The sequence below is a fragment of the Hordeum vulgare genome, chromosome 2H, assembly GCF_904849725.1.
Source record: "Hordeum vulgare subsp. vulgare chromosome 2H, MorexV3_pseudomolecules_assembly, whole genome shotgun sequence".
Classification (NCBI taxonomy): Eukaryota; Viridiplantae; Streptophyta; class Magnoliopsida; order Poales; family Poaceae; genus Hordeum; species Hordeum vulgare.
Window position 1 is genome coordinate 43,936,669 of NC_058519.1, and position 72,089 is coordinate 44,008,757.

Genomic DNA, 72,089 nt, shown 5'->3' on the forward strand with positions numbered 1-72,089 from the left:
CTCAGTTTGAGTCTTCAGATGTGCAAGTGTAGCCCAGGTGCGATCAAAAACCTCATGGAGATAGTGATGGTTGAGCTTCACAGAGTTCTATGTTTCAGTGAGGGTTTTCACAATGGCGCCAAACTGGCATTTGACCCACTTGTGATTGCGATCCACCTTCTGGTGAAGACTGAGGAGCAGCTCTCGTGTATTCATCACACGAGGCGGAACGGGGCTAGCCGGACGAGTCCCAGTATCATCCCATGAAGAATAAGCTTCTGGCTCTCTGAACTGACCATCAAGGGGCCTACTGCCTTCTTCAATTACTAATTTGCCTTTTCCTTCAATGGGCTCGAAAGTCTTCTTGTTGACCCGGATAGGAGGCATATAACCAACATGGTTTTGGTACTCAGCGAGAAAGTTGATGCCTGTCCTTGTCCTGATGAATCTCATGATCCATGGGGCATATATCTTGTGATCAAAAGGACATATAGCATTGTCAGCCAAAGTTCTCAAGAAGAAATCATGGATGTTGATAGGAATACCATGGATGATGTTGAAGAGGATATTCTTCATGAGGCCTACGACATCTTCTTCATTATCATGGCCTTTGGTCGGCGCGAGCACACTGCAGAGGATTCTGTAGACAGAACTGGGTGTATACTTGAGCTCGTGGACGAGGAACGTTTTTCTCGGTGATTTCCCTTCAGCCAAAGGCTTCATGAGGACTTCCATCATCCCATTGGGTAGCTCACGCTCACCATAAAGCTTCACAGCCTCATCTGAGGGAATTGGTATAGGCAATTCATGGAGGAGTTCAGTAGCAGGAGCCTTGTAGTGAGTGTGTTTGTGTCATCCAATCAAACACCCAAGTGTTAATGTCTTAAGGGTTGCCAGATATGTGAAGAGTGGCACAGAACTGAAGAATTAGCTCGCTGTTCCAGTCAGAGATGTCGGAGCACATTGGTAGTAAACCAGCATCATGGAGTACACTGAGGACTGGCTCTAGGCACGGATAGCTTCAAGTTCAACGTGAGGAATATGCCTGTGCTGGAATATCTTGTTTCGTCCACATAGCACAGAGGCATAGTAATTCATCTGTGTCCTAGTCCAAAGCTTCAGATGCCTCATTTGAGGCTTTTCTTAGGGGTTCTCTCCAATGAAGTACATGCGTTCTTCAAAGAAATTCTCGTTTTGAAACTTTGGACGCTTGGAGAATGGCTGACGCTAAGCTGGCTGAAGATTTTGCTGAGGAACAGGAGGGGAGACAACAAATGCAGTCTCGGGGTTGAGCATGACGAATGCATTGTCTTGGTCAGGTGCATTTTCTTCAGCATTTTCCTCAGGTTGAGGAATTTCAGCAGCTGGTACTTCAGGCTGAGGAGATGGTTCTGGCTGGGCGTCAGGCTTAGGGGCGTGCTCTGGCTGTGCATCAGGCTGAGAGATAGTTTCATCTTGCTGAGTTGGAGGAGTTGGGTCAACCTGTTCCTCATCGTGAAGATTTTGCTCAGAGCTTTGAATTTCATCAACTTGAGGATTTTCAGGTTGTTCTTCCTCAGCTGGCTTGGTGGTAGAGTTAGTTTCTTCAGTGGGTGCAGCTGATCCTTGAGCAGTGTCTTTCTGAGGAATGAAGGGTTGAGGACTGTCGTCAATACGAATTTCTTCGTCGGTGTGTTCCTTAGCGGCAGCATCTTCATTTCGTCATCTGCCCCTTTTGCTTGATCATCAAGGATGACCATTTCATAAGAAGGAGCGACATTTAGGGGCATAGGGTCCAGAGGAGCAGTTTCGTCAAGTGCTTTGAGGCGCTTGGCCTGTGTTTCTTCTTCTGCTAAGGAGGCCTTTCTCTTTTTGGCTTCCTTCTCAGCAGCCCTGGTTTTCTTCACATCTGATGCAGACGGAGTCATCTTCTTCACCTTTGAAGCTTTTGGTGAAGGGGTTCTCTCGACAAATTCTTCAGCTGGTATGGAGGAACCAGCTAGAACAGAGTCATCAGCTTGCTTTGATGAAGCAGCTGGGTCAGGGGCAGTCTCATTAGGTGCAACAGATTCATCAGTTGGAGCTTCCATGATGATTTCTTCAATAGCCGGTACATCTGCACGGCTTTCTTGGTGGACTTCCTAAGCTTGAGGAGTTTCCTCATCATGAGGAGATTCGTCTGCTGGCTCCTCAATCAAGGGCTGAGAAGTTGGTGCTGGGGTTGCAACCTTCTTGTTGTAGTCATCAACAACTTTAGTGGTCAGCTTGATGAAATTGCTCTTGAGGCTCTTATGATCTGACAGCTTGGAGTACTTGTCAGTCAAATTCTTCATCTCTGCCTGTGTTGATACCAGTGCATCAGGCGTCAAGCTGAGGAGATTCTGCTTGAGGAATTTCTCCTTTTTAAGCTTTGCAACCTTGGCCTGCTTGGCCTGCTGTTCTTTCCACTTGGTTTCATTTATGAAAGTGGCCACCATGTGGCTAATGCCAGGGGGAAGTTTCAAATCATCAAGCAGAGTGTTTGGGTCCTCATACCAGATGTTGATGTAGTCAAGGAGGACCTTGGGGTCCATGGCCAGAGGAATGGCACTGCCTGATGCTTGAGCTACTCTTTCCTGCTTGTTTCTGATGATGGCTTGCAGGGTTTGATCATCATATTCATCACTACCCTCTAATGCAGACGGGATGGTGATGATTTTGCTAGGGGTTGGCAGAGTTGCTCGTTCAGCAGACACCTGAGTCTTCACAGGAGGTGGTGAAGACTTTGTCTCCGAGCTGGTTACAGCTCGGAGTGAGGAGCTGGAGCTGGCGGTCATAGGCTTCATGACTTGCTTCTGTACTGGTTTCTCTTGAGGCTTTGGTGGTGGTGCTGAGGATTTTGGAGCTGAGGAGATTGGCACTGAGGGTTTTGGCGTTGATGGTTTTGGTGCTGAGGGTTTTGTAACTGATGCCTGAGCAGACTTCTCTTGAGGCTTTGGAGCCCTTGGCTTTGACGATACAGACTGCATTTGAGGAATTGCTGAACCAGAGGTCTCAGCGGCAGAGGAAGTAGCAGCAGCTGAGGCAGCAACTGAGGATTCATTGAATTTCCTCACTGCAGCTTCTCCCTGCTTCTTGAGCTTAGCCAGATGCTTTTCCTTCTCATCTGGATAGTCATCAATGGTCTTGAGGCTTGAGGGATGTGCTACTTGATGAGCCTCAAGTGGGGCCCGTTTGCCAGGGGGCTTCAGAACGAATTTCTTCGCATACTTGGCAGTCACAAACCTGTATTCTTTCCATTCCTTCGCCCATCGGCGTTCTATCTTCTGCAGCCGTATCTTTCTCTTGGCCATTGTCTCATTTTCATCAGGTGTGCAATAGTCCAAGTAAATATCCTCAGGGATATCCATAGCTATGTTTTGCTCAAGTTTCTTTCCTCCCTTATGTTTTCTGTCATCCTCCATTTTCTTCAGCTCAGGATTTTGCTGATGAGATTGAACTCTTGAGGATTCTAATGAGACTTGAAGATTTTCTTCTAGAAACACTTCAAATGAGTTAATGTGATGAGAACCGAGAGATTCATCAGCTGACATGTGTGTACCTATGAACAGAGTATAGTTGCGAGGAATTTGGAGAGGTCATATGTGTTCTCAGATTTTAAGAAAATTAAAAAGTTTGACAGTTGAGGAATATAACTAGTGGTTGAGGAATTTGACTAAGCATATTGTTCTTGGGTTCCAGAGTTGTACAGATCCGAAAATTCGCACAATTGAGGAATCTCATGGAAATCTTAGATGTGCTTAGTATAGTTCATCAATGATGTGGTGATAGGCAGTGTTTGAGGAATCAAGTGCTTATCGATTCTTGAGGAAAAACAGATTTCACATAGAAGATGTAAAATTGTAGATCTAACTTGCGGTAAAAATGGGATTTTATTTACCCTTGAAGGAGCACACGAAGAACACAAAGAAGTTGTGTAGAGAAGCTCTTCGGTCGCGTGTCCAATGCACCCTAACCCGGCGACACAGGACGTCTACGGCGGCGGCAGACGAAGATGGTCCGACTCCGGCGTGGTTCCGGTGACGGGGAAGTCGAGGCAGTGAAGCTCTTCCTCACCAGCGACGAGACTACCAGCGATGGCGCTAGGGTTCGATGGTGTTTGCTGTAGCAGGAGAGCGATGGAGCGAAGAAGAGTTTGCCGAGGGGGATAGGGACATATTTATAGCAAGACAGTTACTGTTGGCGCAAAGATTTCGGACCAAACAACCCCTGCCTCTACGTCTCCGCAGGACACGTGTAGTCCCCGAACGAGGCGGTGGAGATAGTGGAGATCGTGGTTATCCGATCGTGGGAAGTGGGGTTCAGTTACTGTGCATTGAAGAAACAATTTTTGAAGATTTGAGGATTTTCGTTACAAAATCATCAGCTGACAAGGACGCAGTGAGGATTTTGAACAAAGTTTCAAGTAGAACGCATATGAAGAATTGAACAGACTGGATGAGTATAGCATAGAGGGAAAGTAGGGTCCGATCACATTCACTTGGCAGAAATATCAACTTGAAGAAATAGCTATAAGTGAATGCTGTTGAGGACTTGAAATCACAGTCTATCTAGTCAAATGAAAGTCATCAGGTGTTTTTGAAGATTTTGTGATAAATCGTCACAATGAAGAACAGCTGTTTTGAAGAAAAACACATTTTGAGGAAATGGAACATTTGAACAAAATCAACTTGAGGAATTTCACATTGGCGGTGGCGTGACCCACCATATAAGAATGTTGATTACAGACGCCGCGTACAATTGTCGTAGGGCCCTGAGAATCAATTTCTTCGTTGATTTCTTCACATTGAGAGTGACTTCTTCATCAGTTGAAGAAAAACGATTCATCATGTGTTGCACATCTAAGTCATCAATTTTGCATAAGTGTTAGGATGTGTGCATGTTTTTACAAAACATTTGAAGTATCTAAGATATTTAGCTCACACCGCAACTTGCAAAACCTTTTCCCATCCAAGGGCTTAGTGAAGATATCTGCCAGTTGATCATTAGTCTTCACATGGTCGATGAGGATATTGCCCTTGAGGACATGGTCCCGAAGAAAATGATGACGAATCTGGATGTGCTTGGTCTTCGAGTGTTGTACTGGGTTGTATGCAATCTTGATAGCACTCTCATTGTCACAGTAGAGAGGCACATTCTTCATGTTGATGTCGTAGTCCTTAAGGGTTTGCTTCATCCATAGTAATTGAGCACAGCATGAACCAACAGCAATGTACTCAGCTTCGGCAGTGGAGAGTGATACGCAGTTCTGCTTCTTTGAGGACCAGCAAACTAGTGATCTTCCGAGGAAATGGCATGTGCCAGAAGTTGACTTGCGATCCACACGGTCACCAGCATGGTCAGAATGAGAATACCCCACCAGATGAAGATGTGAGCCCTTGGGATACCATAATCCTAGTGTTGGTGTGTGAGCTAAGTATCGAAGAATATGCTTCACAGCCTTATGGTGTGATTCCTTCGGTTTTGCTTGAAAACGTGCACACATGCAAACACTAAGCATTATATCTGGCCTAGATGCACATAGATACAATAAAGAACCAATCATAGAACGATATACCTGCTGATTGAAATCTTTACCATTTTCATCAGTGCCGAGGTGGCCGTTGGTAGGCATTGGAGTCTTGGCACCTTTGCATTCATGCATGTCGAATTTCCTTAGAACATCCTTGAGGTATTTCTCGTGTGATATGAAGATTCCATTGCTTTGTTGACGAATTTGAAGACCTAAGAAGAATTTCAGCTCCCCCATCATGGACATCTGTGTTGGGTAACGTAGCATAAATTCAAAATTTTCCTACGCATATTCAGATCTTCCTATGGAGAGACCAGCAACGAGAGAGGGGTAAGAGCATCTTCATACCTTTGAAGATCGCTAAGCGGAAGCGTTGCTAGAACGCGGTTGATGGAGTCGTACTCGCAGTGATTCCGATCTAGTGCCGAACTACGGCACCTTCGCGTTCAACACACGTGCAGCCCGGTGATGTCTCCCGCACCTTGATCCAGCAAGGAGGAGGGAGAGGTTGGGGAAGAACTCCAGCAGAACGACGGCGTGGTGTCGATGGAGAGACGAGGTCTCCCGGCAGGGCTTCGCCAAGCACCGGCAGAGAGGAGGAGAAAGAAGAGCAGGGCAGCGCCGAGGGAGAGGGAAAAGTCTGATCCCCAATGGCCAGAAGTGCCCACTATATATAGGGGGAGGGGAGAGGGGGTGCCACCCCTAGGGTTCCTACCCTAGGGGGTGCGGCAGCCCCCCCAGATAGGAGGTGCGACGCCCAGAAGGGGGAGGAGGGGTGGCGCACCACCTGGTGGGCCTTAGGCCCATCTGGCTTAGGGTTTGCCCCCCTTTTTTTCTCCCCTGCGCATTGGGCTGAGTGGGGAGGCGCACCAGCCCACCTAGGGGCTGGTTCCCACCCCCACTTGGCCCAACTTACCTCCCGGGGTCATTGTACCCCTTCGGTGGTCCCCCGGGGCCACCTCCGGTGGTCCCGGTGGTCCCGGTACGTTACCGGTGATGCCCGAAACACTTCCGGTATCCGAAACCATCCGTCCTATATATCAATCTTTACCTCCGGACCATTCCGGAGCTCCTCGTGACGTCCGGGATCTCATCCGGGACTCCGAACAACTTTCGGTAACCTCGTATAACAATTCCCTATAACCCTAGCGTCACCGAACCTTAAGTGTATAGACCCTACGGGTTCGGGAGACAGGCAGACATGACCGAGACACCTCTCTGGCCAATGACCATCAGCGGGGTATGGATACCCATGGTGGCTCCCACTTGCTCCACGATGATGTCATCGGATGAACCATGATGTCAAGGATTCAATCAATCCTGTATATGATTCCCTTTGTCTGTCGGTATAGAACTTGCCCGAGATTCGATCGTCGGTATACCTATACCTTGTTCAATCTCGTTATCGGTAATTCTCTTAACTCGTTCCGTAGCACGTCATCGTGTTACTAACTCCTTAGTCACATTGAGCTCATGATGATGTTCTACCGAGTGGGCCCAGAGATACCTCTCCATCACACGGAGTGACAAATCCCGATCTCGATTCGTACCAACCCAACAGACACTTTCGGAGGTACCCGTAGTGCACCTTTATAGTCACCCAGTTACGTTGTGACGTTTGATACACCCAAAGCACTCCTACGGTATCCGGGAGTTGCACAATCTCACGGTCGAAGGAAAAGATACTTGACATTAGAAAAGCTTTAGCATACGAACAATACGATCTAGTGCTATGCTTAGGATTGGGTCTTGTCCATCACATCATTCTCCCAATGATGTGATCCCGTTATCAATGACAACTAATGCCCATGATCAGGAAACCATGATCATCTATTGACTAACGAGCTAGCCAACTAGAGGATTGCTAGGGACACATTGTGATCTATTTATTCACACATGTATTACTGTTTCCTGTTAATACAATTATAGCATGAACAATAGACGATTATCATGAACATGGAAATATGATAATAACCATTTTATTATTGCCTCTAGGGCATATTTCCAACAGTCTCCCACTTACACTAGAGTCAATAATCTAGTTACATTGTGATGTATCGAACACCCATAGCATTATGGTGTTGATCATGTTTTGCTCGTGGAAGAGGTTTAGTCAACGGGTCTGCAATATTCAGATCCGTGTGTACTTTACAAATATCTATCACTCCACTCTGGACATGGTCCTGGATGGAGTTGTAGCGGCGTTTGATGTGCTTCGTCTTCCGTTGAAACCTGGGCTCCTTGGCTATGGCAATGGCTCCAGTGTTATCACAGAAGAGTGTCATTGGACCCGACGCGCTTGGAACCACTCCAAGGTCGGTGATGAGCTCCTTCATCCAAATTCCTTCATGAGCCACTTCTGAAGCAGCTATGTACTCTGCTTCACATGTAGATGCTGCCACGACTTCTTGCTTGCTGCTGCACCAGCTCACTGCCCCACCATTCAACACATATACGTATCTGGTCTGTGACTTAGAGTCATCCGGATCTGTGTCGAAGCTAGCGTCGACGTAACCCTTTACGACGAGCTCTTCGTCACCTCCATAAACGAGAAACATTTCCTTAGTCCTTTTCAGGTACTTAAGGATATTCTTGACCGCTGTCCAGTGTTCCATACCGGGATCACTTTGGTACCTCCCTACCAGACTTATGGCAAGGTTTATATCAGGTCTGGTACACAGCATGGCATACATTAGAGATCCCACGGCTGAAGCGTAGGGGACAGAACTCATCTTCTCTCTATCTGCTGCCGTGGTCGGTGACTGAGTCTTACTCAACCTCATACCTTGCAGAACTGGCAAGAACCATTTCTTTGAGTTTTCCATATTGAACTTCTTCAATATCTTGTCAAGGTATGTACTTTGCGAAAGACCTATGAGGCGTCTCGATCTATCTCTATAGATCTTGATGCCTAATATGTATGCAGCTTCTCCAAGGTCCTTCATTGAAAAACTCTTGTTCAAATAGGCCTTTATGCTCTCCAACATCTCTATATTATTTCCCATCAATAATATGTCATCCACATACAGTATGAGGAAAGCTACAGAGCTCCCACTCACTTTCTTGTACAGACAGGCTTCTCCGTAAACCTATATGAACCCAAACGCTTTAATCACCTCATTAAAGCGAATGTTCCAACTCCGAGATGCTTGCACCAGCCCATAGATGGAGCGCTGGAGCTTGCACACTTTGTTAGCACCCTTAGGGTCGACAAAACCTTCTGGTTGCATCATATACAACTCTTCCTTAAGGTTCCCGTTAAGGAACGCTGTTTTGACGTCCATTTTCCAAATTTCATAATCATAAAAGGCGGCAATTGCTAACATGATTCGGACTGATTTCAGCTTCACTACGGGAGAGAAAGTCTCTTCGTAGTCAACTCCTTGAATTTGTCGAAAACCCTTTGCGACAAGTCGAGCTTTGTAAACGGTTACATTACCGTTTGCATCCATCTTCTTCTTGAAGATCCATTTATTTTCTATGGCTCGCCAGTCATCGGGCAAGTCTACCAAAGTCCATACTTTGTTCTCATACATGGATCCTATCTCGGATTTCATAGCCTCAAGCCATTTGTTGGAATCCGGGCCCGCCATTGCTTCTTCATAGTTCGAAGGTTCACCGCTGTCTAACAACATGATTTCCATCACAGGGTTGCCGTACCACTCTGGTGCGGAGCGTGCCCTTGTGGACCTTCGCGGTTCAGTAGTAACTTGATCCGAAGCTTCATGATCATCATCATTAACTTCCTCTTCAGTCGGTGTAGGCGCCACAGGAACAACTTCCCACGCTGCGCTACTATCCTGTTCGAGAGGGGGTGTAATTACCTCATCAAGTTCTACCTTCCTCCCACTTACTTCTTTCGAGAGAAACTCTTTCTCTAGAAAGGATCCGTTCTTGGCAACAAAGGTTTTACCTTCGGATCTAAGATAGAAGGTATACCCAATAGTTTCCTTAGGGTATCCTATGAATACGCATTTCTCCGCTTCGGGTTCGAGCTTTTCTGGTTGAAGTTTCTTCACATAAGCATCGCAACCCCAAACTTTAAGAAACGACAACTTAGGTTTCTTGCCAAACCATAGTTCATACGATGTCATCTCAACGGATTTAGACGGTGCCCTATTTAAAGTGAATGCTGCAGTTTCTAATGCGTATCCCCAAAATGACAGCGGTAAGTCGGTAAGAGACATCATAGATCGTACCATATCTAATAAAGTGTGATTACGACGTTCAGACACTCCTTGCGTTGTGGTGTGCCAGGCGGCGTTAGTTGTGAAACGATTCCACACTTCCTTAGGCGTGTGCAAAACTCGTGACTCAAATATTCTCCTCCACGATCAGATCATAGACATTTAATTTTTCTGTCACGTTGATTCTCAACCTCACTCTAAAATTCCTTGAACTTTTAAAACGTCTCAGATTTGTGCTTCATCAAGTAGATATACCCATACCTACTCAAATCATCGGTGAGAGTGAGAACATAACGATAACCACCGCGAGCTTCAACGTTCATTGGACCACACAAATCATTATGTATTATTTCCAATAAGTCGGTTGCTCTCTCCATTATTCCTGAGAATGGAGTCTTAGTCATCTTGCCCATGAGGCACGGTTCGCATGTGTCAAATGATTCAAATTCAAGAGACTGTAATAGTCCATCAGTATGGAGCTTCTTCATGCGCTTAACGCCGATATGACCAAGGCGGCAGTGCCACAAGTATGTGGGACTATCATTATCAACTTTACATATTTTGGTACTCACACTATGAATATGTGTAACATCACGATCGAGATTCATCAAGAATAAACCATTCACCAGCGGAGCATGACCATGAAACATATCACTCATATAAATAGAACAACCATTATTCTCTGACTTAAATGAGTAGCCGTCTCGCATTAAGCAAGACCCTGATACAATGTTCATGCTTAAAGCTGGTACTAAATAACAATTATTAAGGTTTAAAACTAATCCCGATGGTAGATGTAGAGGTAGCGTGCCGACGGCGATCACATCGACCTTTGAACCATTCCTGACGCGCATCGTCACCTCGTCCTTGGCCAGTCTCCGCTTATTCCGCAGTTCCTGCTTTGAGTTGCAAATGTGAGCAACAACACCGGTATCAAATACCCAGGAGCTACTACGAGCGCTGGTAAGGTACACATCAATAACATGTATATCACATATACCTTTAACGTTGCCGGCCTTCTTGTCCGCTAAGTATTTGGGGCAGTTCCGCTTCCAGTGACCCTTTCCCTTGAAACAGAAGCACACAGTCTCAGGCTTGCGTCCGTTCTTTTTCTTCTTCCCGGCATCTGCTTACCGGGCGCGGCAACAACTTTGCCGTCTTTCTTGAAGTTCTTCTTACCCTTGCCTTTCTTGAAACTAGTGGTCTTGTTGACCATCAGCACTTGATGCTCTTTCTTGATTTCTACTTCTGCAGACTTGAGCATCGAGTACAACTCGGGAATGGTCTTCTCCATCCCTTGTATGTTGTAGTTAAGCACAAAGCCTTTGTATCTTGGTGGGAGAGACTCGAGGATTCTGTCAATTATAGCATCATCCGGAAGTTCGACTCCAAGTGAAGTCAGACGACAGTGTAACCCAGACATTTTGAGTATGTGCTCACTGACAGAACTGTTCTCCTCCATCTTGCAGCTAAAGAACTTGTCAGAGACTTCATATCTCTCGACACGGGCATGAGCTTGAAAAACTAGCTTCAGCTCCTGGAACATCTCATATGCTCCGTGTTGCTCAAAACGCCTTTGGAGCCCCGTTTCTAAACTGTATAACATGCCACACCTAACCAGAGAGTAGTCATCACTCCGCGTTTGCCAGACGGTCAGAATGTCCTGGGCTGCTGCGGGAGCGGGAGGGTCACCTAGCGGTGCATCAAGGACATAAGCCTTTTAAGATGCTTCAAGGATGAGCTTCAAGTTGTGAACCCAGTCCGCATAGTTGCTACCATCATCTTTCAGCTTATTTTTCTCTAGGAATGCGTTGAAATTGAGGCTGACGTTGGCCATCTACAGTATTTATAAAGACAAAACCTTTTAGACTAAGTTCATGACAATTAAGTTCATTTAATCAAATTAAGTATGAACTCCCACTTAAATCGACATCCCTCTAGTCATCTAAGTGATACATGATCCATGTTGACTAACCCGTGTCCGATCATCACGTGAGACGGACTAGTCACCATGGTGAGCAACTTCATGCTGATCGTATTCAACCATACGACTCATGTTCGACCTTTCGGTCTCTTGTATTCCAGGTAATGTCTGTACATGCTAAGCTCGTCGAGTCAACCTAGGTGTTTCGCGTGTGTAAATCTGGCTTACACCCGTTGTATGTGAACGTTAGAATCTATCACACCCGATCATCACGTGGTGCTTCGAGACAACGAACCTTCGCAACGGTGCACACTTAGGGGAATACGTTCTCGAAATTTTGAGAGGGATCATCTTATTATGCTACCGTCGTTCTAAGCAATAAGATGAAAAACATGATAAACATCACAATGCAATCATATAGTGACATGATATGGCCATTATCATCTTTGCTCTTTCGATCTCCATCTTCAGGCATCGCATGATCATCATCATCACCGGCGTGACACCATGATCTCCATCATCATGATCTCCATCATCGTGTCTCCGTGAAGTCGTCACGCCAACTACTACTATAGCTAACCGTTAGCAATGAAGTAAAAGTAGTAAGCACATGGCGTTGCATCTCATACAATAAATTAAGACAACTCCTATGGCTCCTGCCGGTTGTCATACTCATCGACATGCAAGTCGTGAAACCTATTAAAATAACATGATCATCTCATACATCATAGATGCAACATCACAACTTGGGCCATATCACATCACATGTCAAACCCTGCAAAAACAAGTTAGACGTCCTCTAATTGTTGTTGCAAGTTTTACGTGGCTGATTTGGGTTTCTAGCAAGAACGCCTTCTTACCTACGTGACAGCCACAACGATGATATGGCAAAGCTATTTACCCTTCATAAGGACCCTTTTCATCAAATCCAATCCGACTAGAGTAGGAGAGACAGACACCCGCTAGCCACCTTTATGCACGGTGTGCATGTATGTCGGTGGAACCAGTCTCACGTAAGCGTACGTGTAAAGTCGGTCCGGGTCGCTTCATCCCACAATACCGCCAGAAAATAATAAGACTAGTAGCGGCAAGAAAATTGACAAATCATCGCCCACAACTTTTGTGTTCTACTCGTGCAGAGAATCTACGCATAGAAAACCTGGCTCGGATGCCACTGTTGGGTAACGTAGCATAAATTCAAAATTTTCCTACGCATATTCAGATCTTCCTATGGACAGACCAGCAATGAGAGAGGGGTAAGAGCATCTTCATACCTTTGAAGATCGCTAAGCGGAAGCGTTGCTAGAACTCGGTTGATGGAGTCGTACTCGCAGCGATTCCGATCTAGTGCCGAACTACGGCACCTCCGCGTTCAACACACGTGCAGCCCGGTGATGTCTCCCGTACCTTGATCCAGCAAGGAGGAGGGAGAGGTTGGGGAAGAACTCCAGAAGCACGACGGCATGGTGTCAATGGAGAGACGAGGTCTCCCGCAGGGCTTCGCCAAGCACCGGCAGAGAGGAGGAGAAAGAAGAGCAGGGCTGCGCCGAGGGAGAGGGAAAAGTCTGATCCCCAATGGCTAGAAGTGCCACTATATATAGGGGGAGGGGAGAGGGGGTGCCACCCCTAGGGTTCCCACCCTAGGGGGTGCGGCAGTGCCCCCCAGATGGGAGGTGCGGCGACCAAAGGGGGGAGGAGGGGTGGCGCACCACCTGGTGGGCCTTAGGCCTATCTGGCTTAGGGTTTGGCCCCCTTTTTTTCTCCCCTGCGCATTGGGCTGAGTGGGGAGGCGCACCAGCCCACCTAGGGGCTGGTTCGCACCCCCACTTGGCCCACCTTACCTCCCGGGTCGTTGCCCCCCTTCGGTGGTCCCCCCGGGCCACCTCCGGTGGTCCCGGTGGTCCCGGTACGTTACCGGTGATGCCCGAAACACTTCCGGTATCCGAAACCATCCGTCCTATATATCAATCTTTACCTCCGGACCATTACGGAGCTCCTCGTGACGTCCTGGATCTCATCCAGGACTCCAAACAACTTTCAGTAACCTCGTATAACAATTCCCTATAACACTAGCGTCACCAAACCTTAAGTGTGTAGACCCTACGGGTTCGGGAGACAGGCAGACATGACCGAGACACCTCTCTGGCCAATAACCATCAGCGGGGTCTGGATACCCATGGTGGCTCCCACTTGCTCCACGATGATGTCATCGGATGAACCACGATGTCAAGGATTCAATCAATCCTGTATACGATTCCCTTTGTCTGTCGGTATAGAACTTGCCCGAGATTCGATCGTCGGTATACCTATTCCTTGTTCAATCTCGTTATCGGTAAGTCTCTTTACTCGTTCCGTAGCACGTCATCGTGTGACTAACTCCTTAGTCACATTGAGCTCATGATGCTGTTCTACCGAGTGGGCCCAGAGATACCTCTCCGTCACACGGAGTGACAAATCCCGATCTCGATTCGTACCAACCCAACAGACACTTTCGGAGGTACCCGTAGTGCACCTTTATAGTCACCCCGTTATGTTGTGACGTTTGATACACCCAAAGCACTCCTACGGTATCCGGGAGTTGCACAATCTCACAGTCGAAGGAAAAGATACTTGACATTAGAAAAGCTTTAGCATACGAACAATACGATCTAGTGCTATGCTTAGGATTGGGTCTTGTCCATCACATCATTCTCCCAATGATGTGATCCCGTTATCAATGACAACTAATGCCCATGATCAGGAAACCATGATCATCTATTGACTAACGAGCTAGCCAACTAGAGGCTTGCTAGGGACACATTGTGATCTATTTATTCACACATGTATTACTGTTTCCTGTTAATACAGTTATAGCATGAACAATAGACGATTATCATGAACAAGGAAATATGATAATAACCATTTTATTATTGCCTCTAGGGCATATTTCCAACAATCTGATATTCCTCACTCATCATGTAAGCAAATTCATCACTGTATCGTTTGTCAGTACAGCCAAATATGATATCATCGAGATATATTTGACACACAAATAGCTCATTATCATAGGATTATTTGAAAAGAGTTTGATCGAGTGAACCAGGTTTGAAGCCTTTCTTCATGAGGAATTCCTTCAATGTATCATGCCATTCCCGAGGGGCTTGCTTGAGACCATAAAGAGCCTTTTTGAGTCTGAAGACTTTGTCTGGATTCTTTGGATCCTCAAAACCTGGGGGCTGAGCAACATATACTTCTTCCTCAAGCTTACCATTGAGGAATGCACTTTTCACATCCATTTGATATAAGATGATGTTATGATGATTAGCATAAGCAAGTAGTATTCTAATGGCTTCAAGTCTAGCAACAGGTGCAAAAGTTTCATCGAAATCTATTCCTTCAACCTGGGTGTAGCCTTGGGCTACAACTCGTGCCTTGTTCCTCACCACTTGACCGTCCTCATCTTGCTTGTTTCGGAAAATCCACTTGGTGTCGATGCTGTTGTGCTTGCGAGGATCTGGTCGTTTGACGAGCTCCCATACGTCATTCAGCTTGAATTGAAGAAGTTCGTCTTGCATAGCTTGGATCCACTCCGGTTCCAGAAAAGCCTCAACAACTTTTGAGGGTTCTCTGATGGATAGAAAGGAAAAATGCCCATAAAAGTTAACTAAGTGTGAAGCTTTTGAGCGAGTGAGAGGACCTGGCGCGTTGATGTCGTTGAGGATTTTGTCAAGTTCTACGTCATTTGCAATCCTCGGATGAGCTGGTTGAGGATTTCGTCTAGGCTGAGGAAGTGGTTCAGGTGCAATTTCCTCAGGAGCATCTTCTTGATTTTCATCAGTGACGGGGATCATTTCTTCACCAATTTCCTCAGTGGGGACAATGTCTTCAGTAGGTTTGAGCTTTATTGCTTCCTCAGGAGACAGTTTATCTGGATCAGAAGGCAATTGCTCTCTTTGCGAGCCATTAGTTTCATCGAACCGCACATCTACAGTCTCAAAAACTTTGTTGTGATAGTTGTTGAAGACTCTATAAGTGTGCGAGTCCTTTCCATAACCGAGCATAAAACCTTCATGTGCCCTAGGTGCAAATTTTGAGCTATGGTGAGGATCTCTAATCCAGCATTTTGCACCGAAGACTTTGAAATAACTTACATTGGGTTTCTTGTCAGTGAGGAGTTCATATGAGGTTTTCTTGAGGAATTTGTGAAGATATACCCTGTTGATGATGTGGCATGCAGTGTTGATTGCTTCAGGCCAAAAGCGACGAGGAGTCTGATATTCTTCAAGCATAGTTCTTGCCATTTCAACCAGAGTCCTGTTCTTCCTTTCGACGACACCATTCTGCTGAGGAGTATAAGGAGCAGATAATTCGTGAGTAATACCAAGTTCATCAAGATAATCATCAAGACCAGTGTTTTTGAACTCGGTTCCATTATCACTCCTGATATGTTTGATCTTGATGCCAAAGTTCGTCGAGGCCCTTGAAGAAAATCGTTTGAAGATTTCCTGCACTTCAGTTTTATACACTATGATATGCACCCAAGTATATCTGGAATAATCATCAACTATGACGAAGCCATATAAAGATGCTGCATTGGTTAGTGTGGCATAGTGAGTAGTTCCAAATAGATCCATTTGAAGCAATTCTAATGGACGAGTAGTGGTCATGATAGTCTTCGAGGGATGCTTGGATCTGGTCATTTTCCCAGATTCACAAGCACCGCAGAGATGATCCTTGAGGAATTTGACTAATTCGATGCCGATGACATGCTTCTTCTTCGCGAGCGTGTGCAAATTCCTCATGCCTGCATGACCTAGTCTTCGGTGCCATAACCATCCTTCTGAGGTTTTTGCTAGTAAGCAAGTGGCTAGTTGAGGACATGTAGAGAAATCAACAATGTACAAATCCCCTCTGCTTACACCTTCGAAGACTTTGGATCTGTCAGATTCCATGATGACTACACATCTATATCTACCAAAGATAACAATCATATCCAGATCACAAAGCATCGAGACTGATATGAGGTTAAAACCAAGGGATTCAACAAGCATCACTTTATCCATATGCCTATCCTTGGAAATAGCCACTTTGCCAAGTCCCAATACCTTGCTTTTACCTTTGTCAGCATATGTGATTTGCTTCAGAGGTGATGGAGTTAGTGGCATATTTATCAGTAAGCTTTTATCACCAGTCATGTGATGTGTGCAGCCACTATCAAGAACCCACTCAGTATTCTTGGGTTTGTCATCCTGCAGATGAATTAGTACAGCTTACTGATGGGGTCATAGTCCCAGGATAGGGTCATAGGCCTGCCCTATAGGTCCTACCCAAGGACTACCCTTCTTAAGGGACAAGGCCCTTAGTCAGTTCCAACTGAATTAAGGGCTTCCCATCATCCAATCGGTAATGATTCCCCCCATCATCCAGTCGGAGATGAGCATTCGGAGCGTATTAAACTGCCGACTGGATTCCACTCTGTATATCGTAACCTCCCTGGAGGGCAACGGTCGTATGTTTTCATACACCATTATTAGCATTTAAGGCATACGTTACCTGTAACGTAGGCATTTATACGCCACTACTCCACCCCTGCGCACCGGACCGTTGTGAAGGGCAGCGTACTCTATATAAGCCGCCCCTCCCCACTGGTGCGGGGGTTAGCATTTTCACTGTAATCCATATTTCACTCGACATTAAGCTCCCAAGAGCACTGAGACGTAGGGCTTTTACCTCCACCGTAGAGGGGCCTGAACTCATACAACCTCGCCGTAGCTAAGGCTCTGCCCATCCTTTCGTACCCTACACATCTATTGTTAGACTTATACCCACGACAGTTGGCGCCCACCGTGGGGCAGGCGTCTAAGCGACTTCCGGCGAGTTTGCGACTACATCTTTTCATCATGTCATCCGGTGGAGATTGGTGCATGAGTCATGAGATCCTCTTCGGTGCACTCTCCTTCATCGTCGATGATTCGGCATGGCTTCGGGATGCGCCTCTCGACGTCGAGGCGCTCCCCAGTCACGGGGCTACGCACTTCCGTGCTGGCGCCCGCGGCGTCCTTCTTCTCCAGCAGTTGGCTCCGGTGTCGATGTTCGCCCCCGTCACGTGCCGCAATAAGCGGTCTCGCTATCCGCGACTCCAGCGTTGGGTGCGACACGCCCAGGCGCGCCAGAACGCATCCTCTCAAGTGGCGGTCCTCGAGTCGGTTGTGGTTGCGCCGCCGTCCCAGCGCTCGGACTCAGAGTACTTGGGTCACGGGCCTGCAGCCAAAGTTTACATGGCCAATTCCCATGAAAGTCCCCGCCAAACTGGTCGGGACGAGCACGAGGTCGGCGAGTCATCCGGCGCTCGCCGTCAGCCCTGCCGTTCTGCCAGTCGACGCACTCGTCAGAGCAACGTGGAGGTGTTCCGCACACCCGTCCTCAACCTCGCTGCCGCCGCCAAGATAGGTGATTCCCTCCAGCCGAGTGATTCAGAGGCTGGCAGAGGGATTGAGCAGATCCGTGCCCTGTTGCACACGGCGCAGCAACAGAATTCAGCGGTCTCCCAGTCGCACAACATGATCCACAATAGTTCTGTTCACGCGAACACGCATCGGTCAGTTTTCAGCCCCGATTCTCATCAGCGACACAGAGGAGGCAGCCGTTCCATGAACCCCGAAGATCGTCGCCATTCACGCACCCCTCCATGGGGTGGGCCCTACGGGCCCCGACATCATGATGGTCGGCGTTCGGTCGGTGACACTTATGATCCAAGGCCCGACGCAAGAGGGTTCATCGCCCAGAGGAAGGTCGACAGGAGTCGAGCCCACCGCGATGGTCACAATAGAGACCGTCCGAGTGGAAGCAAGACTATCGTCTCTGGCCCCGAATATTTCAGTCGGGCCATCCGTTCGGCTGACATCCCTCCCAACTTCCGATTGGCGACGGGTATCAGCAAGTTTACAGGAGAATCCAAGCCAGAAACGTGGCTGGACGACTACCGGGTGGCGATCCAGATCGGTGGTGGTGATGACCAGGTCGCCATGAAACATCTACCCCTAATGCTCGACGGCTCGGCACGAGCGTGGCTGAACCAGTTAGCTCCTTCAAGCATCTACAGCTGGGCAGATCTGGCCCGAGTCTTCATCAGGATGTTCGAGGGGACGTGCAAACGCCCTGCTAGTCTCGTGGAGCTCCAGAACTGTGTCCAGAAGCAGAATGAGCCCCTGCGCGATTTCATCCAGCGTTGGACAATCCTCTACCACACGGTGGAGAATGTCACAGAGCACCAAGCAGTCTGCGCCTTCAAGGCAGGCGTGCGGTACAGAGATCTGTACCTGAAGTTCGGTCGGACAGGCGACATCTCCATGAGCAAGATGATGGAGATAGCGGCACGCTATGCAAATGGCGAAGAAGAGGACCGCATTTGTAGCGGCAAGGATAAAGCAGTCGCCGATGGAGATGGGAACAACACTCGGAAGCAGAAGCAGAAAGCTCCGTCCACTCCGCAGGCAGAGGCCGCAGCCGTTACCAATGCCAAGTTCAAGGGCAAGGGGAAGGCTCAGTTCACCCCCAAGAAGAAGCAGTTCGGAAACCACATCCTGGATCCGCCATGTCCAATCCACACGAAGATGGACGAAGAAGGCAACGCCATATTCCCGAAGCATACCACTCGGCAATGTCGCCTCCTGATCCAAGGGTTCGACGAAGGGCAGCCGAGTGAAAAGGACAACGAACAGGATGATGAGGACAAGGAGGATCCGTTCCCCCAAGTCCATGCAACACTGATGATTTTTGCTGACGTGGAAAGCAAGAGTCGTCTGAAGCTGGTGAACAGGGAGGTGAACATGGCCACCCCAACGAACCCCATGTTCCTCAAATGGTCTCAGACTGCGATCACCTTTGACCAGTCGGATCATCCAGCACACGTGCCCACCCCAGGGAGGTAGGCTCTGGTCGTCGACCCGGTGGTGGAAGGAGTTCGATTGCGCAAAGTCCTCATGGACGGCGGCAGTGGCTTGAACATCATGTACGCCGACACTCTCAAGGGGATGGGCATTCCGATGTCCAAACTTAGCGAGAGCAGCATGTAGTTCCATGGAGTCGTCCCTAGACGAAAGGCCAAGTCACTCGGCCAGATCTCGTTTGACGTCGTTTTCGGCTCCGACAAGAACTTCCGCAAGGAAAAGCTGACATTCGAGGTGGTGGACTTCCAGAATGCATACCACACGATTCTGGGTCGTCCGGCGTATGCGCGTTTCATGGCCCGTCCATGTTACGTCTACCTGAAGCTGAAGATGCCAGGTCCCAAAGGTGTGATCACTGTCACACGCAATCGGCAGCGGGCCGAGGAGTGTCTGCAGCAGGGGTCGAGGATCGCCGATCAGCAGATGGCTATCCTCGAGCTCGACGAGTACAAGAAGACAGCCGACCCCGCTGACTTGATGCGTTCGAAAAAGCCAGCTTCGGAGTTTGCATTCCAGTCGGCGGGAGACACGAAGAAGGTCAGCATCCACCCGATGGACGACACCGCTGCCCCGACGAACATCTCCACCACCCTCGATCCAAAATAGGAAGCCGAGCTCATCCAATTCCTCCGTGAGAACTGGGACGTCTTCGCATGGAAACCCGCTGACATGCCAGGTGTACCCAAGGAGTTGGCTGAGCACCGACTGCATGTGGATCGTGCTGCTCGGCCTGTCCGAGAACGCCTGCATCGGTCCGCCGCGCACAAGAGGAAGGCAATCGGAGAGGAGGTGGCTAAACTTTTGGCAGCCAACTTCATTCGCGAGATACACCACTCCGAGTGGCTCGCCAATGTTGTTATGGTGCCCAAGAAGGACAAGTCTCTCCGAATGTGCATCGACTTCAAGCATCTCAATAAGGTCTGCCCGAAAGAGCATTTCCCGCTCCCCCGCATTGATAAAATTGTCGATTCGACTGCGGGTTGCGAGCGTTTGTCATTCCTTGATGCCTACTCGGGCTATCATCAGATCCGTCTGTATGGCCCCGATGAATTAAAAGCAGCCTTCATCACCCCATTCGGGTCCTTCTGCTACATCACTATGCCGTTCGGTTTGAAGAATGCAGGAGCAACTTTTATGCGCATGATCCAAAAATGCCTCCTTGACCAGATCGGTCGAAATGTGGAAGCGTATATGGATGATATCGTAGTCAAGTCACGCAAAGGTTCCGACCTGCTGACTGACTTGGCAGAAACATTCGCCAACCTTCATAGGCACGATATCAAGCTCAACCCTGCCAAGTGTTCATTCGGTGTTCCCAGCAGAAAGTTACTCGTTTCTTCGTTTCCGAACGAGGGATCGATGTCAACCCCGAAAAGATCGGGACCATCGTCCGAATGGAGCGGCCGGTCAGAATACACGATGTTCAAAGGCTCACAAGTTGCCTAGCGGCTTTGAGCAGGTTTATCAGTCGACTCGGCGAGAAAGCGCTACCTCTGTACCTACTCATGAAGAAATCAGATACTTTCGAGTGGACAGATGAAGCCCAAATTGCATTCGACGACCTCAAAGCCCTGCTTTCCACCCAGCCGGTTCTTACTGCTCCGCTCAGTAAAGAACCCCTTCTTCTGTACATCGCGGCTACGAATCAAGTCGTCAGCATTGTTCTCACAGTCGAACGCGAAGAAGAAGGCAAGGCATACAAGGTTCAACGGCCAGTGTATTATGTCTCCGAAGTCCTGACTCCTTCCAAGCAGAGGTATCCCCATTATCAAAAGCTTATTTACGGGATTTACATGACTGCGAAGAAGGTGGCTCATTATTTCCAAGACCACTCGGTGACCGTCGTTTCTGATGCTCCGTTGTCGGAAATCCTCCACAATCGGGACGCATCAGGCCGAGTGGCGAAGTGGGCAATGGAGATGTTATACTGCGACATCAAGTTTGAGGCCAAGAAAGCTATAAAGTCTCAAGCCCTGGCTGACTTCATAGCAGAATGGGTAGAACAACAGCAACCGACCCACATCTACTCGGCTCATTGGACAATGTTCTTCGATGGGTCCAAGATGTTGAATGGCTCCGGCGCTAGCGTTGTGATCATATCGCCAAAAGGTGACAAACTCAAGTATGTGTTGCAGATACATTTCGATTCCTCCAACAACGAGGCAGAGTATGAAGCTCTCCTTTATGGATTGCGCATGGCTATCACACTCGGCGTCCGTCGCCTGATGGTCTATGGCGATTTAGATTTGGTGGTTAATCAAGTGATGAAGGAGTGGGACGTAAGGAACCCCACCATGACTACATACTTCAACGCAGTGAGGAAGCTCGAGAAAAAGTTTGAAGGTCTGGAACTCCACCATGTTCCGCGACTGAAAAACCAAGCAGCTGATGAGTTGGCGAAACTTGGATCCACTCGGAGACCAGTCCCGAGTGATGTCTGCCTCGAGCACCTACACCTTCCCTCAGTTAAAGAAGTTCCCTTCACAGAGGAACCGGTACAACCAAAGAGCTCGACAGATCCGACTGAAGTCGAGGTCCCCGTTGTGGTTGATCTGATCATGGAGATTCTCGGTATCATCCCCAATTGGACTGTGTCGTTCATTGCGTACATCCTAAGGCGAGAATTACCAGAAGATGAGGTCCAAGCCAGACAGATCGTCCGCAGGTCGAAGTCGTTCACCGTCATTGATGGCGAGTTGTACAAAGAAAGTGTTCCAGGCGTCCTTCAACGATGCATCTCCCCTGAGGAGGGTAGTTAATCCTGGAAGAAATTAGCTGCGATCCAGAATCGCCTAAGTACAAACTTTCTCCGAGTGTGCACTAAACGTCACACTCGGGGACTTAGTTGCGATCCAGAATCGCCTAAGTACAGACTTTCTCCGAGTGTGCACTAAACGTCACACTCGAGGACTTAGCTGCTATCCAGAATCGCCTAAGTACAAACTTTCTCCGAGTGTGCACTAAACGTCCCACTCGGGGACTTAGCTGCGATCCAGAATCGCCTAAGTACAAACTTTCTCCGAGTGTGCACTAAACGTCGCACCCGGGGACTTAGCTGCGATCCAGAATTGCCTAAGTACAAATATTGTCTCCGAGTGCGCACTAAACGTCACACTCGAGGGCTTAGCTGCGATCAAGAATCGCCTAAGTAAAAAGCTTCCTTCGAGTGTATCCTAGAGATCCACTCGGAGGCTTAGCAGACCCTCATTGAGGCTCATGTGGATGTCGAGACAACTGACAACTACATGAGTATCAACTCGCTCCGAGTGCGCATGAGATGCCGCACTCGGGGACTTAGCTACGATCCAGAATCGCCTAAGTAAAAAAGCTTCCTTCGAGTGTATCCTCGAGATCCACTCGGAGGCTTACCAGACCCTCACTGAGGCTCATGTGGATGTCGAGACAACTGACAACTACATGAGTATCAACTCGCTCCGAGTGTGCACGAGATGCCGCACACGGGGACTTAGCTGCGATCCAGAATCGCCTAAGTACAAACTTTCTCTGAGTGTGCACTAAACGTCACACTCGGGGACTTAGCTGCGATCTAGAATCTCCTAAGTACAGACTTTCTCTGAGTGTGCACTAAACGTCATGCTCGGGGACTTAGCTGCAATCCAGAATCGCCTAAGTACAAACTTTCTCCGAGTGTGCACTAAACGTCACACTCGGGGACTTAGCTGCGATCGAGAATCGCCTAAGTACAAACTTTCTCCGAGTGTGCACTAAACGTCACACTCGGGGACTTAGTTGCGATCCAGAATCGCCTAAGTACAAACTTTCTCCGAGTGTGCACTAAACGTCACACTCGGGGACTTAGCTGCGATCCAGAATCGCCTAAGTACAGACTTTCTCCGAGTGTGCACTAAACGTCACACTCGAGGACTTAGCTGCTATCCAGAATCGCCTAAGTACAAACTTTCTCCGAGTGTGCACTAAACGTCCCACTCGGGGACTTAGCTGCGATCCAGAATCGCCTAAGTACAAACTTTCTCCGAGTGTGCACTAAACGTCGCACCCGGGGACTTAGCTGCGATCCAGAATTGCCTAAGTACAAATATTGTCTCCGAGTGCGCACTAAACGTCACACTCAAGGGCTTAGCTGCGATCAAGAATCGCCTAAGTAAAAAGCTTCCTTCGAGTGTATCCTAGAGATCCACTCGGAGGCTTAGCAGACCCTCATTGAGGCTCATGTGGATGTCGAGACAACTGACAACTACATGAGTATCAACTCGCTCCGAGTGCGCATGAGATGCCGCACTCGGGGACTTAGCTACGATCCAGAATCGCCTAAGTAAAAAAGCTTCCTTCGAGTGTATCCTCGAGATCCACTCGGAGGCTTACCAGACCCTCATTGAGGCTCATGTGGATGTCGAGACAACTGACAACTACATGAGTATCAACTCGCTCCGAGTGTGCACGAGATGCCGCACACGGGGACTTAGCTGCGATCCAGAATCTCCTAAGTAAAAAAGCTTCCTTCGAGTGTATCCTCGAGATCCACTCGGAGGCTTAGCAGACCCTCATTGAGGCTCATGTGGATGTCGAGACAACTGACAACTACATGAGTATCAACTCGCTCCGAGTGCGCACGACATGCCGCACTCGACGACTTAGCTGCGATCCAGAATCGCCTAAGTAAAAAGCTTCCTTCGAGTGTATCCTCGACATCCACTCGGAGGCTTAGCAGACCCTCATTGAGGCTCATGTGGATGTGAAGACAATTAGCAATTACATGCTCCGCATGTTTGCCATTGGATTCACCAAGAAACGCCAAACAGAAACCACGAGCCAAAATCGTGTCAAAAAAAGAGCGAAATATTAGATTCGAATTCAAAGTAGGTTCAACGATAGGCTGCTCGGTGTAGATCAAGCTTATCCACACCGAACCACGAATGTGACGGCCAACAGCAGTGGCCAAAGTTTGATACAGATACCACTTGGCATACCGAGGTAAAGTTTTTCAAGCATCGTCAGGACTGGCACCGGGACTGGCAGGCTCCACAAAAGTGTCAAGGTCGATCCCGTCTGCGATGCGAGTGGCGGTCTCAAGGAAGGTCTCCATGAAATCTTGGAATCGAAGCTTCTTGGTGTTGGCGACCTGCAACGCCTTCAGCTTCTCTTCGCGAGCTTCCTTGCAGTGCACTCGGACCAGCGATAGCGCCACGTCCGCACCACAGCGAGCGGCAGATTTCTTCCACGCCTGCACTCGGTTCGGGACGTCCTCCAGCCGAGTCATCATCCCTTCTATCTCCTGCCGGGAATCGTCTTCGGGCCACAACTCCTTATCGATCCGGCCGATGACTTCTCTCAGACGGCCGATGAAAGGCCCCACTCTGCCAAGGCGAATATGTGCTCGGAGCATGTCCCGATTCGCTTCGTCACCGAGTGGAACGTTCGAAAAAACCGACCGTTCAATGTCGGCTGCTTCAGCCTCAGCGTCCAGACAATTATCTGCAAAGAAAAGAAGAGCAGAAAGTAAGCGCAGAATGAATTACAAAGTCAAGAAGCACTCGGCAAGAAGCTTACCACCGAGCAGTGCAATCATCTTCCTCGCCCAGTCGTTGACATACTTCTCCTGCGAAATGCATCGACGGTTCATCACCTGCATGTGACCCATAAGTTCACTTCTTTGCTTGCCCATTTTCTCAATTTCGGCCACCAATGCCTTGTTGGTCTCCCGGGACTCCTCCAAAGACTTCTCTCGGTCAGCAAGTGCCACCTTCACACTAGCTAAGTCATTCACAGCTGCCTCAAATTCCGCAGCAAGCTGAATCTTTTCAGCCTTCAGAGCATTGTACGCCTATCCCATTTCGCAAGTCTTCTGCAAATCAGCGCGAACAAGAGATCAGACACATTCAACAAGGAAAACAATAAAAGTTCAAAATTCTTCAGACCCCTGCCGACGCAAGCAGTCGACAGCGGTCTCGGGGACTACACCCAGTGGGTTCACTAAGAGTGACCCCACTGGCATGAAGCTCGAACAGGTCCGCCCTATTGAGCTACATAACAAAAACAAGCCTATGAGGCTACTACTACCCGACCTGAGTAAAATTACTCTCGGGGACTACTTCCAGTGGGTGCACTAGGAGTGCCCCCACTGGTATCATTCGGACAGATTAGTTCTGATCCGATTAAGTCAAGGAAAATGTATATAAAGACAACTGCCGGTGCAAGCACTCGACAGAAGTCTCGGGGACTACACCCACTAGGTTCACTCGGAGTGAACCCACTGCAAAATAATCCTACTGTATCCGAGTATATCGCTTAAACCCCCAGTGGGTTACAAGAGGAAAGCAAATACTTACTAGCGCACTTACTCGGATATCATCCCGGAGCTCCAAGCTTCTCTTGTACAAAGATGCGATGGAGTCGTACGCCCCCTTGGCATCACCCGCCATCAACTCCACCTGCACCATGGCCGCCTTGGCGGCTCCCACTTGATCTTCCGGGAGGTGTTGGGCGTTGTACTGGACGGTCGACGGACCCGGCACGACAGGAGACTCCTTGGGCATCCCAAGTCCTGCTCCAGTCGGTTCAGCCGTGATGAGCACCGTCTCAGTCGACGGCATCGTCTCGGTCGGCGTCGCGTCCATGGCGGGGGCGGTAGCAGATGGAACAACCTCAAGGACAGGCACCGAAGCTTGCCCGGACCTCTTCTGGTCATCCTCCTCCAGATGAATCACCTCTGAAGGAAGCCCGAATGAACGACGTGAGACCACGGAAGAAGGGCAAGATTAAAGACAGAATTCGCGAAACAATAATGCAAACTCTCGGAGTCGTCACGACGTACCTTGCTGGGATGTGGCAACGTTATCCGTATCCATGGGATCGTCTTCCTGGCGTGGCAGAGAGGTGGCGGAGGTAGCAGCTCTGTCTAGTAAAATCCACTCGACCGATAAGCATGAGTTCAGTCAAATACTGAAAGAAGATAGGAGAACAAGACACTTACGCCTAGGCAACGGGAACATCGATCCTCATCCGAGGCAAAGCTTTCCGAGGCTTGGATCCACTCGGTTTGGCCACCTTGGAAGGTTGGTCCGTGGGCTCGGCAGCTGCGTCCCTGGTCCTCTTTGTGCTCCGAGCACTCGAAGCCACGGGAGTAGCTGGCAAGGCACTCGGAACCACGGGAGGAGCTAGCGAGGCACTCGGAGCCGCTGGAGGAGCCGACGGAGTCACGGGTTCATGACGGCACTTAGTTCTAGGCTCTGGTGGTGGGGGTGGCGAGCTCTGCTCCCCAACTCCCCCCCTCCTCTTCGATCTCCTCCTCCGTCTCCCCACTGTCGGAGTCGTACTCGACGCTGTCCATGCTGCCCTCCTGGCTGCCTTCCTCTTCCTCAGCCGGATTCCCGTTCGAGATGGGAGAATACCAGTTGGTCCACTCCTGCACAAGATACAATTGACAACATCAGACGTCAGACGGTGATGCAAGAAAAAGCGGCAAATCTAAGGGAATTGTAAGCACTCGGCAAGATATGCTCACCTCATTCGGAGGAGGGTTGTCAGCGCGGAAGGGCTTCACTCGCCGGGCTCCTCTGGGGTTATCGCAGGCGCATGTGATGCCGCGGACCCACGCCGTCACAACCTCCCCGGTAACGCATTCGGGATGAGTCCGAGTGGAGTCCCCAGGCCCCGCGTACTGCCATATGGCGAGGTGTCGAGCTTGCAGAGGCTGGATGCGCCGACCCGGAAAAGTCTCCAGCAGATCCGTGTCGGTGACTCCCTTGCGGACGACATCTATCAGCGCTTTGACCAGAGGTTGGATCTGGATCTGTTCCATCTTCGTGAGCGCAAGCTGCCTGGGCGGAGTCGGTCGGTCTAGACTAAAAGGTGGCAGCCCAGTTGCGGCATTCGGACAGGCGACGTCCTGGCAATAGAACCAAGTCGACTGCCAGTTCTTAACGGACTCGGACAACTGAAGAGCGGGGTAGCTACTTTTGCTTTTCTTCTGGAAGCCTAAGCCCCCGCAAAGCTGGAGGATATGAGTTTTGTCGTCCGACTGGCTAAGTTTTTTGACAGTTTGGGATCTAGCGGAGAAGATGTACTTAAAGAGCCCCCAATGGGGAGGACAACCGATAAAGCACTCGCAAAGCACGACGAATGCAGAAAGATGAGCTATCGCGTTGGGAGGGAAGTGATGGAGCTGCGCCCCGAAGTGGTTCGTGATACCTCTGAAGAAGGGATCAGGAGGCAGAGAGAAGCCCCGGTACACGTGACTGAGCAGCAAGACGCGCTCCCGGTCCTGGGGCGCCGGCTCCGTCTCGCCCTCCGCCGGCAGCCTCCACGACTTGTTGGCGATCATACCTTGCTCCACCAGCTCCAGCAAGTCGTCCGTCGTCAAGGTGGAGGGGAGGAAATCCCCCTGGATCCAACCCGCCGGCAATGCCCGCTGTCGCCGATGAGCAGGAGCCGCCGCCTTCTTCTTCTTCTTCTGCGACTCGAGCTTGCTCGTCTGCCCCTTCGTCATGGTGGAGGCTGCAGATCCGCAGGGGAGGAGAGGAATGAGGAGGCTTGGAGTGCGCAGGGAGCTACGGGAGAAGCGGGGCGAGTGCGAGTAATCAGGAGAGCACAACGAGAAACCCTCGCTGGGGAGGTTTAAATAAGCTTCCGACTGGGTCACTAACAGGTGGCCCTGAAATCTTATCCTCCGACCGGCTGCTGCGATATTAGTGGAGGAGATGAAGGCGCGGTAATCGAGGCGGCAGAAACTACTCGATGACGATGCCGTCATCCCCGCTGAGCACGCGGCAACCGAAATTTGAGGATCCCGGAAAATCCGCCGCTATCAGTTGACCGGTCACGTCGAAAGATTCCGCGGAAGCACTCGGTCTCTGACGGTTCGTTTCTGTTGGGTAACGCAGCATAAATTCAAAATTTTCCTACGCATATACAGATCTTCCTATGGAGAGACCAGCAACGAGAGAGGGGTAAGAGCATCTTCATACCTTTGACGATCGCTAAGCGGAAGTGTTGCTAGAACGCGGTTGATGGAGTCGTACTCGCAGCGATTCCGATCTAGTGCCGAACTACGGAACCTCCGCGTTCAACACACGTGCAGCCCGGTGACGTCTCCCACACCTTGATCTAGCAAGGAGGAGGGAGAGGTTGGGGCAGAATTCCAGCAGCACGACGGCGTGGTGTCGATGGAGAGACAAGGTCTCCCTGCAGGGCTTCGCCAAGCACCGACACAGAGGAGGAGAAAGAAGAGCAGGGCTGCGCCGAGGGAGAGGGAAAAGTCTGTCTCTCAATGGCCAAAAGTGCCCACTATATATAGGTGGAGGGGAGAGGGGGTGCCACCCCTAGGGTTCCCATCCTAGGGGGTGCGGCAGCCCCCCCAGATGGAAGGTGCGGCGGCGAGAGGGGGAAGGAGGGGGTGGCGCACCAACTGGTGGGCCTTAGGCCCACCTGGCTTAGGGTTTGCCGCCCCTTTTCTCTCCCTTGCGCAATGGGCTGAGTGGGGAGGCGCACCAGCCCACCTAGGGGCTGGTTCCCACCCCCACTTGGCCCACCTTACCTCCCGGGGTCGTTGCCCCCCTTCGGTGGTCCCCCGGGGCCACCTCCGGTGGTCCCGGTACATTACCGGTGACGCCCGAAACACTTCCGGTGTCCAAAACCATCCGTCCTATATATCAATCTTTACCTCCGGACCATTCCGGAGCTCCTCGTGACGTCCGGGATCTCATCCGGGACTCCGAACAACTTTCGTTAACCTCGTATAATAATTCCCTATAACCCTAACGTCATCGAACCTTAAGTGTGTAGACCCTACGGGTTCGGGAGACATGCATACATGACCGAGACACCTCTCTGGCCAATAACCATCAGCGGGGCTGGATACCCATGGTGGCTCCCACTTGCTCCACGATGATCTCATCAGATGAACCACGATGTCAAGGATTCAATCAATCCCGTATACGATTCCCTTTGTTTGTCGGTATAGAACTTGCCCGAGATTCGATCGTCGGTATACCTATACCTTGTTCAATCTCGTTACCAGTAAGTCTCTTTACTCGTTCCGTAGCACGTCATTGAGTGACTAACACCTTAGTCACATTGAGCTCATGATGATGTTCTACCGAGTGGGCCCAGAGATACCTCTCCGTCACACGGAGTGACAAATCCCGATCTAGATTCGTACCAACCCAACAGGCACTTTCGGAGGTACCCGTAGTGCACCTTTATAGTCACCCAGTTACTTTGTGACATTTGATACACCCAAAGCACTCCTACGGTATCCGGGAGTTGCACAATCTCACGGTCGAAGGAAAAGATACTTGACATTAGAAAAGCATTAGCATACGAACAATACGATCTAGTGCTAGGCTTAGGATTGGGTCTTGTCCATCACATCATTCTCCCAATGATGTGATCCCGTTATCAATGACATCTAATGCCCATGATCAGGAAACCATGATCATCTATTGACTAACGAGCTAGCCAACTAGAGGCTTGCTAGGGACACATTGTGATCTATTTATTCGCACATGTATTACTGTTTCCTGTTAATACAATTATAGCATGAACAATAGACGATTATCATGAACAAGGAAATATGATAATAACCATATTATTATTGCCTCTAGGGCATATTTCCAACAGTTTCACAGATATATCCACTCAGATCACTGGTCAAGAGGATAAAATGGATCGAGGCAAACCACGCCAAAGTCGCATCCATACCAGTCGGATCCGAATTCCAGGCATCACTTCGTCGTTCCAACCCCGATCCATTCGGGGACTAATGATGGGATCATAGTCCCAGGGTAGGGTCATAGGCCTGCCCTATAGGTCCTACCCAAGGACTACCCTTCTTAAGGGACAAGGACCTTAGTCAGTTCCGACTGAATTAAGGACTTCCCATCATCCAGTCGGTAATGGTTCCCCCCATCATCCAGTCGAAGATGAGCATTCGGAGCGTATTGAACTGCCGACTGGATTCCACTATGTATATCGTAACCTCCCTGGAGGGCAACGGTCGTACGTTTTCATACACCATTATTAGCATTTAAGGCATACGTTACCTGTAATGTAGGCATTTATTCGCCACTACTCCACCCCTGCACACCGGACCGTTGTGAAGGGCAGCGTACTCTATATAAGCCGCCCCTCCCCACTGGTGCGGGGGTTAGCATTTTCACTGTAATCCATATTTCACTCGACATTAAGCTCCCAAGAGCACTGAGACGTAGGGCTTTTACCTCCACCGTAGAGGGGCCTGAACTCATACAACCTCGCCGTAGCTAAGGCTCTGCCCATCCTTTCGTACCCTACACATCTACTGTTAGACTTATACCCACGACACTTACCATCTTATATGCTTTAGATTTGAAGAATATGATATCAATTTCATCAGATAAGTATTTCATCACAACATAAATATAAGGACGTGTGAAATATTTCTATTTCATCAATCATTAGCTTGCGTCCTGTCAAGCATTTCCTCAGGTCTCCAGCAAATTCTTCAGATGATGATTTTCATGTGGAGACCTGACCTGCGGAAGTGATTAGTTCGATTTCTTCACCACCCACATCTGAAGGGGTGGCAAAGCATTCATCATCCTGCGAGCACCATATGAGAAAGGTGGCATTGAAGCCAATGCACTTCTCTTAACAGTAGGGGGGTTAAAGTACTCATATGAATATGCACAGAACTGGTTTGAGGATTTATGAACATAATGATTTGAGGAGTAACGCTCATATTCATATTCCTTGTAGTTTCCCTGCATGTTAGATGCATTAGCACGGGTACGAGCATAGTTTTGACCAGTTGAGGATTTTGATCATCTTGAAGACTTTGGTCCTCCTGAGGAATTTGATCTGGGGTTCAGATTCTTCAGTGGTGGTGTCATGAGGACATTCACCTGAAGATTTTCAAGAGAGCTTTTGGGAACCCAGATTTTCCTCAAGGGAGGGCCATTCCTGCAGTTAGTTCTAACATATCGAGCAAATACTTCACCAGATTGATTTTTGAACAGTTTATAGTTGGAGTCAAATGACTCATCTGAGGAATAGGATAATTCACATGAAAAGCCAGTTAGATTAGATGGATCAAAAGGAGGCCCAATAGCAGCAACCCATGAGGTTTTGGGATACTGCTCAGGTGTCCAATAAGATCCATCAGCATTTAATTTCCTCTCAAAGGCAATTCCTTCTTTCCTCGGGTTCCTGTTCAAAATCTGCTTTTTGAGCACATCACAAAGGGTTTGATGTCCTTTGAGGCTTTTGTATATGCCTGTCACGTATAATTCCTTCAACCCTGCATTTTCATCAGTGACATTTGTGTTTTCCTCAAGTGAGGAAATAGACACAACAGGTGCAGTTGAAGAATTTGTAGTAATAGTAGCATTTGATGATTCTGGTGAGGAATTAGCAGTTTCACGTTCGATGCATTTAAGACATGGAGGAATGAATTCAACTTGACCAACGCTGATCTGTTGAGCTAGTAATGAATCATTTTCCATACGAAGATCATCATGAGACATCCTCAGCTTCTCAAGATCAAGCTTCCTTTGAAGAAATTCATAGGAAAGCTTCTCATGATCAGTGAGGAGTGTATCATAACGATCCTGAAGATTATCAAATCTAGACTGAAGACTTTTCACACCTTCAGTGAGGATTTGGGTAAGGTTCATTTCATCATTCAACAGTTCATCACTTTTATCTAGCAGTTTCTGAAGCTTTTCCAAGGTAGTTTGTTGTTTAGTGGCAATGATAGCAAGTTTACTATAACTGGGTTTCTTATAATCATCAGGTTCACAGTCACTTGAATTAGAGGAGGAGGCATTATTTGGTACCTTTGAACCTTTTGCCATGAAGCAATAGGTTGGAGCGAAGTCATCAACATAGTCATCAGTGTGGATGGTGCAATCATTTTCTTCAAGATTGAAGATTGACTTGCTGACGAAAGTGGTTGCCAGTGCAAGACTAGCCTGTCCGGATTCTGAGTCTTCATCAGAACCCTCTTCATCATTACATTCTTCTGATTCTGCCTCGGAGTCCATTTCCTTGCCAATAAGTTCTCGAGCCTCTCTGAAACTAGTCTTCTTGTGCGATGAGGGCTTTGAAGATGAGGATTTTGAAGATTTCTTCTTCTTCTTCGAGTCATCAGAACTGTCATCCTTGTATTTCTTCTTCTTTGATTCCTTTCCCCAACGGGGACAATCAGCAATGTAATGACCTGATTTCTTGCACTTGTGGCAGGTTCGTTTCTTGTAGTCCTCAGATGAAGATTCTGATTTCCTCTTGTCTCTTCTTGAAGATTTACCGAACTGGCCATGTCGTGTAAATCTCTGGAATTTCCTCACGAGCATTGCAAGCTCCTGTGCCAATTCTTCAGGGTCACCAATGCTGTCATCTGTGTCTTCTTCTTCAGATGAGGAAGTTGCTCTAGTCTTCAGTGCACGTGGTCTGGAATAGCTTGGTCCATATAGATCTTTCTTTTCTTCTAGCTAGAATTCATGAGTATTTAGCCTTTCGAGTATATCAGCCGGATCAAGCATCTTGTAGTCTGGTCTTTCTTGAATCATTAGAACTAAAGTATCAAATGAAGAATCCACAGATCTCAACAGTTTCTTCACAACTTCGTGATCAGTGATGTCTCGAGCTCCCAGTGCTTGCAGTTCATTTGATATGTCAGTGAGGCGATCAAAGGTGTCTTGGCAGCTTTCATTGTCATGTCTCTTGAAGCGATTGAAGAGATTGCGAAAAATATCAACACGAGAGTCACGCTGGGTTGATACTCCTTCATTTAACTTGCACAGTCTCTCCCAGATCAGTGTTGTAGAGCCCAAAGAACTTACTCTTCCAAACTGGCCTGGGCTCAGATGGCCACAAATAATATTCTTTGCTTGAGAATCGAGTTGCTTGAATTTCTTCACATCAGCAGCAAAGACACTAGCAGAGATGATGGGGACGCCATGTTCCACAATATACCAGAGATCATTATCAATAGCTTGTAGATGCATTTGCATTTTGTTCTTCCAGAAGGGAAAGTTCTTTCCTTCGAAGGTAGGACATGCTGCAGTCACCTTAAACATGCCTGCAGTTGACATAACTAAAACTCCAGGTGGTTAAACCAAAATCAAACAGAACAAGGGAGTACCTTGCTCTGATACCAATTGAAAGTGCGTTATATCGACTAGAGGGGGGTGAATAGGAGATTTTTAGAATTTCATCACTGAGGAAATTCCTTTTGAGGAAATTCCTCACTGATGACTAACTTACAACGGAAACAGTAAAGGATCATAAGTGCAAAGTTTCACAACAGCAGTTTTTCGGAGTGAGGAAAGTGAAAACAGATTGCACTGTGAGCAGGCACGCAGAATACAGATGAGGATTAACTAACGTGAAGAATTTGGGGTTGAGGAAATTCAGAGAAAGTCTTCAGCAAATTCTTCAAACAGTAGCAGTGAATGTCATCAACACATAATACGAGGAAAGTAAGGAGTTGAGGAACTAGAACCTGTTTCTCAGTGAAGACAGTCGTTGATGACCCAGTTCCAACTGCTGTGACAGTCGTACATCTGATTTGGAACGGCTTGGTATTGAAACCAAAGCACACACAGTCCCGGGACACACAGTCCCTACCGTGTTCTCCTTGGGCTAAGAACACAGAGTCCTCGCCCAACACTCGTGGTAAGTCTTCAGGGCAGACTTCCAAACCCTCACAAACTTGGTCACCCGGCAATCCACAATTGACTGCTGGAAAGCTCTAGACCATGACGCCTAACCGTCTGGAGGATGCACAGTCCTCAAAGGTAAAAGGCTTCAGTCCCACACAGGAACAACTTCTTCAGTGATGCTCAATCACTAGGTTTGGTTTTTGGTTTCGGTGTATGGTGTATTTCCTCACTGATGAATTACTCTCGAAGACTCTGAAGAATTGGGTTGCTCTTATGACAACTCTCAGTTTCTAATGGAGCAGCCAACCAGCTAATGGTTGTGGGGGTGGCTATTTATAGCCTGGGAGCATCCCGACATGATTTGACACTAATGCCCTTAAATAATATGACTGTTGGAGTGGATAAGACCAATGACTTGGCGTGTCTATCGAAACGGTCGGAACCCTCAACGGTGGGAGTCCTCATGTCACTCGTATTCCTCACTTGAGGCTTTTGGTAGGATTAGGCTTGGGTTGAGCATCATGAGGAAATTCATTCCAAAGTGTAACTTTGACCCCCTTTAACAGTACGGTGTTCCTATTACTCAAATGCGAAGAAAATAAAACAGAAAGAGTAAATCTTCATGCTTCAAATTCTTCAAAGTGATTTTCTTCAGGACACACCGAATTCCTCAATTTCAGTATCTTCATGAGGAATATCAATTTCATCACAGATTCCTAGCGATTCATTTCTTCAGCTTCAAGCCAATTTCTTCAACCGAAGATATATATATTTTTAGGGGTCGATATTCTTCAAATATCTCAAACTTCTCAAAGACTTATAGATCCTGTGTACACTCATAAACACATTAGATACTTAACCTATAAGTCTTCAAACCACCAAAATCACTAAGGGGCACTAGATGCACTTACACAGATACTAATCTTTCAGGTGTGGCTGAATCTCACACATTCAACTGCTAATACTTGAGAGTATCCTCTCACCTCCTATCGGCGAATCAACAAATTGGGTTGAATACTCTACCCTCGAAAACTGCCTCGATCCCACGCGCTGGTGGGTTATTGCAAGACAATTTTTAATTGTTGAGCAATCGAGAACAACATTCGTCTAGCTATTGCCAGAGAGTGCTAGTCAGGTGTCACATAGTGTAGTGTGACGTCTTACTATCGGGCACCACACAAAAGGATCAGCTGAACGAAATTTTTTCAAATGCAGTCTAGTTTGTGAAATTTTGACATCTCGGGTCAAATTTGTCGATTTTGCCGCCAGCTCAAGCAGCTCGGGAAGCACTGCTCGGAGGGGCGGCGACGCCGTCTTGGCAGTCCACGAGCACAGAGCATGTGGTGGGTGGCCTATGGCTTGTTGCTGGAGCAAGTCACCGGCAAGGAGGAGCGACAGAGTACGCGCTGGCAACGAGCAGCAGCGGCAACAACCCATGGCGACGGGTGCGTGCGGGCAGACAATAGAGGTGCGACAGTGAGGAGAGCAGGTGAACAAGGGGTAGATGGCATGCTGACAGGTGGGCCCTCCTTTAACTTAACAATCAATGTCGTTTGTGTTGACAGTATGATCTGACCTGCGGGCCTGGTATGTCAAATATTGGATTAATTTGCCTCAAATCGATCATCAATGTTTGTTTATTGAGAGAAATACTCCAGCATTTGAGGCGCCCAAGGTAGTAATAAGAGCATCTCCAACAGCCGCGCTACCCGCGGCGCGCTAAAATACAATTTTCAACGTGCGGTTTGGTTGTTTTGGCGCGGCGGCTAACGCTCGCTCGAGTAGGCACGCTAAAATGCAGCGCCCGCGCGTAGCTCCAGCAGGCGCGCTAAAATGCAGTTCGGGCGAGCAACCGACGCTTGCCATGTGTTGCATTTTTATCCATTTTGAACATAAAAAGGATTTCAAACATCAAAACAAAGACATGGCATAATTTAAATCACACAAACAAGTTCATAATGATATAAAAAGTTCATGCCCACAAAATCATCCAACCAAGTTCATGCCCACTAGTTCAAATTCATGCCCACATCAAGCCTCGTCCTCGTCTTCATCTTCATCTTCATCTTCCTCTTCCTCCGATTCATCATCCGAAGCGGATTCTTCCTCCTCCTCTTCAAGGGTGTTGGCAAGATCATGCGAAGGTGTTGGCACACCGAAAGACATGCCGCCCATGGCGCCCGGAGGTGCTCCCATGCCTCCCATGAGAGACGCAAAACTCGTACCTCCCATGCCGCCAATGCCACACGGAGGTGCTCCGAAGCCATCCATGCCTCCCATGACGCCAATGCCACCGCATCCCATGCCGCCAATGCCGCCTGGAGGTGCTCCGAAGCCATCCATGCCGCCCATGCCACCGCCACCCATGCCGCCAACGCCGCCCGGAGGTGCTCCGAAGCCACCCATGGCACCCATGCCACCGCCACCCATGCCACCGCCACCCATAGCTATGCCACTGCCACCCATGCCGCCAATGCCACCGCCACCCATGCTGCGAAGCATGGCTCTTTTTTGTATCAAGACCTCTTCGCGGGTAAGATTGATATACTCCTTTTGCGCCTCACTGAGAGTAGATATGTCCAAGAAGAACAAATACTTCTCCCATTCCAACAACCTAGATCGCTCCTCCATGGCCACCTTCCTCTCCTCCAATGTCACCTTCCTCTCCTCAGCCGCCACCCTCCTCTCCTCGGCCGCCAACCTCCTCTCCCCGGCCGCGGCATCTTGGGTCCTTGCCATCTTCCTCACCTCGTTCGCTTCTTTTCTTGCCTTCACAATAGCTTCCATAGCATTTTTGTGCTCATCATCCCCTTTCCTCTTCTTCTTTTCTTTTGTATCTTTCTTGGACCCATCCGGTCGTTTTGGCACCATCCGGTTGTCCACCTCGAATTCATGGTCATCGAAATGCATGTCATTGGTTTGAGACCAATGAGAATTGTTGGAGCCAACACCCATAGTTGATATATATGCCTCATCGTTGATACTAGAAAGGATATACAACGAAGCAAATGAGCTATCTATATGTATGCATTCAATAAATAACAGCAACAATTTTTTTACCTTTGGTGCATTTCCTCGAACACCTTTTGCGCGTCGGCCGGCGGCTCAACTAGTGAGCTCGTTGGCGCTTCAGGAGCCGTCGCGGCCGTCACACGCCCTGCAAGTCTCTTTCTCGATGGCTTGGAGGAGCCGGATGCCACCCGTCGTCGAGGTCATCTGTGGCGGCATGAAAAGGCTGCGTGCGACGCCGGTGCTTGAAGGAGCGGCGGCGGCGGAGAAGCCAAAGCTCCCAACGCTAGGGTTTGCGGCGGCAGGGGCCGCAGCGGAGGAGTCGCGGGTGTAGGAAGGGGTGAAGGGGGTGCCGGCGGCGGCGCGCGGCGGGGCGAAGGTGGCGCGGTGGAGAGAGAGCGACGCGAGCGCTCGAGTGTGCAGCGCATTGAAGCGGACGCACCTAATAAGCAGCGCGTGATGCCGATTGCGACCGCGCGCTGTACTCTTTATGCCGCGCGCGCGTTTATCACGGGACCGCTGGAGCAACTTTTTTTATTGTGCGCGTTAAAAAAGCGATTTTGCAGCGCGGCGCTATTTTAACGCGGCTGTTGGAGATGCTCTAATTTTAAAATTGAGGTTCATTAAGGTTCTCTTGAATGCATTATCGTCATGTAATATCCTCTTAGGTTAAAGGTATCAAGCTCATCTCTGTCCAGGTGTTTGTTATCAATGGTGCAATGGCCCGAAATGACCACCCGAAGAGATAAATGTACACTCAATAATCCTTCAACTTCTACCGGGTTAATGGTGCAAACAAGTGCAGCAAACGGCGATGATACCAGAAGATGAGCCCAATTAAAGCATCATGTACAGACATTAGGAGGATCGAACAAATAAAGCAGTAATTAGGCAGGGATACAGTGCAGTGCAGTGCAGTTCGTGTGGCACGCAAATGTCACAATGCCAACACCGGAGCTGGAAATGGCGATCATTCCTTGGGCTTTGGCTGCTTGACTATCATCACCGAGCAGTGCGCGTGGTGGGCGCAGTAGTCGCTCACGCTCCCGAGGAATGCCCTGCGAGAATTGCCCAGGGTTGAGGCAAAATCAATGACCACTAGCTCTGCACTGCAGCACCGGGAGACTGGAGAATGGAGATGAATAAATCCCATCAACTACGTACTGTACCTCTTGATGGCGCCGTAGCCATGGCTGCCGACGACGAGCAGGTCGGCGTGGTGCTTCTCCACGGCGTTGCAGAGCACGTACCTCGGCTCCCCGTCGATCACCTCCACCACACCCTGCACCTGCGATCCATCCCGTACGTGACTGTTAGGCAGAGCAGAATTAATCGGCGTGATCTCGATTTGGCAGCAGCGGTGGTACCGAGTTGGCGGCGCAGAGGCGGCGAGCCCTGTCGACGACCTCGTCGGCCCTCCTGCGCAGGTCCGCATCCACGTACCTCACCACGTCCCCGGCGGCGGCTGAAACCGATCGGTCCCCAGAAATCAGCGCTCCGGCCAGTTCAGATAACCAAGAATTAGTAGTACCAGGGAGGGGATCGCGGACGGCACGTACCGGGGCCGCCGAGGGTGACGACGGAGGACACGGCCGGCTTGGCGTGGACGACGACGAGCTCCGCCGCGGCCCCGGCGCCGGCCGTCTCCGCCACGTAACGCACGGCCCACTCGAGCGCGCGGTAGCTGTGGTCGCTGTCGTCCACGCCGACCAGCACCACCGTCTTGCCCCTCCCCTCCTCCGCCGGACCCGCCGCGGCCGCCTCGGCCTCAGCCATCGTACGCGGCAGTCAACGACGCGAGGATTAAAAAATGATGAGAGTAGGTTTCTTGGCTCGGTCTGCTGTGGTTTGCTTGCCGTCCTAGCTGCAGGACGATGCCTATATAATGATGTGAGCTGGAGCAGAGCACCGACGAAACCGCGGAGGCCAAGTTGCGTGTGGCCGCGGAGTGACCTGACCGGAGATAATGGATACCGGTGGCACGCTGCCCCGGTTTCCGTTTGGTTTTGCTTCTTGCCCCTTCTCGATCGATCCTCATCTTCCCGCTGGACTGGACCTGGATGGCGACGGCGACGACGGCGACGGCGCGGAGCATGGTGACTGTTTCTGTTCGCTCGGTGCGTGCTGATTGGTGACGCACCCATGCGTGTTGAGGTAGCTACTCTTTTTCTTTTTCCGCCAATAACGAGGCAACGTCGTTCCTTGGTGGCCTGGTGAGGCCATCCCAGCGAACGAAGGAGGCTCTGTTAGGCGAGGATAGTTTGAGGGGAAAAGCCTTTTTCGTTCGCGTTTCATCCACAACGCCTATCTCCACCATCCAAACGTGTCATGTTCGGACATGTCGTGTAAGAAAGTTGACAAAGGCATCTGGAGAACCCCTTCCTTTTCGTTCGCATGCATGTGAGGTAGTAGGTGTACTGTTGCTAGATGCTTGCACGACCCCATTGCATCTCCAGCTCATTACAAGAGTAATTTCGGTGATTATCTTTGACGGCGGCTGTAGACTAGCACACAAACACGTTTTAAATGCCATGAAATTAAGATATTATGTTGTTTAAATTATTCTGAATGAATGTTCTCTGAATATTTTTTTTTTAAAACTTTGTTATGTTGGTCTCCGAACTCTGCCATGAAAAGCAAAAGAACTTTTGAAAAACCCTGGCATAACTCATAACTTTTGGAAAATAGTTAGAGAACTTTATTAACTCTTCAAAAGTTCTTCTGATTTTATTGCAAAGTTCTTCTAATTTTATTGCAAAGTTCGAACACACCATTCATAGAGTTCTTAAGAAATGTATACTTGTGAATTAGTGGTTAGTTATGCATATCAAATAAAATTTCTATGCATATGATAAAATTAACAAATAGACTATTAATCTGTCCACATCAGAGTAATTAGCAATGAGCATGGGATGAAAGGGTGCAGGAAATGCGGAGTACCTAGTAAAAAAGCTGACATGTGCAGATTCTATAGCACGTGGCCTCACGTTTGAGTGGACCCACCGCGTCCTTCGCTTGCATGCATCGCCCATCCTAATGCACAGAAGAGCAGCTTGGATTCCCGCTGTGAATGAAACGCAAACGACAAAAAACGCGTCCTCAAACGCGACATGTGCAGCTAGTAAAGCTTCCAACTTTGAGGCTTGTTCCCTTGTCAAACACTCTTCTTACAAGAGCATCTTCAGCCGTGTGCCCAACATCACCTCTCCAGCCTTTTTTTCGCCAGTGAGGGTAAAACGGCCCAGTCGCGTTCCAGCAGCCGGTTTTTCGTCAGTTAGAGCCGAAATTGGCCCCGGCGGTCCCAGCCCGAACCCAGCACGCTGGGGGCGCCCAGGGATGCCGGCGGAAAGAAAAACGACGTGTCACGCCCTGAGACAAGGTCATCACGAACCTCCGGAGCACCGTCACGCTGCCGGAGAACTCTTCTACCTCTCCATCTCTCTTGCTGGATCAAGAAGGCCGAGATCATCGTCGAGCTGTACGTGTGCTGAACGCGGAGGTGCCGTCCGTTCGGTACTAGATCGTGGGACTGATCGCGGGATTGTTCGCGGGGCGGATCGAGGGACGTGAGGACGTTCCACTACATCAACCGCGATCTCTAAACGCTTCTGCTGTACGATCTACAAGGGTATGTAGATCACTCATCCCCTCTCGTAGATGGACATCACCATGATAGGTCTTCGTGCGCGTAGGAAAATTTTTGTTTCCCATGCGACGTTCCCCAACAGTGGCATCATGAGCTAGGTTCATGCGTAGATGTCTTCTCGAGTAGAACACAAAAGGTTTTGTGGGCGGTGATGTGCGCTTTGCTGCCCTCCTTAGTCTTTTCTTGATTCCGCGGTATTGTTGGATTGAAGCGGCTTGGACCGACATTACTCGTACGCTTACGAGAGACTGGTTTCATCGTTACGAGTAACCCCCTTTGCTCAAAGATGACTGGCAAGTGACGGTTTCTCCAACTTTAGTTGAATCGGATTTGACCGAGGAGGTCCTTGGATGAGGTTAAATAGCAACTCATATATCTCCGTTGTGATGTTTGCGTAAGTAAGATGCGATCCTACTAGATACCCTTGGTCACCACGTAAAACATGCAACAACAAAATTAGAGGACGTCTAACTTGTTTTTGCACGGTATGATTGTGATGTGATATGGCCAATGATGTGATGTGATATATTGGATGTATGAGATGATCATGTTGTAATAGAAATATCGACTTGCACGTCGATGGTACGGCAACCGGCAGGAGCCATAGGGTTGTCTTTATACTAATGTTTGTGCTTGCAGATGCGTTTACTATTTTGCTAGGATGTAGCTTTAGTAGTAATAGCATAAGTAGCACGACAACCCCGATGGCAACACGTTGATGGATGATCATGGTGTGGCGCCGGTGACAAGAAGATCGTGCCGGTGCTTTGGTGATGGAGATCAAGAAGCACGTGATGATGGCCATATCATGTCACTTATGAATTGCATGTGATGTTAATCCTTTTATGCACCTTATTTTGCTTAGAACGACGGTAGCATTATGAGGTGATCTCTCACTCAAATTTCAAGACGAAATTGTGTTCTCCCCGACTGTGCACCGTTGCTACAGTTCGTCGTTTCGAGACACCACGTGATGATCGGGTGTGATAGACTCAACGTTCACATACAACGGGTGCAAAACAGTTGCGCACGCAGAACACTCGGGTTAAGCTTGACGAGCCTAGCATGTGCAGACATGGCCTCGGAACACATGAGACCGAAAGGTCGATCATGAATCATATAGTTGATATGATTAGCATAGGGATGCTTACCACTGAAACTATACTCAACTCACGTGATGATCGGACTTGGGATAGTGTAAGTGGATCATGAACCACTCAAATGACTAGAGAGATGTATTTTTTGAGTGGGAGTTTAGCATATTATTTGATTAAAGTTGAACTCTAATTATCTTGAACATAGTCTAAGTCCACTTTGAATATATTTGTGTTGTAGATCATGGCTCACGCGAGTGTCATCCTAAATTTTAATACGTTCCTAGAGAAAGCTAAGTTGAAAGATGATGGAAGCAACTTTGTAGACTGGGCTCGTAATCTTAAGCTAATCTTACAAGCTGGGAAGAAGGATTATGTCCTTAATGCTGCGCTAGGAGATGAACCACCCGCTACGGCTGATCAGGATGTTAAGAACGCTTGGTTAGCACGTAAGGAGGACTACTCAATAGTTCAATGTGCAGTCTTGTATGGCTTAGAACCGGGACTTCAACGTCGCTTTGAGCGTCATGGAGCATTTGAGATGTTCCAGGAGTTGAAGTTTATCTTTCAGAAGAACGCCTGGATCGAGAGGTATGAGACCTCCGATAAATTCTATGCTTGCAAGATGGAGGAAAACTCGTCTGTCAGTGAACATGTGCTCAAAATGTCTGGGTACTCAAACCGTCTAGCTGAGCTGGGGATTGAACTCCCGCAAGAGGATATCACTGACAGAATCCTTCAATCACTGCCGCCAAGCTATAAAGGCTTTGTGTTGAACTACAACATGCAAGGGATGAACAAGTCTCCCGGCGAGTTGTTTGCGATGCTGAAAGTCGCAGAGTCTGAACTCCGTAAAGAGCATCAAGTATTGATGGTGAGAAAGACCACTAGTTTCAAGAGAAACGGCAAAGTCAAGAAGGGCAATTCGAAGAAGAGCGGCAAGCCTGTTGCCAATCCGCCGAAGAAACCCAAGGCTGGACCTAAGCCTGAAACAGAGTGCTTCTATTGCAAGGGTATGGGTCACTGGAAGCGCAATTGCCCCAAGTATCTCGCAGATAAGAAGGCGGGCAAAGAAAAATCAGGTATATTTGATATACATGTTATTGATGTGTACTTAACCGGCTCTCGTAGTAGTGCCTGGGTATTTGATACCGGTTCTGTTGCTCACATTTGCAACTCGAAGCAGGAACTGCGGAATAGACGAAGGCTGGCGAAAGACGAAGTGACGATGCGCGTAGGAAACGGTTCCAAGGTTGATGCAATCGCCGTCGGCACAGTGTCACTTCAGCTACCATCGGGATTAGTGATGAACTTAAATCATTGTTATTTAGTGCTTGCGTTGAGCATGAACATTATATCCGGATCTTGTTTATTGCGAGACGGTTACTCTTTTAAGTCTGAGAATAATGGTTGTTCAATTTCTATGAGTAACATCTTTTATGGTCATGCACCGAATGTGAGAGGATTGTTCATATTGAATCTTGATAGCGATATGCATATACATAACATCGAGACCAAAAGAGTTAGAGTAAACAACGATAGCACCATATTTTTGTGACACTGCCGTTTGGGTCATATTGGTGTAAAGCGCATGAAGAAACTCCATGCTGATGGACTTTTGGAGTCACTTGACTTTGATTCACTTGACACGTGCGAACCATGCCTCATGGGCAAGATGACTAAGACTCCATTCTCTGGAACAATGGAGCGTGCAAGTGACTTGTTGGAAATCATACATACAGATGTGTGTGGTCCAATGAGCGTAGAGGCACGCGGCGGATATCGTTATTTTCTCACCTTCACTGACGATTTGAGTAGATATGGTTATGTCTACTTGATGAAGCACAAGTCTGAAACATTTGAAAAGTTCAAGCAATTTCAGAGTGAAGTGGAAAATCATCGTAACAAGAAGATCAAGTTCCTACGGTCTGATCGTGGGGTGAATATCTGAGTTTCGAGTTTGGTGCTCACTTAAGACAATGTGGAATTGTTTCGCAGTTAACACCGCCTGGAACACCACAGCGTAATGGTGTGTCCGAACGTCGTAATCGTACTTTGTTAGAGATGGTGCGATCTATGATGTCTCTTACTGATTTGCCGTTATCGTTTTGGGGTTATGCATTAGAAACAGCTGCATTCACTTTAAATAGGGCACCATCAAAATCCGTTGAGACGACACCATACGAACTGTGGTATGGCAAAAGGCCAAAATTGTCGTTTCTTAAAGTTTGGGGAAGTGATGCTTATGTCAAAAAGCTTCAGCCTGAAAAGCTGGAACCCAAAGCGGAAAAATGCGTCTTCATAGGTTACCCAAAAGAGACAGTTGGGTACACCTTCTATCTCAAATCCGAGGGCAAAATGTTTGTTGCTAAAAACGGAGCTTTTCTCGAGAAGGAGTTTCTCTCGAGAGAATTGAGTGGGAGGAAGATAGAACTTGACGAGGTTGTCGAACCTCTCATCCCTCTGGATGGTGGCGCAGGGCAAGGGGAAACCTCTGTCGTTGCGACGCCGGTTGAAGAGGAAGTTAATGATGATGATCATGAAACTCCAGTTCAGTTTTCTGTTGAACCACGCAGGTCGACAAGATCACGCGCTGCTCCAGAGTGGTACGGTAATCCCGTCTTGTCAATCATGTTGTTAGACAACAATGAACCTGCGAATTATGAAGAAGCAATGGTGGGCCCAGATTCCAACAAATGGCTAGAAGCCATGAAATCCGAGATAGGATCCATGTATGAGAACAAAGTGTGGACTTTGGAGATACTGCGCCGCAAGGCTATTCAGAACAAATGGATCTTTAAGAAGAAGACGGACGCTGACGGTAATGTGTCCGTTTATAAAGCTCGACTTGTGGCAAAGGGTTTTTTCACAAGTTCCAGGAGTTGACTACGATGAGACTTTCTCACCCGTAGCGATGCTTAAGTCCGTCAGAATCATGTTAGCAATAGCTGCATTTTTCGATTATGAAATCTGGCAGATGGATGTCAAAACGGCGTTCCTTAACGGTTTCCTTAAGGAAGAGTTGTATATGATGCAACCCGAAGGTTTTGTCGATCCTAAAAATGCTGACAAGGTGTGCAAGCTCCAGCGATCCATTTATGGACTGGTGCAAGCATCTCGGAGTTGGAACAAACGCTTTGATGAGGTGATCAAAGCATTTGGGTTTATACAAGTGGTTGGAGAATCTTGTATTTACAAGAAAGTGAGTGGGAGCTCTGTGGCGTTTCTAATATTATATGTGGATGACATATTACTGATTGGAAACAACGTAGAGCTTTTGGAGAGCATAAAAGGTTACTTAAATAAAAAGTTTCTCTATGAAGGACCTAGGAGAAGCTGCTTACATTCTAGGCATTAAGATCTATAGGGATAGATCAAAACGCCTGATAGGACTTTCACAAAGCACATACCTTGATAAAGTTTTGAAGAGGTTCAAAATGGAACAGTCCAAGAAAGGGTTCTTGCCAGTTTTACAAGGTACGAGATTGAGTAAGACTCAGTGCCCAGCAACTGATGAAGATAGAGAGCATATGCGCTCCGTCCCCTATGCTTCAGCCATAGGTTCTATCATGTATGCGATGCTGTGCACTAGACCGGATGTTAGCCTGGCCATAAGTATGGCAGGTAGGTTCCAGAGTAATCCAGGAGTGGATCACTGGACAGCGGTCAAGAATATCCTGAAGTACCTGAAAAGGACTAAGGAGATGTTTCTCGTGTATGGAGGTGACGAAGAGCTCGCCGTAAAAGGTTACGTCGATGCAAGCTTTGACACAGATCCGGACGACTCTAAGTCACAAACTGGATACGTATTTATTCTTAATGGGGGTGCAGTTCCAAGCAAAGCGTCGTAGCAGATTCTACATGTGAAGCGGAGTACATGGCTGCCTCGGAGGCGGCTAAGGAGGGTGTCTGGATGAAGCAGTTCATGACGGATCTTGGAGTGGTGCCAAGCGCACTGAATCCAATAACCTTGTTCTGTGACAACACGGGTGCCATTGCCCTAGCAAAGGAACCACGGTTTCACAAGAAGTCCACACACATCAAACGAAGCTTCAACCTCATCCGCGACTACGTCGAGGAAGAGGACGTAAATATATGCAAAGTGCACACGGATCTGAATGTAGCAGACCCGCTAACTAAACCTCTTCCACGGCCAAAACATGATCGACACCAGAACTGTATGGGTGTTAGATTTATTACAATGTAATTCACATGGTGATGTGAGGGCTAGATTATTGACTCTAGTGCAAGTGGGAGACTGTTGGAATTATGCCCTAGAGGCAATAATAAATGTATAGTTGTTATTATAATTCCTGTATCAAGATAATAGTTTATTATCCATGCTATAATTGTATTGAATGAAGACTCATTTACATGTGTGGATACATAGACAAAACACCGTCCCTAGCATGCCTCTAGTTGGCTAGCCAGTTGATCAATGATAGTCAGTGTCTTCTGATTATGAACAAGGTGTTGTTGCTTGATAACTGGATCATGTCATTGGGAGAATCACGTGATGGACTAGACCCAAACTAATAGACGTAGCATGTTGATCGTGTCATTTTGTTGCTACTGTTTTCTGCGTGTCAAGTATTTATTCCTATGACCATGAGATCATATAACTCACTGACACCGGAGGAATGCTTGTTGGGGAACGTCGCATGGGAAACAAAAAATTTCCTACGCGCACGAAGACCTATCATGGTGATGTCCATCTACGAGAGGGGATGAGTGATCTACGTACCCTTGTAGATCGTACAGCAGAAGCGTTAGAGAACGCGGTTGATGTAGTGGAACGTCCTCACGTCCCTCGATCCGCCCCGCGAACAATCCCGCGATCAGTCCCACGATCTAGTACCGAACGGACGGCACCTCCGCGTTCAGCACACGTACAGCTCGACGATGATCTCGGCCTTCTTGATCCAGCAAGAGAGACGGAGAGGTAGAAGAGTTCTCCGGCAGCGTGACGGCGCTCCGGAGGTTGGTGATGATCTCGTCTCAGCAGGGCTCCGCCCGAGCTCCGCAGAAACGCGATCTAGAGGAAAAACTATGGAGGTATGTGGTCGGGCTGCCGTGGCAAAAGTCGTCTCAAATCAGCCCTAATACCTCAGTATATATAGGATGGAGGGGGAGGGAAGAGGCAGCCTCAAACCCTCAAGGGTTGGCCGAAATTGGAGGTGGAGGAGTCCTACTCCAATCCTACTTGGAGTAGGATTCCACCTTCCCACTTGGAAACTCTTTCCACCTTGTGTTTTTTTCCTTCTCAAACCTTATGGGCCTTAGTGGGAACTTATTCCAGCCCACTAGGGGCTGGTTTATCTCTTCCCATAGCCCATGAGACCCCTTGGGGCGTGACACCCCTCCCGATGGTCCCCGGCACCCCTCCCGGCACTCCCGGTACACTACCGATGAGCCCGAAACTTTTCCGGTGACCAAAACAGGACTTCCTATATATCAATCTTTACCTCCGGATCATTCCGGAGCTCCTCGTGACGTCCTGGATCTCATCCGGGACTCCGAACAACATTCGGTAACCAACCATATAACTCAAATACGCATAAAACAACGTCGAACCTTAAGTGTGCAGACCCTGCGGGTTCGAGAACTATGTAGACATGACCCGAGAGACTCCTCGGTCAATATCCAATAGCGGGACCTGGATGCCCATATTGGATCCTACATATTCTACGAAGATCTTATCGTTTGAACCTCAGTGCCAAGGATTCATATAATCCCGTATGTCATTCCCTTTGTCCTTCGGTATGTTACTTGCCCGAGATTCGATCGTCAGTATCCGCATACCTATTTCAATCTCGTTTACCGGCAAGTCTCTTTACTCGTTTCGTAATACAAGATCCCGCAACTTACGCTAAGTTACATTGCTTGCAAGGCTTGTGTGTGATGTTGTATTACCGAGTGGGCCCCGAGATACCTCTCCGTCACACGGAGTGACAAATCCCAGTCTTGATCCATACTAACTCAACGAACACCTTCGGAGATACCTGTAGAGCATCTTTATAGTCACCCAGTTACGTTGCGACGTTTGATACACACAAAGCATTCCTCCGGTGTCCGTGAGTTATATGATCTCATGGTCATAGGAACAAATACTTGACACGCAGAAAACAGTAGCAACAAAATGACACGATCAACATGCTACGTCTATTAGTTTGGGTCTAGTCCATCACATGATTCTCCTAATGATGTGATCCCGTTATCAAGTGACAACACTTGCCTATGGCCAGGAAACCTTGACCATCTTTGATCAACGAGCTAGTCAACTAGAGGCTTACTAGGGACAGTGTTTTGTCTATGTATCCACACAAGTATTGTGTTTCCAATCAATACAATTATAGCATGGATAATAAACGATTATCATGAACAAAGAAATATAATAATAACTAATTTATTATTGCCTCTAGGGCATATTTCCAACAGCCTCCCACTTGCACTAGAGTCAATAATCTAGTTCACATCACCATGTGATTACAATGAATCCAACACCCATATAGTTATGGGGTCTGATCACGTCTTGCTCGTGAGAGAGGTTTTAGTCAACGGTTCTGAAACTTTCAGATCCGTGCGTCCTTTACAAATCTTTATGTCATCTTATAGATGCTGCTACTACGTGCTATTCGGAAATGCTCCAAATATCTACTCTACTATACGAATCCGTTTCACTACTCATAGTTATTCGGATTAGTGTCAAAGCTTGCATCGACGTAACCTTTTACGACAAACTCTTTAACCACCTCCATAATCGAGAAAAATCCCTTAGTCCATTAGTTACTAAGGATAAATTTTGACCGCTGCTAGTGATTCAATCATGGATCACTCTCTGTACCTCTCAACATATTTTGAGTCAAGGCACATATCAGGTGCGGTACACAGCATGGCATACTTTAGATTCTACGGCTAAGGCATAGAAGACGACCTTCGTCTATTCTCTTTATTCTGCCGTGGTCGGGTTTTGAGTCTTACTCAAATTCACACCTCACAACGCAACCAAGAACTCCTTCTTTGCTGGTCTATTTTGAACTCCTTCAAAAACTTGTCAAGGCATGCATCTTGTTGAAACTTCCATTAAGCGCTTTCGATCTATCTCCATAGATCTTTGATGCTCAACGTTCAAGTAGCTCAATCCAGGTATTCCTTTGAAAACTCCTTTCAAACAACCTTGTATGCTTTACAGAAATTCTACATTACTTCTGATCCACAATATGTCAACCACATATACTTATCAGAAATTCTATAGTGCTCCCACTCACTTCTTTGGAAATACAAGTTTCTCATAAACCTTGTACAAACCCAAAATCTTTGATCATCTCATCAAAGTGCTTATTCCAACTCCGAGATGCTTGCACCAGTCCATTGAAGGATCGCTGGAGCTTGCATACTTGTTAGTATCCTTAGGATCGACAAAACCTCATGGTTGTATCTCATACAATGTTTGCTCAAGGAAACCGTCGAGGAAACAATGTTTTGACATCCTACGTGCAATATTTCATAAATAATGCAGCAACTACTAACATAATTCCAACAGACCTTTAGCATCGCTACGAGTGAGAAAGTATCATCATAGTCAACTGTTTGATCTTGTCGAAAACATCTTTGCGACAAGTCGAGCTTTTCTTAATAGTGACTTATCACCATCATTGTCTGTCTTCTTTTAAAGATCCATTTTTACTCAATAGTCCTATGACCATCAAGTAGTTCTACCAAAGTCTACACTTTGTTTTCACACATGGATCCTCTCTCGGATTTTATGGCTTGCAGCCATTTGTCGGAATCTGGGCCCACCATCGCTTTCTCCATAACTCGTAGGTTCACTGTTTCTCAACAACATGACCTCCAAGACAGGGTTACCGTACTACTCTGCAGCAGTACGCGACCTTGTCGACCTACGAGGTTTGTAGTAACTTGATCCGATGCTTGATGATCACCATCATCAGCTTCCACTTCAATTGGTGTAGGCGCCACAGGAACAACTTCCTGCGCCCTGCTACACACTGGTTGAAGTGATGGTTCAATAACCTCATCAAGTTCTACTACCCTCCCACTCAATTCTTTCGAGAGAAACCTTTCCTCGAGAAAGGATCCGTTTCTATAAACAAACACTTTGCTTTCGGATCTGAGATAGGAGATGTACCCAACTGTTTTGGATATCCTATGAAGATGCATTTATCCGCTTTGGGTTCGAGCTTATCAGACTGAAACTTTTTCACATAAGTGTCGAAGCCCCAAACTTTCAAGAAACGACAGTTTAGATTTCTCCAAACCTCAGTCTATACTGTGTCATCTCAACGGAAATACGCGGTGCCCTATTTAAAGTGAATGCGGTTGTCTCTAATGCATAACCCATAAACGATAGTGGTAATTCGATAAGAGACATCACAGTATGCACCATACTAAATAGTGCGTGGCTATGACGTTCAGACACATCATCACACTATGATGTTCCAGGTGGCATGAACTGTGAAACAATTTCCACATTGTCTTAACTGTGTACCAAAAACTCGTAACTCAGATATTCATTTCCATGATCATATCGTAGACAGTTTATCCTCTTGTTACGACGAACTTCACTCTAAAACGGAATTTGAACTTTTCAACATTTTAGACTTGTGATTCATTAAGTAAATACTCCTGTATCTACTCAAATCGTCAGTGAAGTAAGAACATAATGATATCCACTGCGTGCCTCAGCACCCATTGGACTGCATACATCAAAATGTATCACTTCCAACAAGTTACTATCTTATTTCATCTCAATGAAAAACAAGGCCTTGCTCATGTGGTATGATTCGCATGTCACTAGTGATTCGAAATCAGGTGAGTACAAAGATCCATCAGCATGGAGCCTCTTCATGCAATTTATACTAACATGACTCAAGCGGTAGTGCCACAAGTAAGTGGTACTATCATCATCAACTCGTATCTTTTGGCACCAATATCATGAACATGTGTAACACTACGATCGAGATTCAATAAACCATTGAAGGTGATTATTCAAGAAAATAGAGTAACTATTATTCTCTTTAAATGAATAATCGTATTGCAATAAACACGATCCAATCATGTTCATGCTTAACGCAAGCACCAAATAACAATTATTTAGGTTTAACACCAATCCCGATGGTAGAGGGAGCGTGCGACGTTTGATCATATCAATCTTGGAAACACTTCCAACACGTATCGTCACCTCGCCTTTAGCTAGTCTCCGTTTATGCCGTAGCTTTCATTTCGCGTCACTAATCACTTAGCAACCGAACCGGTATCCAATACCCTCGTGCTACTAGGAGTACTAGTAATGTACACATCAACATCATGTATATCAAATACACTTCTTTCGACTTTTGCCAGCCTTCTTATCTACCAAGTATCTAGAGTTGCTCCGCCTCAATGACTGTTCCCCTCATTAGAGAAGCACTTAGTCTCGGGTTTGGGTTTAGTCTTGGGTCTCTTCATTAGCGCAGCAACTGTTTTGCTGTTTCACGAAGTATCCCTTCTAGCCCTCGCCTTTCTTGAAACTTAGTGGTTTTACTAACCATCAACTATTGATGCTCCTTTTTGATTTCTACTTTCGCAGTGTCAAAACATCACGAATCGCTCAAGGATCATTGTATCTATCCTTGATATGTTATAGTTCATCACGAAGCTCTCATAGCTTGGTGGCAGTGACTTTGGAGAACCATCACTATCTCATCTGGAAGATTAACTCCCACCTGATTCAAGTGATTGTCGTACTCAGACAATCTGAGCACACGCTCAACGATTGAGCTTTTCTCCTTTACTTTGTGGACAAAGAATCTTGTTTGGAGGTCTCGTACCTCTTAACAAGGGCACAAGCATGAAATCACAATTTCATCTCTTCGGAACATCAATTATGTTCCGTGACGTTTTACAACGTTTTCGGCGCCTTGCTTCTAAGCCATTAAGTATCTTGCACTGAACTATCATGTAGTCATCAGAAACGTGTATGTCGGATGTTCATAGCATCCACAGACGACGCTCGAGGTGCAGCACACTGAGTGGTGCATTAAGGACATAATCCTTCTGTGCAGCAACGAGGACAATCCTCGGTTTTACAGACCCAGTCTGCAAAGTTTGCTACTATCAATTTTCAACTAAATTTTCTCTAGGAACATATAAAAAACAGTAGAGCCATAGCGCAAGCTACATCGTAATTCGCAAAGACCATTAGACTATGTTCATGACAATTAGTTCAATTAATCATATTACTTAAGAACTTCCACTCAAAAAGTACATCTCTCTAGTCATTTGAGTGGTACATGATCCAAATCCGCTATCTCAAGTCCGATCATCACGTGAGTCGAGAATAGTTTCAGTGGTAAGCATCTGTATGCTAATCATATCAACTATACGATTCATGCTCGACCTTTCGGTCTCATGTGTCCCGAGGCCATGTCTGCACATGCTAGGCTCGTCAAGCTTAACCCGAGTGTTCCGCGTGCGCAACTGTTTTGCACCCGTTGTATGTGAACGTTGAGTCTATCACACCCGATCATCACGTGGTGTCTCGAAACGAAGAACTGTCGCAACGGTGCACAGTCGGGGAGAACACAATTTCGTCTTGAAATTTTAGTGAGAGATCACCTCATAATGCTACCGTCGTTCTAAGCAAAATAAGGTGCATAAAAGGATTAACATCACATGCAATTCATAAGTGACATGATATGGCCATCATCACGTGCTTCTTGATCTCCATCACCAAAGCACCGGCACGATCTTCTTGTCACCGGCGCCACACCATGATCATCCATCAACGTGTTGCCATCGGGGTTGTCGTGCTACTTATGCTATTACTACTAAAGCTACATCCTAGCAAAATAGTAAACGCATCTGCAAGCACAAACGTTAGTATAAAGACAACCCTATGGCTCCTGCCGGTTGTCGTACCATCGACATGCAAGTCGATATTTCTATTACAACATGATCATCTCATACATCCAATATATCACATCACATCGTTGGCCATATCACATCACAATCATACCCTGCAAAAACAAGTTAGACGTCCTCTAATTTTGTTGTTGCATGTTTTACGTGGTGACCAAGGGTATCTAGTAGGATCGCATCTTACTTACGCAAACACCACAACGGAGATATATGAGTTGCTATTTAACCTCATCCAAGGACCTCCTCGGTCAAATCCGATTCAACTAAAGTTGGAGAAACCGTCACTTGCCAGTCATCTTTGAGCAAAGGGGGTTACTCGTAACGATGAAACCAGTCTCTCGTAAGCGTACGAGTAATGTCGGTCCAAGCCGCTTCAATCCAACAATACCGCGGAATCAAGAAAAGACTAAGGAGGGCAGCAAAACGCACATCACCGCCCACAAAACCTTTTGTGTTCTACTCGAGAAGACATCTACGCATGAACCTAGCTCATGATGCCACTGTTGGGGAACGTCGCATGGGAAACAAAAAATTTCCTACGCGCACGAAGACCTATCATGGTGATGTCCATCTATGAGAGGGGATGAGTGATCTACGTACCCTTGTAGATTGTACAGCAGAAGCGTTAGAGAACGCGGTTGATGTAGTGGAACGTCCTCACGTCCCTCGATCCGCCCCGCGAACAATCCCGCGATCAGTCCCACGATCTAGTACCGAACGGACGGCACCTCCGCGTTCAGCACACGTACAGCTCGACGATGATCTCGGCCTTCTTGATCCAGCAAGAGAGACGGAGAGGTAGAAGAGTTCTCCGGCAGCGTGACGGCGCTCCGGAGGTTGGTGATGATCTCGTCTCAGCAGGGCTCCGCCCGAGCTCCGCAGAAACGCGATCTAGAGGAAAAACTATGGAGGTATGTGGTCGGGCTGCCGTGGCAAAAGTCGTCTCAAATCAGCCCTAATACCTTAGTATATATAGGATGGAGGGGGAGGGAAGAGGCAGCCTCAAACCCTCAAGGGTTGGCCGAAATTGGAGGTGGAGGAGTCCTACTCCAATCCTACTTGGAGTAGGATTCCACCTTCCCACTTGGAAACTCTTTCCACCTTGTGTTTTTTCCTTCTCAAACCTTATGGGCCTTAGTGGGAACTTATTCCAGCCCACTAGGGGCTGGTTTATCTCTTCCCATAGCCCATGAGACCCCTTGGGGCGTGACACCCCTCCCGATGGTCCCCGGCACCCCTCCCGGCACTACCGGTACACTACTGATGAGCCCGAAACTTTTCCGGTGACCAAAACAGGACTTCCTATATATCAATCTTTACCTCCGGATCATTCCGGAGCTCCTCGTGACGTCCTGGATCTCATCCGGGACTCCGAACAACATTCGGTAACCAACCATATAACTCAAATACGCATAAAACAACGTCGAACCTTAAGTGTGCAGACCCTGCGGGTTCGAGAACTATGTAGACATGACCCGAGAGACTCCTCGGTCAATATCCAATAGCGGGACCTGGATGCCCATATTGGATCCTACATATTCTACGAAGATCTTATCGTTTGAACCTCAGTGCCAAGGATTCATATAATCCCGTATGTCATTCCCATTGTCCTTCGGTATGTTACTTGCCCGAGATTCGATCGTCAGTATCCGCATACCTATTTCAATCTCGTTTACCGGCAAGTCTCTTTACTCGTTTCGTAATACAAGATCCCGCAACTTACGCTAAGTTACATTGCTTGCAAGGCTTGTGTGTGATGTTGTATTACCGAGTGGGCCCCGAGATACCTCTCCGTCACACGGAGTGACAAATCCCAGTCTTGATCCATACTAACTCAACGAACACCTTCGGAGATACCTGTAGAGCATCTTTATAGTCACCCAGTTACGTTGCGACGTTTGATACACACAAAGCATTCCTCCGGTGTCCGTGAGTTATATGATCTCATGGTCATAGGAACAAATACTTGACACGCAGAAAACAGTAGCAACAAAATGACACGATCAACATGCTACGTCTATTAGTTTGGGTCTAGTCCATCACATGATTCTCCTAATGATGTGATCCCGTTATCAAGTGACAACACTTGCCTATGGCCAGGAAACCTTGACCATCTTTGATCAACGAGCTAGTCAACTAGAGGCTTACTAGGGACAGTGTTTTGTCTATGTATCCACACAAGTATTGTGTTTCCAATCAATACAATTATAGCATGGATAATAAACGATTATCATGAACAAAGAAATATAATAATAACTAATTTATTATTGCCTCTAGGGCATATTTCCAACAATGCTTTTTGTGTATCAAACGTCGCAACGTAACTGGGTGACTATAAAGATGCTCTACAGGTATCTCCGAAGGTGTTAGTTGAGTTAGTATGGATCAAGACTGGGATTTGTCACTCCGTGTGACGGAGAGGTATCTCGGGGCCCACTCGGTAATACAACATCACACACAAGCCTTGCAAGCAATGTAACTTAGTGTAAGTTGCAGGATCTTGTATTACGGAACGAGTAAAGAGACTTGCCGGTAAACGAGATTGAAATAGGTATGCGGATACTGACGATCGAATCTCGGGCAAGTAACATACCGAAGGACAAAGGGAATGACATACGGGATTATACGAATCCTTGGCACTGAGGTTCAAACGATAAGATCTTCGTAGAATATGTAGGATCCAATATGGGCATCCAGGTCCCGCTGTTGGATATTGACCGAGGAGTCTCTCGGGTCATGTCTACATAGTTCTCGAACCCGCAGGGTCTGCACACTTAAGGTTCGACGTTGTTTTATGCGTATTTGAGTTATATGGTTGGTTATCGAATGTTGTTCGGAGTCCCGGATGAGATCACGGACGTCACGAGGGTTTCCAGAATGGTCCGGAAACGAAGATTGATATATAGGATGACCTCATTTGATTACCGGAAGGTTTTCGGAGTTACCGGGAATGTACCGGGAATGACGAATGGGTTCCGGGAGTTCACCGGGGGGGCCACTCACCCCGGGGAAGCCCATAGGCATTGGGGGAGCCACACCAGCCCTTAGTGGGCTGGTGGGACAGCCCACAAGTGCCCAATGCGCCAAGAGAAGAAAAATCAAGAGGAAAGAAAAAAAAGGAAGGAGGTGGGAAGGGAGGGGGACTCCTCCCACCAAACCAAGTCCAACTCGGTTTGGGGGGGAGTCCTCCCCCCTTGGCTCGGCCGACTCCTTGGGGGGTCCTTGGACCCCAAGGCAAGGCCCCCCTCCCTCCTCCTATATATATGGAGCAATTAGGGCTGATTTGAGACGACTTTCTCACGGCTGCCCGACCACATACCTCCACGGTTTTTCCTCTAGATCGCGTTTCTGCGGAGCTCGGGCGGAGCCCTGCTGAGACAAGGTCATCACCAACCTCCGGAGCGCCGTCACGCTGCCGGAGAACTCTTCTACCTCTCCGTCTCTCTTGCTGGATCAAGAAGGCCGAGATCATCGTCGAGCTGTACGTGTGGTGAACGCGGAGGTGCCGTCCGTTCGGTACTAGATCGTGGGACTGATCGCGGGATTGTTCGCGGGGCGGATCGAGGGACGTGAGGACGTTCCACTACATCAACCGCGTTCTCTAAACGCTTCTGCTGTGCGATCTACAAGGGTACGTAGATCACTCATCCCCTCTCGTAGATGGACATCACCATGATAGGTCTTCGTGCGCGTAGGAAAATTTTTGTTTCCCATGCGACGTTCCCCAACACTAGCACACTTGGATTCACCTCGCTCCAGAAGTGCACGACAGCTATGAGGATGCTTGCGTATGGAGCTTCCGGTGATATTCTGGAAGACTATGGACGCATGGCCGAGTCCACCACCATTGAGTGTTTCTACAAGTTATGCAGGGCAATGGTGGCAGTTTTTGGACCTCGGTATTTGCGATCACCCAATGTTGAAGACACTCCTCGGATCCTAGCATAGAATGCAGAAAGAGGTTTTCCTGTGATGCTTGGAAGTAGCGACCGCATGGATTGGAAATGGAAAAACTGTCTGTCGTGGTTTTGTCACGGCAGATGTCCTCGTGAAAGGACTTAGTGATGGAGCCATCGCATCTTGGTGGCGACTCAAAGGGGTTGAGCGGAAGCGAGACTCGGGTTTACTCAGGTGCGGCCCCTCCGATGGAGGTAAAAGCTTACGTCCTACTTTGTGTATATTAGATGGTGGAATCGATTACAAGGGTGCATAACTCGCCTAACCTAGCTCTCGCTGGATTGTAACTTAATCTTTCTACCCTAGAGACTCTCCTTTATATATACAGGTCGAGGCCCCAGGTTTACAGGAGTCCAGGTCACATAATGAATTGTGACCCGATACATCTTTAACCCGCCATGTCTCTCAAGTAAAGAAACCTCCCAGCTAGCCTTCCTTTTCTCGGGTCTTGAGTCGCCCTCAGGATCATGGGCTAAACCGGCCCTAAGGACATAGATCACCTCACGCCTCCTGTGGCCTTGGGCCTTGAGTCTCCATGAACCTAACCAGACCCAACAGGGCGAGTCACACAACATGTAATAAATATCCCCAACATTAGGCGCCATATTGTCTTGAATTTATTCACGCCAATAAATCTTTACTCCTGACTATGGCGACTCAAACGGAATTTCTGACTTGGCCTTTTTGCTTACAAAATGACAAGCTGCCAATTTCCCTGCTTCGCTTGAATTCCCAGATTACTCATAGGTGACGTCATCTACCCCGTCATATCAGGGATCTGGTGACGTTATCCCAACGGATATTTTTTGATTTTGTCCTGTCACCCCGAAAATCCAGGCGCCATCATTATTGATTTTTAGTGTGCCTCCTCGATCCCCGCGACTGTCGTTCCAGCTTCGGCCTGGGGTCTTTAAATAGCCGCAGGGGAGGGGGTCCCTTTCTTTTGCCTACACTGTCGCCCTTCTTCTTCCTCGAGCTGGTGTTGCAAGTGCTCCGCCACCACAATGCTCCCGCTTTGGATCTTCTGCTCCCGAATCGTTCGGTGCTTGGCTCTCGTGCTGATCTTCAACAAGACCGCCTTCCGCCAACACCTGCATTCACCAGGTAAATCTTCTCTCCTTCTTTAGATCTAGTTTACCTATCATCTTAGTTCCTAGGGCGGAGTTGTAGTTCTTCAATCCTTCATAGCCCGCGCCATTAATTCTTGTGGGTACCATTTTGAATTCGTAGCTTAGTAAAAACCGCAGTAGATTCGTTTGGTAATGATAGTAGATATGTCGCTATTTCCCGTGGCTTCATAAGATGCCCTCATGGATGTAACACCCCAAAAAATTTGCCACAATTTTATTTATTGAATTTGGCCAGGATTATTTTAAAAAATTTATCTCTGGGTTTTCTTCTGATTTCAGAGCCTTTCCTATTCTTAGTTCTGTGAAAAACTCCTTCTATGAGCTTGAACTTTTTGAAAATTTATTTGCAACTTGAGTGTTGACTCAAATATTATTGTTCCATTGAATATTGAAAAGAAGGCTTTTTTCTATATTTTTTATCTTCTAAGTTATATATATCCAAAACTGGTTTTAATTTTTCTGAGGACCCAGTTTTAAACTACAACCACCTGTTAACTACTTCTACAAATTCCACAATAAACTTGGCAATTACCTGCTATGCTCCTGGATCTATTTTATATAAAAATATAGCCAAGTGTTTTGGAAAGTTTAAGCAAATTAATTGATTTTTACTTTATGGTCCAATTGGAGTTTTGTAAAGCAACCCCTTAATCAAAGTCTCCAAAATTCTACAAAAGTTTATAGTGGACAAGGGGTTCATATAAATGAGTTTTATGCAAAAATATATGTTGGTCTTTTGAAAAATTTGAGCAGTCCTTCTTGTTTTATGTTCTGGACGAGATTGGCATTTTGTACTACAACCCCATTATTTTCTTTCCCAATGACCTTGAAATTTTTTATGCTTATAGTCCACCCTCTAAAACCCTTAAGTATCAAATCTCAGCCCCATTTGAGTTGTTTTGACCACTGTTGCACCATCATCTTATTTTTGTCCAGAAATGGACTTTTGCTATAATTACATTATGAAGTTGTTTGGTTGCTAAATCTAACCACACCACAATTGTTTGCATCCAAGGAGACTCCTATATGGTAATTCTTGTGTCTAGTAAGTGCTCTTAGATGCCCTTAGCATTTTGTCAAACACCTGGTGTCCCTGGCCAGAATTGGCATGTTGTTTTGTTTGTGCGAGGGAGTTGCCCCAATGGCCATATCAGCATGTCTAGTTAAGTTGTAGTAGAGCCCTTAACCATCATGGAGAGTTTCACCTCCAGCCTAAGCCCATAGCTAGCATTGTCATTTTCTCGAGCACCTGACACGCATGCCAGAGCGTGCTCTGGAGCGCGCGCATTGCAGCCAGTGTGCCCGAGCCGCCGCGTCCCAGTCTTGTCGCGCCCTTGCTGTCCGAAGAGGGCATAGCGCGTGAGATTATCGCACGAGCTTCCCATGCACCCATGTTGCCCCTGCTGCCCCCTGGTTCACAGCAGCCGCGCCGGCCGTCGATGGCTGCAGTAGCTGCGGAGCACCGCAACACTGCCCAAGCGGCCCCCGAGCGCCACCTGCCCTTGGACCGCTCCTCTGCGTCGAGCCAGTGCTTCCCCAGCCGTGTTGCCGCATGAACCGCTCCTCTGCCGCCGTCACGAGCTGTCCCCGGCGATCTTATCCAGCTCCGCCGCGGAACCGACCCTCCGTGGCTATAAATAGGACCCCAAGTGGCCTCAGTGCAACCCAGACCCTCCCTTGAAGCCGTAGCCAGCGCCATCGGCTCCAATTTGGACCGAGGCCCCCTCCTTCTCCAGCTCCGATGGTCTTCCCTGCCGACGTGCCTCGAGTCGATTTAGACGAGTCAAAGCTCTGTTGCCCCACCTAAGACCACCATCAGCCTCCCCTCAACCTCCTAGAGCTGCCCCACCCCTCGTTTTGCGCCTAAAGCCCCTCCTAGCTAGCTCCGCGTCAGACCCGAAGCTTCCTCCGCTGTGGGGGAAGAGTTTCTCGCTCCCAACAGCCGCCGTAGCTCCAAGACCCTTGAATGGATGCGCCTCGATGCCGTGAGCACGTCGGTGCCCTCAGTTCCTCGAATGGAGGCCCCTGTCGTCGGCAAGCCTCGCCGGAGGTCTCTACCACTTGGGTCAAACCTGCGCGTGGGCCCCGCGCGTCAGCGACTCATCCCCAGCCAGAGCCCGCGCGAGAAGGCGCCTTCGGTCAAGTACACCTCCCCCTCTACGTTTGCGTATTTCTAACCGAAACGTTTTATTTTCTGTTTATTTTTTAAACATATTTTGAACAAACTTTGACTGGCTATAACTTCTAAAATAAAACTCCAAATGAATTGATTCTTTTTCTCACCTCTTTCAAATTCTGTCTAGTTTATTTTAGTATTTATTTGAAAATTTGCTAAGACATCTTTATCTGTTGGTTCTATATTGTGTGTTAGTTAGCATATATTTTTAAATAGGCTTTGAAGAGAGGAGTCAAAACTTGCAAAAGTTTTGTAGTGAAACCATACCTCTCTACACTTGGAAAGAAAGCATCCTGAACCTATATTTATCTTGGTTATGTGTGGTTTGCTTGGTGAGGATAACATAGGGTTATGTTATATATGTGGTGTTATTTCATGTTACAATCATGCATGTGGTTTCATAATTTATGAGCAAAGATTGTTGCATTATGGTGCATGGACAGTGGTCACCCTTTCCTATCCTACATGCCTACCGGATGGGATTCGGTGAAAGTCGGTGTCTTTTGGAGACAGGGCCGTGGGATTGACATCTCGTGGACGAGAGTGGTCAGCAAGGCATGTTAGGCGGGTAGTGACTCTGCCTGCAAATGGTTGGTGCAAATCATGCAGTTAATACTTAAACCTCCTGAGTCGACCATAGATCGAGTCTTGTCAGCATGTCTCCTTATTTGCATGCTACCATAGCTTCGTGGATAATGGATTCGGTATAGTAAGTTGCAGATCTATTATTAGTCACACACCAGTAGCGGGGCCGGAATTAAGGTATCCACAGCCGTGGTCTAAATCCACTCATACGGTCAGGGGGCATGGGTGTTTCCAGTATGGGACCAAAAGGGAGGGCACTCCCCGTGAGCTCGCCATATAAATATTTTGGATCCCATGCTAGTCGAGGTCGGAGCCTCCCCGTCTTATGGTTTTTCCTTGACGGCGTAGTCCGGGTTAAGCCGGGTTTCGAGAAGGTAAAATGGGTGTGTGCTGGTTCTCAGTGTCCGTTTCTAAACTGTCGTACGCGGAATTAGTCACGATGACTATTGAAAACCGTGAGCTATGGGGAAAGAGTACACCCTCTACAGAGTCAAAACTATTTGAGTAGCCATGTCCGCGGTCAAGGACGTTGGTTGACTAGTCAAGTGTCGGTCTTCAGAGGAAGTTAAAGTAGTATGAGACTAATCGGGAAAGATGGTAGATAATTATAAATATTATTTTCTGTGGACTAACTGATACGTCTCTGTCGTATCTACTTTTCCGAACTCTTTTGCCCTTGTTTTGGACTCTAATTTGCATGATTTGAATGGAACTAACCCGGACTGACGCTGTTTTCAGCAGAATTGTCATGGTGTTCTTTTTGTGCAGAAATAAAAGTTCTCGGAACGTCCTGAAAATTTACGGAGATTTTTTTCTGAAATAAAAGAAAAATACATGCGTAAAGATCCACCTAAGGGGGCGTGCTAGTGGGCCACAAGCCCACAGGCCACGACCAAACCCCCTAGGTCGCGCCGTGCAGGCTTGTGGGGCCCACGTGGCACCACCGCCTCCAATCTCAGCTCTATATCTTCCGTTTCGCCTGGAAAAAAATCAGAGAGAAATTTCATCGCGTTTTGCGATACGGAGGCGCTGCCACATCCTGTTCTTCATCTGGAGGGCAGATCTGGAGTCCGTTTCGGGCTCCGGAGAGGGGAAATCGTCGCCATCGTCATCATCAACCTTTCTCCATCGACAATTCCATGATGCTCTTCATCGTTCGTGAGTAATATCATCATAGGCTTGCTGGACGGTGATGAGTTGGATGAGATCTATCATGTAATCGAGTTAGTTCTTGACGGGGATTGATCCCTAGTATCCACTATGTTCTAGATTGATGTTGCTACTACTTGGCTATGCTTAATGCTTGTCACTAGGGCCCGAGTGCCATGATTTCAGATCTGAACCTATTATGTTATCACCAATGTATGTGTGTTTTAGATCCTATCTTGCAAGTTGTAGTCACCTACTATGTGTTATGACCCGGCAACCCCGGAGTGACAATAGCCGGAACTAGTCCCGGAGATGACCATAGTATGAGGAGTTCATGTATTCACCGCGTGTTAATGCGTTGGTCCGGTTCTTTATTAAAAGGAGAACCTTAATATCCCGTAGTTTCCATTAGGACCCTGCTGCCACGGGAGGGATGGACAATAGATGTCATGCAAGTTCTTTTCCCTAAGCACGTATGACTACATACGGAATACATGCCTACAATAGATTGATGAACGGGAGCTAGTCACATATCTCTCTGTGTTATAGCTGTTACATGATGAATCACATCCGTTACACTCATCCATCACCGATCCACTGCCTACGAGTCTTTTACTACTGGTCCTCGCTACGTTACTTTGCCTAGGCTTGTCCCTTGCTACAAAAGGGATTGGGCCACTTTGTTGCTGCTATCACTAGTGTTGTTACTTGTTACTTTGCTGTTGCTACTACTACTGTTCCGTACTACTCCGTTGTTACTTGTTGCAAGACTTTGTTGGCGCAGTTTCCGGTCTAGGTAAGCGGCACTAACATCCTGTCAGCAAGGCTTTTACTAGCGCCATTGATACAACAGTTAGGAATAGTCTGCCTTGTCAACAGACCGTTTCTCGCACCGTTGTTATCATACTACCTTGCTACTGATACTTTGCTTGCAGACACTAATCTTTCAGGTGTGGTTGAATCTGACACGTTCAGCTGCTAATACTTGAGAATATTCTTTCGCTTCCCGTCGTGCGAACCAACAAATTTGGGTTGAATACTCTACCCTCGAAAACTGCTGCGATCCCATACGCTTGTGGGACATCAAGGCTTTTTCTAGCGCCGCTGCCAAGGAGGCACAGCTATATTCTCTGAGCCACTTGGGATTGACGTCTGCTGATCACTATGAGGAATCCAAAAGATCCAAGAACTAAAATCATGCCTTCCACTACGAGGAGAGGTAAGGAATTGCCATCTAGCTCTACACTTGATTCACCTTCAGTTTCGAGTAAGTTTGCGACATCGCCTCCTGCTAGAAATCTTGATATGTCGCATGTGCTTGATGATGCTACTTCTGCTGCCCATGATGCTTATGATGATGCTATGCTTGATACTATGCCTGATGATGTTATGCTTGATACTATGCCTGATGATGCTATGCTTGATACTATGCCTGATGATGCTATGCTTGATACTATGCCTGATGATGCTATGCTTGATACTATGCCTGATACTGCTTTGCCACTTGGTGCATTCCTTGATGCACATATTGCTAGAGTTGCTGCTAGATGTGATGATACTTCTGAAACTGTTGATAATATTGAAGTAGAACCTGCCACTATGCCTGTTATGCCCGATACGCGCTATGTTATAGAGGGACAGATAGCTGAGGATTTTCTTGCGTGTAAGGATAGCTATGATGTTGAGAAACTTCTGCGCAAGTGGAAAGAAAAATCTCTGAACGCTAGGATGAAATACGACCCAAAGTTTGCCACTTCACCTATCTTTGTGATCGATAAGGATTATGAATTCTCTGTCGACCCTGAGTTAATCACTCTAGTCAAATCTGATCCTTTTCACGGTTACGAGTCTGAAACGGTTGTAGCCCATCTTACCAAACTGCACGATATAGCCACCCTATTCACTAGTGAGGAAAAGATCCGCCACTACTACATGCTCAACCTGTTTCCTTTCTCGCTAAAGGATGATGCTAAGACCTGGTTCACTTCTCTTGCTCCTGGTTGTGTGTGTAGCCCCTAGGATATGGTCTACTACTTCTCTGAAAAATATTTCCCTGCCCATAAGAAGCAAGCTGCCTTGGAGGAAATATACAACTTTGCTCAAGCTGAAGAAGAGAGTCTCCCACAAGCTTGGGGGAGGCTTATCCAACTGTTGAATGCTTTGCCTGATCACCCTCTGGAGAAGAATGAAATACTCGATATCTTCTATAATGGACTTACCGATGCTTCCAAAGACCACTTAGATAGTTGTGCCGGTAGTGTTTTTAGGGAACGAACTGTAGAACAAGCTGAGATTCTACTGAACAACATCTTGTGCAATGAGAATGCTTGGACTATTCCCGAACCACCTCCTAAGCCAACTCCGAAGAAAATAGGTATTCTATTCCTCAGTCCCGAAGATATGCAAGAAGCCAAGAAATCTATGCGAGAGAAAGGAATTAAATCTGAAGATGTCAAAAATCTACCACCTATCAAAGAGATCCATGGTCTCGATAACCCGATACAGGTAGTAGAAGTAAATTCTCTGCGTAGGTTTGATGAGAGTAATATTCCTTTTGATAAACCTGCTCGCCTATGCCTGGATGAATTTGATAACTTTGTTGCCAAGCAACAGAGTTTCAATGATTATGTTAGCAGACAATTGGAACAGAATGCTCGTATGCTTAGTCATTTAAGTGCTTGTGTGGACAGAGACGTCAATGATCTTAAACTTCTGAGTAAACATGCCTCTATGGTTACTACTCAGGTAGAACAAGTACTTAAAGCTCAGAATGACTTGCTCAATGAGTTGAATGAAAATTCCGTCAGAGTCGTCACTAGAGGCGGTAGAATGACCCAGGAACCTGTGTATCCTGAGGGTCATCCGGAGAGAATTGAACAAGATTCTCAAGGAGTTAGCACTCATGCACCTAGTCATCCTAGAAAGAAGAAGAAAGATGAAAGGAACCTGCACGCTAGCAACCCTGTTGCTGCTACACCTGAGAGTCCAAACGATGCCTCTGTCTCTGATGCTGAAACACAATCTGGTGATGAACATGAGCCTAATGATAATATCAATAGTGATGTTCATGAAGATGCTCAACCTAGCAATGAAAAGGATGTGGAGATTGAACCTAGTGTTGATCTTGATAACCCATAGCCTAAGAATAGAAGATACGATAAGAATGACTTCGCTACTAGGAAGCACGGTAAAGAAAGGGAACCGTGGGTTCATAAACCTATGCCCTTTCCTCCCAAACCATCAAAGAAAAAGGATGATGAGGATTTTGAGCGCTTCCTTCAAATGATCAGACATGTCTTTCTGCAAATGCGTTTGACATATATGCTCAAGATGTCTCCGTATGCTAAGTACATGAAAGTTATTGTGACTAATAAGAGGAGGATACCTGAGATTGAGATTTCCACCATGCTCGCCAATTACACTTTCAAGGGTGGAACTCCGAAGAAACTAGGTGATCCCGGTGTGCCCACTATACCATGCTCCATTAAAGGCAACTACGTTAGAACTGCATTATGCGACCTTGGAGCCGGTGTTAGTGTTATGCCTCTCTCTCTTTATCATAGACTTGAACTGGATAAGTTGACACCCACTGAAATCTCTCTGCAAATGGCCGACAAATCAACTGCTTTCCCTATCGGCATTTGCGAGGATGTGCCTGTTGTGGTTGCTAACACCACTATCTTAACAGACTTTGTTATCTTGGATATTCCCGAGGACGATGCCATGGCCATCATCCTCGAAAGACCCTTTTTAAACACTGCAGGGGCTGTTATCGATTGCAACAAAGGCAATGTCACTTTCCATGTCAACGGTAATGAGCACACGGTGCACTTGCCGAAGAAACAATATCGAGTACATTGCATCAATGATATCGAAAAAACTTCATCGATTCTTATTGGGAGCTTTGAATGCCCTATTCCTCGTGTCAAGATGAAGTATGATTTGCTTGTTGGGGAGATACACATCCCCATTGAAGTGACCTAGTGACCATTCGAAAAATTCTCCATCTTCTTTTGCGATTCGAGAAAGTTTTGTCAAGGGGATCTGATCAACCCCATCGATGGATTTCTTTCGATGACCATGAGATGGATGAATCAAGGAGTCACAAACCTCTGTTCCAAGATCTCACTTTAGGTTGCTTACAAGAAAAATGATAGATTTAGTTTAGTTTTCCCTGTTTTCTGTTTTAGCGTCCGGTAGAAAAGTACCCCGAAAATCAAAGTTCTCCGAACGCTGTGAAAATCAAGTATGATTTTTTCTGGATTTTTTGAAAAATACTGGGACAAAGAGTCTGTCTGGGGGCCACACCAGTGGGCCACAATCCCTAGGGGCGCGGGCACCCCCCTGGCCGCGCCACCCAGGCTTGTGGGGCTCACAGGCACCCTCTCCACTCATTATTGCTCCCATCCAGTTCTCCTACCTCCAGAAAAAATCGTTTCGCAGCTCAAACCCGTGTTCTTGCTCCTCTTGCTGGGATTTTCGTTCTCTTTGCTCAAATCACCGTTCTCCGAACTGTTTTGGGGAAATTACTCATTGGTAAGTGACTCCTCCATTGGTCCAATTAGTTTTTGCTCTAGTGCCTTATACTCCGCGTATTTTTTCTGCCTTGGTGACCATGTTCTTGAGCTTTGTATGATGATTCTAGCTGGTCCCAAGTAGTTTTGATGCGTAATATGGTCTCTAGGCACTTGTTGGAGTAGATGCTACTAGTTTAGTTGAACCTTGTTCACCTTCTCCTTGGGTCACTTAAAATTTCAGAAAAGGTAGATGTTCAGGAGAAGCTTTCATGGTGGTTCCTCAAGCAAGAGAGGTCCTCGTCTGGCGATTAGGGAACCTGATCCTTACCAACCTAGGGACGCCCAGGTACAACCGTGTGAATGGCCTTTTGATGAATTTATGATTGAGGCAGGTTTCAAAGATGAGTTTGATGCATTTGTTCACAATGTCGGACTCGAAGAATTCATCTCCGATAAATGTGAACAATATGTTTCTCTCACTGCCTCTTTTGTTCGTAGATTCAAATTTTCAGCTGGCCGTGAGCCATCGGTACTGTTTGATCTCTATGATAAATTGTATACCATGCATTTAGAGGATTTCAGTAGAATTTGCAAAATACCTATTTGGGGTAACCTCAATGATCCTCCTAAATCTTCGGTTAGAGAATTTTGCGCTGGTATTACGGTTGGAGAAACTAGAGACATTACGCAAGCTACCATGGGGAGTATTCATTTTCCTGCCTTGCATTACTTTGCCCTCTTCATAGGCAGATGCATTAATGGCAAGATTGAGCGTTGTCACCTCTGCGCACCCGACCTTAGTATCCTTAAGAGCGTAGTGACGGGTGACAAAAGCTTCACATGGGAGCTATTATAGCAAGGAGGCTGAATAAGAATGCTATTGAAGGGGATTTCTTTGGGGGATCTATGCCACTCGCATAGCAAATTTTCTTGGAGTACCCATCCGCGAAGGAGATCCCCCGCTCCATATAGCTTTCCTTGACCGCGTCGCTTTGACACGCTACCAGTTCCTTGAGAGGGATGATGAATCCCTCCTATACCGTTCGATATTTAACCGGCAGCGTGTTTTCCATATTACCCTTCCTGCTCCTGCTCTCTTTGACTTTCAGGTAAAACGGAGATATTACATAACCAGAGGAGAGACACAGGAGTATGAGAGGGAGGCAAAGGCTGCTCGTCTCTGTGAGGCAGCTATTCAGGCAGTGGCTGCAGCGCTCCCGTATAAACCCCATTATGATTTTGGGTTTCGCTAGGACTATCCTTGGGAGTAGACCAAGTTAGGCCAAAAGCCTAAGCTTGGGGGAGTACGTGTTCTCACCGACTATATTTCGCTAGGACTTTGTTAGTCGGTGTTCACACTTTGCCACTGTATCATCCATGCTAGTTTATTTTATTTTTCTCGTTTTCTTTTCGTGTGTCTGTCTCGTTTGAGAAAAACCAAAAAGATTTTCTTTTCTTCTTTTGCTTGTTGGGAGTTTTCCCGCGTAGGTAGTTTTCTTTTTAGTCCAATGCACGAGCACTCTTATTATTGTTTAGCTTTCAAAGAACCATATTACTTTGTCTTCTCCTTTGTGTTTGCCTGCTAATTCCAGCTTTAGTCCAATGCACGAGCACTCTTATTATTGTTCACATCATTCGGCCGTGCAAGTGAAAGGCAATAATGACGATATATGATGAAGTGTCTGAGCATGGAAAAGCTGGTATGAACTCGATCTATTTTGTTTTTGTAAATATGACTAGCTCATCATGTCTCATTCAACTTTGTTGTGAGAGAAACATGTTTGCAATGACAACTTGGAGATCATAGTTGCTTATGCCATGCTTACTTAGCTAGGAGCTTATAATGGTTTGTCCTGGATGCCCACATGAATGTTGAGATGACTATGATGTGGTATGATAGGATGGTATCCTCCTTTGAATGTTTGAAGTGGATTGACTTGGCACATGTTCACGCATGTAGTTGAAACAAAATCAACATAGCCTCTATGATGTTCATGTTCATGGTGATTTATGTCCTACTCATGCTTGCACTCAATGTTAGTTACTCTCAATGCATTTTGATGACTGTTGTCGCTCTCTAGTTGGTCGCTTCCCAGTCTTTTGCTAGCCTTCACTTGTACTAAGCGGGAATACTGCTTGTGCATCCACTTCCATAAACCCAAAGTTGTGCCATATGAGTCCACCATACCTACCTATGTGCGGTATGTACCTGCCGTTCCAAGTAAATTTGCATGTGCCACTCTCTAAATCTTCAAGAAATAATCTGTTTTGCATGCCCGAACCGCTCATGTGGTGACAGGGGGCTATTGGTATCTTCCATGCTAGGCGTGTTATCCTCTATATGTGTTTATTCACTACCATTCACGAGAAAGGGGCCAGTAATTGGAATTCCCAGTTCCATACTCAAATCGAAAAGATAATTGCAAACAAAACTCCCCCAGGGTTGATGTTGGTTTGGACGGTACCCGAGGATTCGGCTAGCCGTGGAGTGTGATTGATTGGTGGTGGGGGAGTTAAAACTTTACTTTTCTGTTTGGAAACCGCCTATAGCATGTGTAGCGTGGAAGATGTTGAGAACTCTTAGTCATTGCGTTGACAATGAAAGCATGCCACCCAAAATTATTATCTCTGTTTTCAAAGCTTGAGCTCTGGCACCTGTGCAAATCAATGCTTCCCTCCGTGAAGGGCCTGTCTATTTATGTTCATGTTGAGTCATCCTCCTCTTACAAAAGCACCAATTAGAGAGCACCTCTGTCATTTTTATGCTTTGCTTTTAACTGTGTTGAGTATGACTATGACTGGATCTTCATTGCCATGAATTACAATGTTTAGTCAGCCCTTGGTCTTTGAAGGTGCTCTGCATTTATGTTTTGCAGTCTTAGGAAGAGCTAGCGAGATACCATCTATTCGTACTACTTCATGTTGTTTTGATTGAAGTGTTGACATTTGAGGCTTATTATTATTTGCTCGCTAGTTGATTATGCCATTGATATGAGTTTACCGTGAGACCTAGATGTCATTTGCTTTTGTAGTTTGCTTGTGATCTTGTTGAAACTCTGGTTATGAGTTAGACATAGTTGCAACAACAAGATCAAACAGAGTTCGTCAAAGTTTTTCGTTTGTCTCTTTCAGTTTGTCAACTGAATTGCTTGAGGACAAGAAAGGCTTTAAGCTTGGGGGAGTTGATATGTATCCGTCGTATCTACTTTTCCGAACTCTTTTGCCCTTGTTTTGGACTCTAATTTGCATGATTTGAATGGAACTAACCCGGACTGACGCTGTTTTCAGGAGAATTGCCATGGTGTTGTTTTTGTGCACAAATAAAAGTTCTCGGAACGTCCTGAAAATTTACGGAGATTTTTATGGAATAAAAGAAATATACCTGCGCAAAGATCCACCTGAGGGGGCTTGCCAGTGGGCCACAAGCCCACAGGCTGCGACCACCCCCCTAGGTCGTGCCGTGCAGGCTTGTGGGGCCCACGTGGCACCACCGCCCCCAATCTCAGCTCTATATCTTCCGTTTCGCCTGGAAAAAGTCAGAGAGAAAGTTTCATCGCGTTTTGCGATACGAAGGCGCCGCCACATCCTGTTCTTCATCTGGAGGGCAGATCTGGAGTCCGTTTCGGGCTCCGGAGAGGGGAAATCGTCGCCATCGTCATCATCAACCTTTCTCCATCGACAATTCCATGATGCTCTTCATCGTTCGTGAGTAATCTCATCGTAGGCTTGCTGGACGGTGATGAGTTGGATGAGATCTATCATGTAATCGAGTTAGTTCTTGACGGGGATTGATCCCTAGTATCCACTATGTTCTAGATTGATGTTGCTGCTACTTGGCTATGCTTAATGCTTGTCACTAGGGCCCGAGTGCCATGATTTCAGATCTGAACCTATTATGTTGTCGCCAATATATGTGTGTTTTAGATCCTATCTTGCAAGTTGTAGTCACCTACTATGTGTTATGACCCGGCAACCCCGGAGTGACAATAGCCGGAACCACTCCCGGAGATGGCCATAGTATGAGGAGTTCATGTATTCACCGCGTGTTAATGCGTTGGTCCGGTTCTTTATTAAAAGGAGAACCTTAATATCCCGTAATTTCCATTAGGACCCCGCTGCCACGGGAGGGATGGACAATAGATGTCATGCAAGTTCTTTTCCCTAAGCACGTATGACTACATACGGAATACATGCCTACATTAGATTGATGAACGGGAGCTAGTCACATATCTCTCCCTGTTAGAGCTGTTACATGATGAATCACATCCGTTACACTCATCCATCACCGATCCACTGCCTACGAGTCTTCTACTACTGGTCCTCGCTACGTTACTTTGCCTAGGCTTGTCCCTTGCTATAAAAGGGATTGGGCCACTTTGCTGCTGCTGTCACTACTGTTGTTACTTGTTACTTTGCTGCTGCTACTACTACTATTCCTTACTACTCCGGTGTTACTTGTTGCAAGACTTTGTTGGCGCCGTTGCCGGTCTAGGTAAGCGGCACTAACATCCTGTCAGCAAGGCTTTTACTAGCGCCATTGATAGAATAGTTAGGAATAGTCTGCCTTGTCAACAGATCGTTTCTGGCACCGTTGTTATCATACTACCTTGCTACTAATACTTTGCTTGCAGACACTAATCTTTCAGGTGTGGTTGAATCTAACACGTTCAGCTGCTAATACTTAAGAATATTCTTACGCTTCCCGTCGTGCGAACCAACAAATTTGGGTTGAATACTCTACCCTCGAAAACTGTTGCGATCCCATACGCTTGTGGGACATCACTAACCCTTATGATTTTGATTGTTGAATATCCCTGGGATGGTTCTACCTCCTGGATATTCTTTATTTTATCATGTAAGCCCTTTATGTGGTGTCGCTAAGACGCCCGACTATGGCATGTTTATTATTTCATATAAGCCCTTTATGTGGTGTCGCTAAGACGCCCGACTGTGGCATGTTTATTATTTCATATAAGCCCTTTATGTGGTGTCGCTGAGACGCTCGACTGTGGCATGTTTATTATTTCATATAAGCCATTTATGTGGTGTCGCTGAGACGCCCGACTGTGGCATGTTTATTATTTCATATAAGCCCCTTATGTGGTGTCGCTAAGACGTCCGACTGTGGCATGTTTTATATTGCATTTGTTATTATTACCATTAATGTTTGCTTATTAAATTTTAGTATGATTATAATTTTACTACTAATACTTGAGTACTATTTCTGGGTTGACGAAGTATTGTGGCATTGTTATAAGTATATATTTGACCCTGCAAATTATATGTTTGTTCCTTGATGTTTGCAAGTACATTCAAAGTACTCACTGGCTTGTCCCTGGCTATTGTCTTGGCCAGATTGAGAGCTTGGAGAGGATAAGCTCGACGATAAACCTGGAGCATAGGCATCAAAGACAGCAGCTTGAGATAGGAGTTAGCCCGGTCAGCTGTTCCTATGGGAAATGGAGTTCCATAGACGTTGGAGATCCTTGAACCGCTTCCGCCATCAACCACTAGAAACCATTTGATGTACTCATTAGACCACCTTGGTCTTGTACCTCAATTTGTATTTTTGCTTGGACATTTATATCAAGGAAAGGTGTGCCAGCTAACAGTATTCCTAGGGCTGGTATACTTAAGGGCCATTTGAAGGAAAATTAAAATCCTCGAAAATCCGGTCCCCACAATGGATCCCGCGGTGCTTCTGCACCCTTAGTGTTCTTAGGACCCGTAGAGTATA

The 72,089-nt window shown here is 47.1% G+C and overlaps 1 protein-coding gene across 1 annotated transcript; it reads right to left on the reverse strand.

Moving 5' to 3' along the window:
• Nucleotides 1–37,939: 37,939 nt before the first annotated feature.
• On the reverse strand, nucleotides 37,940–39,165 carry LOC123424761 (universal stress protein YxiE-like). The gene is made up of 4 exons (XM_045108439.1): nucleotides 38,738–39,165; nucleotides 38,546–38,643; nucleotides 38,348–38,466; nucleotides 37,940–38,236 (listed from the first exon to the last, which is right to left on the reverse strand). Exons 1-4 carry the CDS (start codon nucleotides 38,952–38,954, stop codon nucleotides 38,149–38,151), a joined length of 522 nt encoding a protein of 173 aa, XP_044964374.1. The 5' UTR covers nucleotides 38,955–39,165; the 3' UTR covers nucleotides 37,940–38,148.
• Nucleotides 39,166–72,089: the final 32,924 nt, after the last annotated feature.

Coding starts and splice junctions, on each gene's coding strand:
- LOC123424761 (XM_045108439.1), bottom strand. CDS start 38,954: ATGGCTGAGGCCGAGGCGGCCGCGGCGGGTCCGGCGGAGGAGGGGAGG. Junction 38,644..38,737: donor CGTCACCCTCGGCGGCCCCG/GTACGTGCCGTC, acceptor GATCGGTTTCAG/CCGCCGCCGGGGACGTGGTG. Junction 38,237..38,347: donor GGCTACGGCGCCATCAAGAG/GTACAGTACGTA, acceptor CAATTCTCGCAG/GGCATTCCTCGGGAGCGTGA.